Consider the following 71,030-nt stretch of genomic DNA (forward strand, 5'->3'; position numbering starts at 1 on the left):
CAGAAACTGTTTTTGTAGTGTTTTGGTGAAGATTGTGGCTGCTTTTTGCCTTTGTCTTAAGAGTCTACCTGAGTCTAAGATAAAGAGACTTATATTAATTGCATTGACAAAGTCTCAAAAAAGCCCAGCAGAGACCTTGTTCTCTGGTTAAGTCTCATGAAGAACATTTTAAATAAGCATAGCAAGTTTAGAAAGGAAAAATACAAAATGTGGTTCACATATTAAAGGGGCACCAGGAAGTGAAATGGAGCTGAATCTTACGTTCTAGGAAATAAAAGATTAAGGGATTGGGGGTAAGATCCCATCCAGCTAAGTTTAGATTCAGGCATGGTGGTATACACCTTTAATTCCAGCATTACAGGCGGCAGAGCCATGCAGATCTCTGAGTTCAGAGGTTCAGTCGGACATCATCAAGGTGGGAACATGGCAGCATCCAGGCAGGCATGGTGCAGGAGAAGCTGAGAGCTCTACTACTTCATATCAAGTCTGCTAGCAGCATACTGACTTCAAGGCAGCTAGGATGAGGTCTTAAAGCTCACACCCACAGTGACACACCTACTCCAACAAGGCCACACCTCCAAATGGTGCCACCCCCTGGGCAAAGCATATTCAAACCATGACAGAGGGAAACAGTTTTGATAAACAGTACTACTGATGATAAAATGTAGACTTACTTTGCTCTCCCTTCTTGCAGAGTGGTCTTTATACTTAAAACCCAGAGCAGTTGTGATCAACAGATTGACAATTGAGGTTGCCTGGGCAGTGTCTGTCCACATTTTCTCACAAAATTGAATGCTTAGATAGCCACAGAATAAATCCTGTTTCCTCTTAACTGTGGTGAGTTTGCTACAAGTCAAGAAATCATTTAAATAAGGCGAAAGAAAACACACTATTTGTCCCTGTTAGGGAGGGTGCAAGCACTTTAACAGTATATGTCTGTAGATAGGAATCATTCAGTGTTTTGTTTTCTTTTTAAATGGTGATTTCCGTCCAATGTTAACCCTCTTTTAATTTGCTAAAATGCTGCCTGATAGAGAGGTTTGTTGTTTTAAATTCTACAATGCATCCAGGGCTGAAAACGACTGTGTGCCAAAGGAGGTCCAGTGTGTGAGTCCGGAGTTTTGATTAGAGCCTAAACCTAGAACAAAAGGGATTGTGTACACAGCAGCGAATTTCTGAGCAAACGGAAAAGGCCTGGAAGGGTTCCCACACGTCCGCGTATACAGGGTTAAGGATTCCTTTGGTACTTGCTGTGCAGCGGGCAGCCCAGAGTAGGGGACCTCCGAGACACCAGAGCTCGCTCCGCCCTAGCCACGCCCAGCTACGGCCTAGCTCCGCTCCCTTCTAGCCCCGCCCTCACCCGCTGTAGCCTAGGCTAACTTTGCCCTAAGCACTCGCTCGCCCCGCCCACACGGCTCCGCCCTACATCAAGCCCCGCCCTGCGCTCTCCCCGCCCCACCGGCGCGCGGCTGCTGTGCCACTCACTTCCTCTCGCGAAGACGTCCCGGCGTCGGCGCCGGAAGCTTTCTCCGAGCGCGGAGGGCGGAGTGAGAGGGCGGGGAAGGCCGCTGGCTAGGAGTAGGCCGAGTCTGCGACTCTGGCAGGTACCGCTGCTGGCAGGGCTTTGTGCCAGAGCTTTGTGGCCGGGTGCTCCGGCGGCCTTCTCGCGCACGTCGTTGCAGGGCCGCACCCATGCTGCGCTTTCCGACCTGTTTCCCATCCTTTCGGGTGGTGGGAGAGAAGCAGCTGCCACAGGAGATTATTTTCTTGGCCTGGTCCCCCAAGCGAGACCTCATTGCTTTGGCCAACACTACAGGCGAGGTAAGTGAGCTGGTGAGAGAGGTCGCCTGGGCTGGGACCCTCGAGCCTCAGTTTCCCCTTTGGCAGACGTGGCGAATCGCACATCTCTCCTGCCCCTACATCTCAGCATGGCTGTTAACTTTAAGAGACTGTGTAAAATACTGTGCCTTCCAGACAGGATGTGTATTCCATTTCCTGTATGGCCCAGAAGAACAAATTCCCTCCAAGTTCTGCACACCCAGGACTCCAGGAATTGATTTGGCCAGGGATGCACCATCAGACCCCGCCCAAAGTTGGTTTCAGATTAGTAGAGAATGAAGATGAACTGTCAAGTCCAACTGGAAGTGTGTGTGTGTGTGCAGTTGCTACAGAGGATGCTTGGTTCCGAGGTTTTACATCTTTGTTACATCTAGCTATTTAGAAGATCTTTAAGTTGAAAGGCTGATGCCTCACAGAATTGCAGACAGAATGCGTGTGGACGTTGTCAGTTAGCATTTCTGACATTAGGAACGTGAACATGCGATATCAAGTACAACTAGATACCCATCTTTCTGTGGAGGATGACTATTACCTGACAGCCATCTTGAAAGGGTCCCATCATCCATGCCACTTAGCACCCTCACCTATGTAAAACTAGGTGGTAAGGAAGGCCTAGCACCCAGAAATGCTTAGTGTGCCAGATTGCATTATCGTGTTGTGTGGCACGGCTCTGTCTCTAAGATCCATGGCTGGTGACATAGCTAAGGCGTGGGCTAAGAGTGCAGTCATTATTGTTGTTATTTTACTATGTCACCTACATATTCATGTTGTTTGTGTTACTTCTTTTGTCTATTGTCTTGGATAGGCTTTTTAACCTTTTCAAAAAGGTAAGTTTAAAAGATACAAAAGGGGCTGGAGACATGGCTCAGCTATCAAGAGCACTTGCTGTTCTTATAAATGACCTAGGTTTGGTTCATAGCACCCACATGGTCACAACTGTCGGTAGCTTCAGTTCCAGGGAGAACTGATGGCCTCTTCTGGCCTCCTGGGGCACTGACTGCACAAATGTGGTACAAATACATACATGTAGGTGTACCTTAAAAAAAAAAAAAGAAAGAAAATATGTAGAGTACAGGACTAAGTTGGGCCTTCTGAGTTCACCCATTTCTTTGAAAATGTCTTACATTCGTTTGGACACTGTTGTTCTGTAGATTGCAAAAAAAAATACTCAAAAGTAGTAATTAAAATTTTTGTTCTGTGGGTCTAGGTTCATTTTATCTCTGCAGGTGAGTTTGCAGCTTTCTGCTATCATGTCTTTTCATCTTAGGTTTTGCTGCATCGCCTTGCAAGTTTTCATCGAGTTTGGAGTTTCCCACCAAATGAAAGTACAGGAAAAGAAGTGACCTGCTTGGCCTGGAGACCAGACGGCAAACGTATGATAATGCTACAAACGTGTATCTCTTATTTCCAAAAGGATAGTCTAAAAACAGTACTTTTTCTTGGTATATTTTAGAATTATGGTTTTGTTTCTGTTGTATAGGTCTTACTGTATAACCCTGACTGGCCTAGGACTCTTTGTGTAAACCAGAGATCCACCTGCTTCTGCCTCCCAGGTGCTGAGATTAAGGACATGTGTGGCCTACCGTATCTGGCCCTATATTAGAACTATAAGTACTAGTTTGAGACTTTTTTTTCTTATTAGAATGCTTATATTTTTCATGAAAGTCTGTTGTTGGCAGGGATAAGTCTTTAATGAGCCCTGGCTTTGTGGCAGATAGGATCAAAGTCTGAGACATTTGCAGAATAATTGGCTTTGGCTCTCTCTGCTCTCTTGTCCTACATCATTTGATCCAAGTACCATTCACCACTCATGAGTCCATTCAGTGCCATCACAGTCTTTTTCTCCCCCAAATTCAGTTAGTACTAAATGTGAGGTTCATAAATCTCCTCTATGTAAGCTACCACTCAGGAGGGGCTGCGCACTGTGACTCTACATTTCCCAAAGGTCTTTTCCTGCTGTCGTGGCTCAGATCATTCATCTTCCATGGGGGTGTGTGTGTGTGTGTGTATCTTGTTTAGTTTGTTTGTTTGTTTGTTTGTTTTTCAAGACAGGGTTTCTCTGTGTAGTCCTGGCTGTCCTGGAACTCATTCTGTAGACCAGGATGGCCTCGAACTCAGAAATCTCCTGCCTCTGCCTCCCAAGTGCTGGGATTAAAGGCTTGCACCACCACTGTGCTGTCTTGTTTAGTTTCTTAAATTGATAGTTTCTGGAGCAGTTAGTCCTAGTGTTAGAATAGTAAATTGCTATGGGCTGCAGCTTGAAGTTTATCAGGGTGTCCAGCTTGTGGTCTATAAGTCACATGGGACTCTGTATAACAATGAATATGGCCCAGCACAAAATTTTAACGTCCTCAAAACTTTGGGTTTTTTTTTTTTTTTTTTGTTTCTTTGTTTGTGGAGGGTTTCTCTATTATTATTCTTATTTTTTTTTCTTTTTTCTTTTTTTTTTTTTGTTTTTTGTAATGTGATTGCATAGTTCTCTAATGTGAACTTCATGGTTAACTACATTGTATCACTGTGGCAAAAGGTTGAGCAAGCCTGAAGGTACTTTAAGAAAAAAAATAAATTACATTTGTAATATGAGTATGTCCTCCTGCTTAGTTTTGTTTTTTTCTTTTTCTTTTTTTTTTTTTTTTAAATAAATATAAGTACTTAAAGCTTGTTTGATAGCTGTTTTGGTGAGCAGCTCTGACAATGTGTGTAGAGATCTGTTTGTGCATTTTGATCTGAATTCATCTATTCCGATAGGCTTAGTTCAGGCCAGTGTAAACAGATTTGCCGCTTTGAATGTTAAGTGAACACTAACCACTGTGTCTCCATACTGTAATGTACAGCTGTTGGCCGTGATGCTTATCACATGTCGGCTTTCAGCTGTATAAGCAGTGCGTAACCATTCTGAGCAAGTGGGAGAACTTAGTGGGATTAATTCCTAAACGTAGAACTTCCAGGAATGCTCTAAGCATAGCCATTCTCCTTTTTCTTAGATGAGTAGAACATATAAAATCAGAGGGGTTGGGCCAGTGGGATGGCTCTGTGCAGGTGACAGTGTTTGCTGCCACACCTGAAAACCTGAGTGTGATCTCCAGCATCCACGTGGTGACAGAGGAGAAACGATTCCCAAAACTACCCTCTGGCCTCCACACATGTGCACGGCACACATTTGCTCCCATGAGCACTCACGAATAAGAATAAATGTAATAGAGGAACTTGTCACCCCCACCCCGGGTTACACTCGGGGCCTCCTGCATGCTCTTGAATTTACTAATAAAAGAACATAGCACTTTGACTTTACTGATCTGTAGCTCTGAAATTAGAGGTTATGTTGTTGTTTGTATTTTGAGATAGGGTTGCACTTTGTAGCCCAGGTTGGCCTTGGGCTCGTAACAGTACTCTTTCCTCCTACCTCAGGATGCTAGGATTACAGGTCTGAGCTACCACACCGGACTTACGAAAAACAACTTTTTTGAGTAACATTTTGAGGACTTTATTATTCATCTAAAAGTATAGGATCTCCCGGAGAAATCATTAAAACCAAATGTGTGTTAAAATGTGTTTCATATAAACAGAAAGTTTCATGTGTTTTGTTAGAAAGCAATTGTTTCAAGTGTTTTAAGTGTTTTGAGAATGGTGGCAGGAGCCCAGCCTGGTGGTGTGCAGGCCTCTATTTGGAATGGTGAAGCAGGAGGATTACTGACTCTGAGTCTCAGGGATATAGCTTAGTAGTAGAGTGTGTGACAGACTGTTGATTCAGTTTCCAATACAGAAAACAAACAAACAAAATCATAAAAGAAAAAAAAAGTCTAGTCTACCCCCTTTCCTCAGGCCAAGTCGCCTATAGGGGAGTGAGGTGAGACTCACTGGTCGGCTGCGAAGCTCTGAAGTTGTCTGTGTTAGGAGGATAATGACTTACACAGAGGAGCACATCAGAGGACAGATTTGTAGCATTCGGTCATCTTGCTTCTTGGCATGGGATAGAGTACAGAGAATAAGAAGACACATGGAGCCCCTTTCTGTTGTATAGGCTGGTGTTAGGATGTCTCTTGGTGATGAGGGGATAATCTCCTGGGACCCGTTGGGTAGGTTCTTGTTAACAGAAGGTCCCAGGCTAGAGACTTTGTGGTGTAAGTTAGTAAGTAAAATTCCTGGGAAGGGAGTAGACAGATCATTTTTCTTGTTTGTTTGTTTGTTTGTTTGCTTATTTATTTATTCATTCATTCACTTTACATCCCAGTACCAACCTCCTCCTCCCATCCCTCCCTCCCTTTCTCCTCTGAGAAGGGGGAGGCACCCCTCCTCCCACAACACATCAAGACCTGCAGGACTAGGTACATCCTGTCCCACTGAGACCAGACAACGTGGCTCATTTAGGGGAACAGGATCCACAAGTAAACACATCATGTTTGAACACTTGACAATAAGCTTAAATAATGGGTTTAACTATATGCAAAGATCTCTTTAGTTTTTAAAATATTACTTACAGGAATAGACACACCTATAAAAGTCTCACCAACATAGCTGCTTAAACAGGAACTGAACAAAGAAAACAACAACAACTCTGTTAATATGGACAGGGAAAGTCCAGGAGGCCTCAACCCCTCATGAAGAACTACAGGCAATAAGGAATTTGAGTGCAGAAGAAATCTCTTCCCCGGGGAAGAGCACATCACTGCTGATCCAATACTAAATGCCCAGCCCTGAAAACACCCATAAAAGTAACATTATGCACATTGAGCAGGTTTTATTTATATATCTAGGGATGTATATGTATTCGTGTAAGAACAATTAATAGAAAAGGGACATGAATTTGGAAGAGAGCAGGGAGTACTGTATGGGAGGATTTGGGGGGGAGGGAATGGGAAATGATGAAATTATAACATCAAAAAATAAAAACGTCAAGGCAAAAGCGATTGTTTTAATTACATTTACTGTGATGTGTGTGGGGTGCCTGTGCCCCAGTGCATGTGTTCCGTCAGAGGACAGCCTATAGAAGTGGGTTTTATTCTTTCACCATGTGGGTCCTGGGGATTAAAGTCAGGTTGTCAGGCATAGTGACACATTTTTTCAGCTTCTGAGCCACTGGCCCTCAAAGAAGAATGTTTAGGTAGTTAGAATGTATTTGGAATAGAAAACTGGATAATAAGTGACATGCCCCAATAATTTTCTGAAATGTTATGCTAACTTATTCTGATTATTTCCTTACTTTGTTTGTAGTTTTGGCCTTTGCTCTTGCGGATACCAAGAAAATTATTTTGTGTGATGTAGAAAAGCCTGAAAGCTTACACTCCTTCTCTGTGGAGGCTCCGGTCTCTTGTATGCATTGGACAGAAGTGACTGTGGAAAGCAGGTAGAGTACCCCAGGGTGTGGGTGTGTGGGGACAGGCATGGCGGTGGGGGTGGGGTCGTGACCGTAGGTAGATTCTGGATGACTGGAGAAGTTTTCAGAGCTTGTTCCTCAGGTTATTTCTCAGACGTGTCCTTGGCTAGGCCACTCTCAAACTGGAGGTCCTCCTGCCTCTTGGCCTCCCAAGGGTTGCTGTGGGGATTGTAAACATATAGAGTTCTTCCAGCCAAGATTTTCATTGTTTAGAATGGAAACGAGGCCTGGTGCTGTGAGTGTGCATACATTGCAGTTTTTACTTTTAATTATAAGTGTGAAATGGTTGTGGTTTTTTATTATTTGTGTGTGTGCTGTCTGTTTTGTGAGGCGCTTCGTCCTATGTTAATGGATGTTCTTAGGGCATGAACATGGCTCAGCAGAGCAGCCAGCCTGCCGGTTCCTTCTGTTTACCTGGCTGGTGTCTTTCCCTTGTTGTTTGGAACAGGTTTTCCGTAGTTTGTGTAGACGAGGAATGCTTGGGTTATAGTGAGGAAAGTCACCCATGACACTGGCTCACGTGGGAGACAGGGTTTTGAAAATGCTTTTTTTCCCAATAGTGTTTTCTTCATGACTTTCACTAAATTACTATCAAATGAAGTTATAAATCATGAATTTTAAAGGACAGCTTTCTTAAGTGGGACCTAAAAAAAAAAAAAAATGACAAGGATTTAGCCTGAGGTTTGAAGTTCATTATAGAGAAACCAAAGTGATTAGCACATTGTCAAATAAGCAAGGATTGCAAATAGTTATGGTTTTCTAGAAGGTGAAGGAAGAAAGCATGTCTTGTGATTTGTGTCCTAGCCCAGGTACCTGCTCCTTAACCAGTGCGATTCTAAAGGTTTAGGAATGAACACTCCAGGGATGTTCTAGGATCTCTCAGAACAGCACTGCGAGAGAGTTGCTACTTTTCCACTTTCTCAGCCATTTATTTCCAACTGTATTTGAGAGTGGAATTGAGAAAGAAAAGGCAATAAAGATTATTTCTGATCCACACATGGTGGTGATACACACCTATAATCCCAGCTGTCAAGGCTGTTTTAGGACGCTGGAAAGATGGCTCAGCTGTTCAGAGCCCTTGCTGCCCTTGCAGGGGATCTGAGTTTGGTTCCCAGCATCCACATGATGGCTCAAAACCAACCATAACTCTTAATTCCAGGGATCTGATGTCCTCTTCTGGACTCCTCAGGCACACATGTTTTATACGTAGATTCATGCAGGCAGAACATGGATGCACACAAGTAAACTCAAAAGAATTAAAAAATTATAGAGTATTTCTGGATTAATGCTATAGTTTCATATATCCCCCCAGACTGCCTCATCCCCAAGTCTGTATGAGTCATAGAACCAGTCATTAAATGATAGAATAATCTCGGTTATTTTTTTTTTTTTTTTTTTTTTTTTTTTTTGGTTTTTTCGAGACAGGGTTTCTCTGTATAGCCCTGGCTGTCCTGGAACTCATTTTGTAGACCAGGCTGGCCTCGAACTCAGAAATCCGCCTGCCTCTGCCTCCCGAGTGCCCGAGTGCTGGGATTAAAGGCGTGCACCACCACGCCCAGCCTATCTCGGTTGTTTTAAATTACTCTTAGTACTTTGTTTTCTGTGGTTTCTTAGATTAGCACTCTATCTACCTGAATATTGAATACATATAAATATACTTCATATGCTGACAGAAAGCTTTTATTAATATTCCTCAATATGTAAAGTGAGTAGGCCAGTGAAACATGCATACAAATAAATCTGGTGTCCAGCGCTTTCTGTTCATATATGGGGTTGTTAACAGTGTTTGTTTTACAAGGGTAACAGTTTTTTTTTTTTTACATGTATTTACGTGGTAAAGTTATACAGCTAAGAATCTCTTTTAATTGCATTTTTAATGGAAAGAGTAGAATCTTTGCTGCTGTGTAATGCTGGGCTCCCGTTTCTTTTAGTGTTTTAACATCGTTTTATAATGCTGAGGATGAGTCCAATCTTCTCTTGCCTAAGCTGCCCACATTGCCAAAAAAGTATGTATCCGTTTTATCCCTTTGAAACGAGCCTTGCCCATTGACCTTCTGCTTTCACACGGTGCCAGTGTGCTGTGCGCTTCTCACCAGTGTGCCTTCTCTGTTTTCTCCCAGTTACAACAGCACCTCAAAAATATTTAGGTAAGTATACCTTCCTTGTTTTCCAACAATGTGGTCTTTTATTATTTTTAAGTTAATATTGAAGAATGACCCAATTTATTTTTTTATTTTAGTGAAGAAAATTCTGATGAAATTATCAAGCTCTTGGGAGATGTCAGGTAAATCCTACAGATATCTTATTTGATTTCTTGAAGTTAATATTTTGTATCTGAGGCAGTTTTCAGAACTGAATAGTTGATTCTTCATCATGTTACTTCACTGTTGGCATTGCAATCTCTGAGTAGCATACAGATGGCAGGTCAGCTGTGTGACCATTGGATGTTCTGGATTTTAGTAATATTATAGTGTATCTTAAGAGCACAGATGTACATACTAGAGTTTCTAGATCTAATTTAAAATTTCTCAATTATTAAAACCTATTTAATGTAATCTTTATCACCTTCACGACAGAACTGATGGCACTATGTGTTAGCTGGTAAAAGGATCATCTGTTACTGATTGTGTGTAAATACAGTTGATGCCTAGAATTTTATTGTAAACAGAATTTTTTTTTTTTTTTGGTTTTTTGAGACAGGGTTTCTCTGTGCAGTCCTGGCTATCCTGGAACTCACTCTGTAGACCAGGCTGGCCTCGAACTCAGAAATCCACCTGCCTCTGCTTCCCGAGTGCTGGGATTAAAGGCGTGCGCCACCATGCCCGGCATTAACAGAGTTTTTTAGGCTCTTGGAAGTCTGTTATTGGAAGACTTGGGAATAAAAAAATGTAGCAGGCCTTAGTGGTTGGGGTCTTGCTGCGGTCACGCCCGTGTATAGTGCAGCTCTAAGTGTAGCTTAACAGTCCTGCCTTGGGTTAAGAGTATAGCCCACTCTGCTGTTGTCGGGCCTCAGTTTGTTGCATTGTTCTCAATTAGGCTGAACATCCTTGTCCTTGGAGGAAGCTCTGGATTTATTGAGCTTTATGCTTATGGGATGTTCAAAATTGCCCGAGTAACAGGGGTAAGTTCTTCTTTAAATCTTTCTGTTTCTATTAGAAAATAGCAGCTGATTACTTACGGAACAAGATGAGAGCAAGTTGAGTTTGTGGTGGTGGTGGTGTTTTTCACGAGTTCCTGTTGAAATGATCAGAGGTTAATTTTAGTAACATGGAATTTAGTGTTACTGTGTTTGTAGCAATCAGGAGCTATTGGTGGAATTAGTCAAGTTTTTTCCTTTTAAAGAATGATTGGCATGAGCCATTTAATTCAAATTTACTGGTTTTTAAGCCTGCAGTGGGCAAGAGTTGAAGTGGGTGGTTGACATGTGAAAGAAGTCCTAAGCTCTTAAAGGGAGAGAATATCTTAGAATCTATGGGATATGTTGGTTCGTCAGTATTTGGTGTGGGTCCCTTCATGGGAGGAGGACAGACATTAATTAGGGTATTAGTGTGCTCTTGGACCACTCCATGGGTAAGTCAGGAATCAGGGTTGTGCATTTCTACTTTTTAAAGTTATGTGTGAATTTTTGCCTCCATTGTTATAAGCAGATGCAGCCTGTCTGTAATAGCAGATGTATCTGGCATGGTGATAACTGTTTTGCAGATTGCCGGAACTTGTATTGCTCTGTGTTTATCAAGTGATTTGAAGTCATTATCAGTGGTCACAGAGGTTTCCAGCGGTGGCGAATCAGAAGTTTCATATTTTCAGGTGAGTGTTGTAGCTATTCCAGTGTCAGGGACATGATTTTCCCTTGGTGATAGGAATTGAGCTCAGGGCAGAGCATGCTCTCTGCTATTGAGCTGTACCCCGCTCAATTATGTAATTATGGGTTTTAACTACTCATATCACTGAAGTGTAATAAGTAAAACATGAAGGTCTCCTTGGGATGTCTAAATCTTGTATATTGAGTGTTATTATAGTGAATGTTATTTCTTGATATACTATCATTTAGTTTTCATAGTTAAGACTGTTTGAAAGTCTGTTATTGCCTTACTAATTGGTTATTTGACCAGCTTAGCTTTGTACTGAAGTTTGTTTCATTTTTTTCTTTAGTCTTTGTCTCTCTTAGTAATGAAAGCTTATATTTTATTGGTTACATAATGTGACAGGTGCTTCAAACACAGCAATATAATGGATAGGTAGTACTTATCTAATTTGTAGATAAGATTTTGGGCACAAGAGGAACTGTAGAGCTCACTTAGAGTCACCACAGAATTGGAAAGTCATGCTAGGCTTTCTGGTTCTGGTTTGTGTTCTCAGCACATTGCCACAAGGATTAAATGATCACTCAGAATAAGGAAAAATCTTTTTTAAACTGGCTTGTGTTATAGACTAGGATACTGCCTGGGCTTTTTTTTGTTTTGTTTTGTTTTGTTTTTTTGTTTTTCGAGACAGGGTTTCTCTATGAAGCCCTGACTGTCCTGGAACTCACTCTGTAGACCAGGCTGGCCTCAAACTCAGAAATCCGCCTGCCTCCGCCTCCCGAGTGCTGGGATTAAAGGCGTGCGCCACCACACCTGGCTTTGGGCTTTTATATTTATATTATAGCTTTGCTTTGTTAGGAAATCTTTCCAAGTGTTTCTTCTGAGCTATCCCAGTGTTTTAAGTATGTCTGAACTCTCAGAAGGAGGACCAAAAGAATGTGTGGTGTGGTATTTGCACAGTCTGTTCAGAACATCAAAGAGCTGGGGACTATGGCTGCTTGCATTGGCTCTTTTTTGTGAGGCTGAGAAACTGTTGATTAACAAGTTTGCGCCTGAGCTCTAGTAAAGTGATTTTCCTTTTTCTGTGAGGTTTGTGATAGATTTGTTTTTTTGTTGTAGTTTTGAATTCGATCTCATGAAATATGTAGGCTTGCCTCCAACTCATTGCGCATAGCTGAAGATGACCTTGCATTATGCCTCCTCCTCCTCCTCCTCCTCCTCCTGCCTGCACCACCACCTCCTTCTCCTCTCCTCCTCCTCCTCTCCTCCTCTTCCTCCTCCTGATGCCTGCACCTCATCCTCCTACCTGGACCTTCCAAATGCTGTGATTACAGATCTGTACCAAGGCCAAACAATGCCGGTCTCATTGAAATATGACTCATACTAACTGACAGTCACATATTAATCCATAACCTTTAGTCCTTTTTACTTGCACTAAGTTTTTAACATTAATCTGTGGTCGTTTTTAAATGTTGTCATAATGGTGCTATAAGTTACTGCATATGTAGCTACAAGGAAGGGAGGGATGACTCAGAGTTGTGCCCCAGTTGGAAATCCTGAGGTGGTCACCTACTGGTTTCCACACTCAAGGGACAGGGCTCTAAGATTTTCTGGCATGTTATTTAGATAAAGACTCTTTAAGCTAAGGGATTGTTTTTAATCTGGATGTGAATAATTTGTCTTCAAAAGAAGTAAATGCTCCTGTGAGTCATTTTATTTATTGTTTTATTTTGTAGCTTGAAACCAATCTGCTGTATTCCTTCTTACCTGAAGTAACTCGTATGGCCAGGAAGTTTACTCACATTTCAGCTCTCTTACAGGTACGCATCCATATGACCTGCTCTATGTTAACTCTTTACTGGAAGATTTATAAAGAAAAACTATTGAAAGTTCATGTTGTAAAGCTACCTGCAGTAGGAGTGCTATAAACTACTCTTCTTATAATACTTAATAAAGTGAAAGCAAAAATTTAATTGAGAATCTCCTGTCCAGCCCTGTTAACTGCCTCCAAAAAAAAGGGAAAAAAATCCTGTTTATCTCCTAAACTATTTATAATGAGAATGTAACTTAAACTTTTTTTATAGAAAAGTTATTGTGCAAAAAGTATCTTCATGGGCTAGAAGGATGGCTCAGCGTTTAAGAGGACTGATTGCTCTTCCAGAGGTCCTGAGTTCAATTCCCAGCAACCACATGGTGGCTCACAACCATTTATATTGGAATCCGATGTACTCTTGTACTGTGTCTGAAGATAGTGACCATGCACTCACATGAAATGAATAAGTAAATCTATAAAGAGAAAAAGAATCTTTATAAATTTAGCTTTTTTCATAATAAATCCATCCTAAGTTAGTTCATGGTTCTGTACTCGAGCAGTTTGGCTAGGGTGATCCAGAAGGTTCTATCCATCTGTGCCTGGAGTAGTTCACCTTAAAGAAACTTGTTATGCAAACAGGTACATGTTCCAAGGCTGGAAGGGCTATGTCTCTGCTCCAGCTCCCGCATCCTCTGGCCAGCCTGCCTACCTGTGAGCATTCACATGGTGATGGCTGCAGGATTCTCAAAGACTTGGAGGCTTTGAGCTCAGTTTTACTCTCTCTGCTGTGTTGTTCTGTTAGAACAAGGCAGGGACCAGGCTAGACTGTTTTCCCTGATGGAGCATCTACAAAGAAGTACTAATCTTTTGTTTGTTTTACCTCAGTCTTTATTTTGCTTATTGTTAAAGATTTCTAGAGGTTTGTTTTTTCTTAGGGATCCTGTGTGACAGTTAAGTACCTAAACAAAGCAGCATCATGACAGGATGTGTAAAATACAAAAAAGCACTTGTTTTCCCAAATACAAACTTGGGAATGTGTCATTGTAAATTTGTAAAAATCACTGGATAATTTAGTTTCTTAATTAAGTGATTACCAAAGCTTAGTCATGTATTTATTTTTTCCTATAGCTTTATTGAGTTAGAAGAGTAGTTGGAAGTAAATTCTGCCAAAGAAGAATGCAATAGCATGTTGTTTTGATATTTTTTACTGTACTTTTCTTTTTGTTAATAGTATATAAATTTGTCACTGACATGTATGTGTGAAGCATGGGAAGAAATTCTGATGCAGATGGACTCCCGTCTTACCAAGTTTGTACAGGTAATGTACTCCTAACTGACCTTCCCTGTGCAGATACTGAGCTCATTCTGTCTGCCACTTTGTGAGATATATGAGGGTCAGAACTGGGCAGAGCGGCTCACTTTGTAATCCCAACACTGGAAGAGACAAGACAGAAAGTTTGCCACAAATTCAAGGTTGATGTGGGCTATAGGATGAGACCCTGTCTCAAAGAGAAGGTGGCAGGCCAGAGAGCTGCCTGAGTAATTCATTTACTGCCCTTGTGGAGGGCCCACGATTGAGTTGGTTGGTTCACATCCAACTGCAATTACAGCTTTAGAGGGATCTGATGTCCTTAGCCTTTGTGGATACCTTTTATACCTATATTTGTGTGTGTGCATGCACAGACACACACACACACTCACTCTATAAAATACAGTCTTAAAAGAAAAAATTAGGGGCTGGAGAGATGGCTCAGTGGTTAAGAGTACCGACTGCTCTTCTGAAGGTCCTGAGTTCAAATCCCAGAACCACATGGTGTCTCACAACCATCCGTAATGAGACCTGACGCCCTCTTCTGGTGCATCTGAAGACAGCTACAGTATACTTATGTATAATAATATATAAATCTTTTTAAAAAAAAGAAAAAAATTAGTTTGGTTTGCAAAATGCTAAGATCTTTATTTTAGATGGTTCAGTACAACCTTAGTTTTTAGGGGCAGGGTGTGAAAAGAATATATTAGTCAGTTTTCTGTTTCAATAACAGTACTGTGGCTTGTAATATATCAAAAAGGAATTTTTTTTTAGCTCTTAGTTTTAGATTCTGACAGTTGAGGGTTATGTAGCATCATTTGTTTTCCATCTGTTGAGGAGGGTTCATCAGGTGTCATCATGGCAAGAGCATGTTTAATAGGGGTCACACTGACACAGGAAGCCAGGCGGTGTGGGTGGATAATCTTGTTTCTAACAACCACTCTTGGAAGAACTAACCAGTGTTCCCAGAGTGTCAACTTCATTTCTTCTCACTGACTCGCCACCTTCCATCCTCAGCTACTACTTAAAGAGCCTACCATGTCAGTGTCATCACCTTAAGGGCAAGCCTTCAGCAGAGAGACCCTGGGGACAAGCCACATCCAAACTGTGGCAGACTCTTTGTTTCCCCTTTGGTACAGCTGGGTGGAGCTGTACTAAAATTATGTCCCTATAACTTTGAATAAATATGCTTATGTTTATTATAATATAAATATACTAAATATATAAATAAATATAAGTATATTTATGAATATAAATATGTAATTTTTAAATTTTATCTAGGAAAAACCTACAACCACGTCAGTGCAGGATGAGTTCATGCACTTGCTGCTGTGGGGGAAAGCCAGGTGAGCGCACGTGGACGATCCCACCCTGACTCTTTCCCTTCTTCTCTTGACAGTAATTACTCAAAGGTAGTTATTGCCTTTATAAAGATAAAATACAAAATTCCGGTAGAAGACCTCGCCCCCAGAAATGTATGTCAGTTTTGGGGATTTTCTATGAACTTTTTATATACATGCGATCATTTGGTATGTATATATAAGTATGAATGTGCGTATGTATATTGGATGTATAAAATTCCAGAACTTTTATGTAGCCAAGACAATCTTTTTCTTCTGGCACCTTGGGTAAATAACTCTCCAGGGTACTAGTCAGTGATCCCTTCTTGATGTTTAGAAGTGTATAATTGGTTTATTTCTGGACTTTACTGTGACATTTCTGTCTCTTTGTGGATAAACACAGTCCAGTCCTCATTTGACCGGTGCTGTTTCTTCATGATTATTTTGTTCCAAAATCCTGTTTGTACTTTGAAATTTAGGTTTTAAATGGCACATTCAGAGTTTGAATGGAAAGATTACTAAAATACTTTCTTTTTTGTTGCAGTGCTGAACTTCAGACTCTCCTGATGAACCAGTTAACAGTGAAGGTGCTGTTAAAGTCTATATGTTTAAGTGGCTGTGAACACATTTTTAATAGTGGTCTTTTTTGGGAATGACATATAGTATCATAGTTACATGCTAAATGTATTTTCTTCTTTTAATTAGGGCTTAAAAAAGCTTGGCCAGTCTATAGAGTCATCATATTCCAGTATACAAAAACTGGTTATAAGTCACTTACAGAGGTATGGAAGTGATGTAGAATTTTTTGATACTGCATTCATACATACACGGCTTTGGTCATATTTCTGCTTCCTCTCTCCACTGTTTGACATTGTCTTTTCAAGCCTTTTCTAGCTATTTGCATTGGCATTTTAGGGAACTTGGCATACCCAAGATTGAAGTCGGTAATGACAATTGTTTTTGTGAAAATACTTTTCTAATTCTTTTAACCAGGCTGAACTTTTTGAGTATTTGGCCTTTTTTTCTTATTTAACTATAAAATAAGCCACATAGCTTCTAATATTGTACGTATTTTTTCATTTAATATCTTGGCAGTTTGTTCTTGTCATCTTGGTTTCACACAAGAGTTAGCTATGTGGCTGGCCCAGTGTTTCAGTACTAGGCCGAGGCTCGCTCCTGGGTTCTCCAGGTCTCCTGCTGTTTCTGTGCACAGTAACTTGAGTGAAGCAGTTTATAAGTGGCTGCTGACTGTTTGGTTTGTATTTTGACAACTCTTATGCTGGGTTTCTAGAAATACCCACAGTCCCCTGAGCTTGCTGAGTACCTTCTGCTTTGGTCTGTTCCATACTGTACCGTGTCTGTTTCTTTCCCTTTCTCCACTGAGTGTAATGTTACTTAAAAAACGTGCAGTACCTTTGCTTTTTTCAAAGCCTTGAGCATGTCTGCTTCTGCTTTACCCATGCTAGATACCTTTTGTTTTCCCAAGCTTGATATTGTATCTTCCACTCAAGGCTTTTTTTTTCTCTCCCCTACCCTATTTTTTTTTTTAAATATCTTTGATTTGTTTGTTCATTTATTAATAATGATGCTGGGAATGGAATGTAGAGTCTTGGGCAAGTTGCATAAACAAACTCTACTATTGAGTTACATCCCCAGTTCCACCCAAGGATTTACATAACCTTCCTTTCTTTTTGGAACACTCTCATCTTCTCTTTACCTGAGTTCTTTAGCTCTTTGCGTCTTCAGAGAAGCCTTCAGCAGTTCCTAGAATAGATCAGGGTCTTCTATTTCACCTGTGCATTTCCCTCAAGTCCCTTAGGGTGGGTAGTTAGGAAGATGTACTGCATGACTGGTTGTAACTAACTCCCTTATTACACTAAATGCTTCAAGGACCTTACCGTTATTTCCCACTATGTCCCCAGTCCCTGGTATCTGACATAAAGTCAGAGCTTAAAAATATATGTGAAGACAGGCTGGTGTCTTATGTCTTTATTCCCAGCACCCAGGACATAGAAGCAGGTGGATTTCTGTGAGCTAGAGGCCAGCCTGGTTTGCACAGTTCTAGGCCAGTCAGGACTAGATAGTAAGAGCCTGTCCTTTAAACAAAAGTGTCTATTAGTGAACAAATGTCCACATGGTAAAGTGCCAGGGTTAGGACTGGAGGTGCAGCTCAGTGGATAGAGAGCTTGACAAGCACTGCACGAAGTCTGACCGTGATAGAGAATCTAATCTGGTAGTCTTGTTTTCATCTCAGTTGTCATGATGCACAAATGATTCTTCGAAATAGCTTGGGTAAATCTTTTCTGTGGAAAGATTATTAAGATTTGTTTGGTTTTCTGAAATCAGCAAGTGATTGTTGACTACCACCTTGGTGATAGTAATGGTACTTATCTCTGCTCTTTTGCTAGTGGCTCTGAGTCTTTACTGTATCATTTGAGTGAACTTAAAGGAATGGCTTCATGGAAACAAAAATACGAACCTCTAGGACTGGATGCTGCAGGCATTGAAGGTATTGATTGAATTTCTCCATAGACTACACTAGATACAGTTCACTTACTCAACAAGTGACCCTTTTTTGTCTGTTTTTCTTTAGATGCTATTACTGCTGTGGGTTCTTTCATCCTCAAAGCAAACGAACTTCTCCAGTAAGTCATGTGCTAACCAGGAGTGTGGCTATGAGAATATTACTTTTTACTTAAATAAGAACCTGAATCTCTTAAGACAAATTTTTATCAGAATAAGTCAGTAGCACAGAGATCATTTAATGAAAAACTTTATTTTCTGGTCTCTCCATCTTCATCCTCATTCTAACTCCTGTGTCTCTTTCTGTTCACTTTCTTTATTCTCCTAAAAGCTAATTTTATTTCTTGTACCTACCAGTTTTGTTTTATTTATTTTTTGTCTTGATTTTCCTGAACACTGTTGGCCTTGTCTTATTGCGTTACGTTGTGGTGTTGTGTTGTGTTATGTTGTGTAAGGGACTCCCTTTGTACCCAGGCTGGCCTGAAACTTTGAGCCTTGCAAATGCTGCAGGCACAGTGTTCTGTGCTCCCCACCTCCCTCCCCTTAGACTCTCTTGTTGTCTGTACTGTCCGTCTCTAGCACACCTTTGCCTGGCTTGTCTTTCTGAAGGGTGCTGCTCCATCCGTCTAGCCATCCTCTGTCCCACAGGTTGTCCCTTTACCCTGCACCTGCTCCTTCTGTGCTTTGTGCTTCACTTCCCTGTCTCGCTGTGTACAAAGGCACTGTCCGTCTTGCTTTCCTGTATTAGGCGCCCTAGCATATTCATTCAGGATAGCATATTCTAAAGTAACTTACTCAGAAAGCAGATGTTGAAGGTAAACTTCCCCAACTCTTTCTTACCTTCATATAAAATTGATGGTTTTGGGGACTTAGGATCTGAAGAAATAATTTCTCCTAGAACTTTCAAAGCATTGCTCTATTACATTTAGGAGTTTTTTATTGCTGGTAGGCAGTTACTTGCTTTCTGATGGCTTTGAAGTGTATTTTTAAATTTCACTTCTTAGAAACATTAGTTTTAATCTTTGACATCTTAAAGTTTCACAGTAGCAATTCTAGATGTGGGTCTTTCTGTTCTCGATCTGATATTAAAGCACTATCAAAACTTTAATCTTAGAACCTGACAGACACCCTAAAATTGGGTGGTGATGCCAAATGCCTTTAATCCTAGAAATTGACAGGCGCAGGCAGACAGATTTCCGAGTTTAAGGCCAGCCTGATCTACAGATCAAATTCCAGGACAGCCAAAGCTACACAGAGAAACCCTGTCTCAAAAAAATGAAAAACAAACAACAGAAAACCCCAGCTTTAATCCTGTTACCTTTTCTAGTGATTTCTCTCTTTCCCTTATTAACTAAAGTTTTCTTCTAGAAATCTATCTGGACAGATAGTGGACTTGATGAAGTTTTGTTTTCTTTCTTTCTCTCTTTCTTTCTTTCTTTCTTTCTTTCTTTCTTTCTTTCTTTCTTTCTTTCTTTCTTTCTTTCTTTCTTTCTTTCTTTTTTTCTCAATGTTTCCTAAAATTTTTCCTTGTAATTTTTAGCTTTGCAGTTTATTTTTTTGGAAAAATTTCTTGGCTTAATTGTTCAATATGTCACATTGAACACTTTGAAACATGTTTTGGTTTCACTTTTTTTTTAAGATAGGGTCTTATACTGTATATCCCGGATTGACCTTGAACACCCTATGTAGCTCAGGCTGGCCTTGAACTGCTGTACTATGAGTATGGGTGTATCCTTCACTCTGAATTTTTTGGTGTTTTTTTTTTTTTTTTTTTTTTTGGTTTTTCGAGACAGGGTTTCTCTGTGTAGCCTTGGCTGTCCTGGAACTCTGTAGACCAGGCTGGCCTCAAACTCAGAAATCCGCCTGCCTCTGCCTCCTGTGAGAGCTAGGATTAAAGACATGCACCACCACGCCCAGCTCACTCTGAATTCTTAACCTGTGTTTTGAAGAACTAGAAATTGAGTATATAACATTGACCAAAACTGATAAAATTCTCTGCTCTTTTTTGATTATAATGAAGCTTTGATTACAATGTGGTGAGGCAGACAATAAACCAATGGATAACTGAAGTGAATATGGGTTAGGAGTTATATGTAGAAACGAGAAAAACCAGGCGAAGGGTGAGGTGTGATGATGCAAAGATCCCGTTGTATACATGGATTCCATTTGCACGCATCCAACCTACTGCAGGTCAAAATATTTAGGAAAGGACGTGTATCTTTATCTTCTAAGTACAGAGTTTTTCCCTTGCCATTATTCCCTAAATAATACTGGAGGGCTGCTAGCTATTTACACAGTATTTGTTTACATTATAATAGACCTTGTAGCTCGGTTACTCATACGTAAACACTACACATCCTTGGGTGTGGTTATCCTGATGTTTTTGTTGATTTTCTGTTTGCATGATAAAATACCATGACCAAAGCCACTTAAGAAAGAAAGAGTTTAATTGGGCTTATGGTTCCAGAGGGCTAGAGCCGGTGAAGGGGGTGATGAAGGCAGGAATAGCTGAGAGCACCCACATCTTGATCTGAAAGCAGGAAGCATGTTAAGAATAGCAGGAGTCTTTTGAAACCTCAAAGCCTAACCCCAGTGACAAACCCCAACCAGGCTATACCATTTAATTCTTCCCAAACAGTTCTACCAAGTGGGAACCAAGTATTCAAACATGAACCTGTGGGGGCCATTCTCATTGAAATACTCACAGCTGGTATGGAAGAGGGGTCCTTTTACTAGTCCCCATCAGGATGAAGGACAAATGCAGAGTCAAGAGAGGCCTAACAGAAAAGATGAATTAGGCGTAGGTAGGAAGGGAGGGAGGGAGTCCTGTTGACATTTGGAACATATCTGGCATGGTCAAGGAACTTCAAGAGGCAGTGTAGCTGAAGTGCATTGAATAAGCACAACCAACGGATCAAAGTGAGAGGAACAAGGGAAGTTGGGCTAAAACCCACAGGCAATGTAGAAGGCACAGAGTTTTTCTTTGGGTGTAGAAGAGGCCCTTGGACAATTGGAAGCCACAGTGTAATACTTGGTTTTGTAAGGATCCTTTGCTGTTAATGTTGAGAATAGATTGTAGCTAGGCAAGGGCAAACTCTTAACAGATATGGCTTTTTTCTTTAACTTATCCATCTTTAATTATTTTACTATATTTCTTATATCCTAACCAGTGTTTATTCTTTGTAAACACGTGAGAGTGTATTGTGTGTATGTTGTGCCTTTTCCTTAGAAGACATTTGCATGTATTTTCTAAGAGTATGGTTACTTTCCTTCATACCAGAGATGCAGGACTTTAGTCTACAGTTCACTTTGGGTTTGCAGCATTGCAAGAACGCCTCATGCATTGAGTGCAGTTGAAGTGGGATGCGTTAGTTGTCATGGCTCTAAGTCTGAGCTGCTTCTCATTCCTGCTGTGGTTTCTCTGGGCTTTGCTGGTCCCAACTCTGTGCTCCGCATGCACTTGACCTCTACTGCTGAGCCCTGCTCTCACCAGTCCTTGGTGTTTTGAATTTGTTTTCATTTTTCTCTTTTTGTGAGTTTATAAGCCTTCTAGCATTGCTTTTCTTCCCATGAAGTATTTTGTGGTTCACCATGTTGGCTGAGAGCATATATAAAATACTAAGCCATCCATCATTGCCTTTCAATACAAATTAAAGGCAGTTAAATTACTTGTTTTTTTTTTTTTTTTTCAAGTAAGTAAATTGCAGCCTTGTTATACTGGCTTACAGATGGAGAAACCGAGGCAATGAGCATTTTGATGTTATGCTGATTGCTTGGGGTGGAAAGCTTTTAGAAAAGGCACAAAGAAACTTGTTTTCATTGTTGATGAAAAAGTTTTTGTTCCATCACTTGGTAATTTGTGAGACACATTATAATCTTCTATCAGATATCTTTTAGAGAAAAGTAAGATACTGGCTTAATTTAATTCCTGCTGTCATAAAATACCCTGACTTTTTAAAAATCAGATTGAGGGAGAAAGACTTATGTCACAGTTCATTGTAACAGACAAGTCAAGGCAGCAGCAACTTAAAATAGCTAGTTACATACATCCACATTCAGGAGCAGAGAATTGAATGCACCTGTGCTTGCTACTCACCTTCCACTCCTGTGAGGCTTAGGACTCCAACCCAGGGCATGGTGTTGCCCATAGTGGGCTGTGTCTTCCCACATTGGTTAACACAGTCAAGGCAGTCCCCCACAGACAAGCCCGAAGGCCTGTTTGAGCCTGTAGAGGCTCCCTCGTTAGTCTCTTGCCTGTGCTTCTATGTTGTGTGTAGTTGATGGCTAGCACTAACCATCACTGATGCTAATTCACTTTGCAGAGCTGATGTGCACCATAGTTCTGGGTGAGGGTTGGAAAGCCAGGAAGGAAAGGTCCTAGTGTCACTTGCTTGGGGTAATTACCTCATAGATGTAAGCTTAAGGAGTTCAGAAGTGGTTTCTTTAAGATAAAGAAGTACAGTACAAAATTTGGAGGTACATGTTTGCAGTGCCTAGGGAAATTTAATTTTTTTAGAGATTTATTGTCAAAATCAAAACTAAGCTTAGCATGTCTATTGATGTTGGAGGTGGTGACATTATGCAATTTTGTAATAAAGATTTCCTTTTGGAGTTAACGTTTTTAATTTTTTTATTGACCAATAATATTATTTTTTAACTGAAATAATGTTGAGAAGTAATTTTTTCTGATTTGTTTCTGAATACTGAAGAAAGACTGTTGTACAGCTTGTGGCAAGGTCTTTGACCCAGTTACAATCTAAGTTACCAGCCTCTTTCTTTTCTCTTTTTTTCTTTTTCTCTTTTCTTTTTCTTTTAAGAACTACTTTGATTTTTAAAAAATATTTTTAGGGATGTGTTTGATTTGTAAAATTGGCTGTTCCAGGTGTTTAAGAGTCATCCAGACAGAAAAAAAAATACAATAGTAAGCTGTGTTGTTTCTCATGACAGTTGAGCAATGATGTATGAACTGCACATGATGATCTCTCTCGTTTATTTTTTTTACCTTTTTTAGAGTTATAGACAGTAGTATGAAAAACTTCAAGGCATTTTTTCGGTGGCTGTATGTAGGTAAGTTGAATGATAATAAATATCAGATTTAAAGTCTTTTCCATTTAATTTTTGGGGGGAGAAAAATGTTTCTTTTAGTGAAAAGAAACTCTTCAAAATGAGAGGTTTAGTCCAATGAAGCACACTTAACCTTTGAAAAGTATCTGTAATAACAGTTGTTTCTGGTGACCTTTACAGATAACTTTCTAAAACTTTCCTTTCCAGCAATGCTGAGAATGACAGAGGACCATGTGCTTCCTGAGCTGAACAAGGTAAGAGCGGGGGCGCATGTCCCTGCATGTCCACATCCGCACTCTAGAGACAGCACTGAGCAGGTGCAGGCTACTTTCTGCCGCCTTTCCCTCCAGAGTGCTGAAAAGAAGCTTGCTTACACAGCATTTATATTCTGTTAGGTTTTATAAATGACGTACACATGCAGGAGGCAGTACCTGGATTTTGTGTATGTGGCCTCTCAGAGGCAAGTGTCCCATGGATAGCTAATGACACCTGCTGTTTCTCTCCTATGTCAGCTGTTTCTGGTTGAGCTCAGCATTGCTGGTCTTATGGTACTTTTGTATAGTTGCTAGCTGGTCTTGGTTTTTTGTTACTTTTTTTTTTTTTTTTTTTTAGATTTATTTCTTTATTTTACGTATATGAGTACACCATTGCTCTCTTCAGACACACCTGAAGAGGGCATCAGACCCCATTGCAGATGGTTGTGAGCCACCATGTGGTTGCTGGGAATTGAACTCAGGACCTCTGAAAGAGCAGTCAGTGCTCTTAACCGCTGAGCCATCTCCCCAACCCCCTTTATGTTTTTTTAAAGAGCTTTTTGTGTTTTACATCTTTTAAATTCTTATGCCACATTATTATGGCTACCTATAATATCTGTGTGTCATAAAGTTCTGTGACTTGTGACAAAGCATCCGTTTAGTCTCTACTTAAACTTCCTTAAGTCTTAAATGCTTGTTTATTTCCCTTCAAAAGACTAGCACCTAAATCACAGCTTGGTTAAAGTAGTTTTTAGTTGTCAGGACTGTGCTAGGTGTCCGTGGCCTCGCCTAGGGGTCTATGGAGTGAGAATGGAGTCTGCGATGGGGCTGTCCAAGCCCTCCTGTCTGAACTGTGCCTTCTGTAGACAGTTGGGAAGCGATCTTGGTTTGATTGGTTTTGTCTCACTTGGTTACAGATGACTCAGAAGGATATCACATTTGTTGCTGAATTCCTCACTGAACATTTCAATGAGGTAAGAGATTTAAATTTCTATAGTTCTGATAATAATTTTGTTAACCCTCAGTAATGGTAAAAGGTAATTGCATCTAAATAATTTAGTTGAAGACCTTAGCAATTACTTTAAAAAAAACCAAAAAACTAAAAATCCAAACTATTGAACTAATCAATACCTGTACTTCCTTAGAAAACTCGTCTGCTTCTCTTTGTGAGTAGCTGCAACAACAGCTTTCTTACAAAATACATATTTTTTTGTTTAAATTTAAGATTTAAAGCTAACTTTACAACTAACCTGTACAACTAACCTGTATTTATCCTGCAGGCTCCAGACCTTTATAATAGGAAAGGAAAATACTTCAATGTTGAAAGAGTTGGTCAGGTATGGACATTAGTTTAAAGTTTTCCATTTTAAGAACTAACTTTTAAACTGAATACTGTTCATTTGAAAGGGAGTTGGGTGTGGTGCATAGGCAGGGCTAGAGAGAAGGGGCATGATAGGAGGGATTGGTGGGAGAAAAGGGGAAGGGATGAAATGATATATTTCAATTAAAAATTTTAAAAACTTAGTATTAATCTATATTGTCCAAAGTTTATGAATTTAATATTCAAATATATTGTAAGTCTGCCTTTTTAGTAAGATGACCAAAGATAAATGTTACTTAAATATTTGAGTTTTGAGCCCTTTTATATTCTACACAATTATTGAGAACCCCAAACTCTTTAAGTCAAGTGTTAACTGTCACATGTGGATACTATTGTTAGTGTAAAAAAGTAGTTATTCAGTTTTAGTGGAAAATTTCAGTGGCCTGGCATTCCTTTATATGTTAGCAAGCCTCTGCTGTCCAGCTAGCAGAAGGCAGTTTAAGTCCCCTCTTCCCCTCCGTGTCCAGTTTCTGCTTTGATATGCTGATTTGGCTAGTACAGTTTAAAGATATCTGGACTCACACGTGCTTTTTCTTGGAAGGGACAGCAGTGTGATGGTGGCTTCTCAGAGGTTCATTTTAGTGTGGACTCTGAGATTCTGTCAGTGAACTCTCCATTGCTTGAACCCTAAATCTGTCCATTTTCTTACCTGGAGAATAATCTTTTATCCATGTGTGGCTTTGAAAAATCTGGTGGTTTTTGTTGTTGTTGGTGGTGGTGGTGGTGGTGGTGGTGGTGGTGGTGGTGGTGGTGGTTTTTGGCAAAGATTGGTTCTGTTAGATTATAGATCTCCTAGGTGTTACTATCTTATTGCAGGTCTGTCCAGAAGGTACACTTTGTTAGTCACTAGCTTAATCAGAGAACTCTTTAATCCTGGGAAGCTGTCAGGCATAGCAGTGGCAGGTGCAGTTTCTTAACTTTTAATTCTTGCTTTAAAGTTTGTTTCTTACTGAGAGCTCTCACAAAGCTTGAAGCTGCCTGCAGTCCCCCTGCTGGGATCATAAGTCTGGACTATCATACCTAGCTGGAAGGTTAAATGTTACATTGGCATGAAATATCTTGGGCTGAGTGACAGGCTTGTTTTATTTTCCAGAAAACATCTTCCTAATATCCAAGATGAATAATTACAGTCTTTCCTCCAGTCACTTTTTCAAGTAAAAATGCAATCCAAATCTTCAAAAGTGTCTTGTCTTAGGTAAAACTAAAATACTTGTGTAAATGCCTCTCCTTAGGGTAACTCTCCTATTTGGTGTGCCACAAAGTGCCATGTGCCTTCTTCCCATTCTGTCACACAGATGTGCAAGATCTGTACTCAGAGGTTGAGATTTAATAAAATAAATAAAGGCTCTTTACAGATAAACAAAACTATGACCATAGTGGCTGGTGTGCCCTTCTCAGCTGGGCAGCTACCTTGATTCGCTTTTCCCACCACCAGTGCAAATGCCAAGAGACCGGTGTTTGGATTGTTACAAATCTGCTGTTGATCTGTTAGATCCCTGGAGTGTCTTGATGACTTGCAGGGGTCTGTGGGCACACTCTTGGAGCAGCTAGTTACATTGCTAGATGGCACTTAATTTATAACTATTTAAAATTTTCTCATGGAAATGAAGCACAAACTTAACCTCAGTTATGGTCTCTATGGTAACCATTCTGACCGTCCAACTGTTTAAAGTTTGTTTTCTTGACATTTAACAGACTTTTGTGTCTTCACTTTTTAAACAGTGGACTTGCAGAAAATTTGTCAGTAAAGCACAAAAGCACAAAAACATTCTAAATAGAAAAAAAGTGATTTGGTGAGCTTTATTCTTTTCTGAATTGCAACGGTCCACTCTTACTTGTAGTATTTGAAAGATGAAGACGACGACCTTGTGTCACCCCCTAACACAGAAGGAAACCAGTGGTATGACTTCCTCCAAAACAGCACCCACCTGAAAGGTACTCATGAACTTCCTCGTAGTTAACTGGGACCAGATCCTTAGTCACCAGTTGACAGTTGAGCTAGAATCCTGCTGAGTGTTGTGGCTCTTATGTCCATTGTCTTTGATTGTGTGAGACAGCACAGTAACAAATGGGGTGTGCTACTCTCATGATGTGTCTAAGACATTGGGATACCAAGTGACATCAGTCAGTCACAATTCCATCCGAGGGTTCTGATGATCACTTCAGTATGACACTAGAGACCTTCAGTGAGTGTCAGACACTGAAGGAGTGAAGGCTCAGTATCCCCACCAGACTGCCCCAAGGCCAGGCCAGGTTGCCTCTGCCTCTGCCTGGCAGTCCACAGGGAGTTTCTATACCTTCCTTTTCTTCCACTTAGAAAAATTCAGGTTTCCTAACTTGCTTACTAAAAAATAAATACAGGACAGTCAAGCAGGAGATTCATGGAGTAGGTACGGAGGAGAAGCCAGAGGTTCTAGGCCCTCACAGCCCTCTGTTCACAAGTCTGGAGTCTCTGCAAGCCTCAGCACATGGGTTTCTTTAATAGTGACTTCATTACATAGATGTGATTGATTACGTCCTTGCAGTTGGTGATTGAACCCCACCTCCACTGCACTCTCTCCTGAGGTTGGCAGATAGAGCTGGAAGGTGAAGCTTCTGATCAAGGTGCCCTCGTCTGAGGCATCCAGGAGCCTCCTTGTTCACTTGGGAAATTCCAAGGGTTGGAGGAGTGGGAAACCAAGATCACATGCCGTTCTCTCATACCATTCTCTGATGCTTAATAGCTGTCTTAGTCAGGGTTTCTATTCCTGTACAAACATCACGACCAAGAAGCAAGTTGGGGAGGAAAGGGTTTATTCAGCTTATACTTCCAAATTCATCACCAAAGGAGGTCAAGCAGGTCAGGAAGCAGGAGCTGATGCAGAGGCCATGGAGGGATGTTACTGGCTTGCTTCCCCTGGCTTGCTCAGCCTGCTTTCTTATAGAACCCAAGACTACCAGCTCAGGGATGGCACCACCCACAATAGGCCCTCCCTGAGTAACCACTATTGAGAAAATGCCTTACAGCTGGATCTAATGGAGGCATTTCCTCAAGGGAGGTTCCTTTCTCTGTGATAACTCCAGCTTGTGTCAGATTGACACACAAAACCAGCCAGTACAGCAGACTAATGTTTAAAATGCATTTTAGCCAGCATACCAGGTGTAAGGTGGTGTGTGTCGGGGTGCCTGCAGAGCCATGGAGAAATGGGCTTCAGAGTCAGACTCAGCACTGAGATCTCTGGGAAGTCATTTTAACACCCGACTGCTATGTGAGCTTGCTAAGCATGTTTTGTTTGCTCTGTAAACTGGAGAATCCAGTGCTTACTTCATAGAGTCGTAAGCAGCACTGACAACAGAAACAGTCTCTCAGGGGTTGGGGTGTAGTTCAGTTAAGAACTGCTTCCATCTTGCAGAAGACCTCATTTTGACTCCCAGCACCCACACTAGAGGTTCACAGCTGCCTGTAAGTCCAGCTCTAGAGGACGTGTTGCAAGCACCAGCACACATGAGGACGTAACTGAAAATAAACACCAAAACAAAAAAACGAATTTCACAGAGCAGCAAGGGGAAAACACTAGTTCTACATCACTTTCTACTGATAAAGTAGCCTTTTAAAGAAGTAAAAAGATATTCGTGTAGAGTAGTTTATTTCTTGTTTCTGTGTTAATGCTATACTCTCAAGGTAGCACTGGATGCCCCTGGTCATCATTCCACAGCAAAGACTAGAGCGGGGTGAGCAGTGCTTCACTACATGCTCGTGGTTCCCCGTGTGCTCCTCCGTTAGACCAGCACGAGTGCACTGGGCCTGGACCACACCAGCTGTCCTGAGGTGGGCTTAGCCGCTGGAATGGGTAGTGATAGGATGCAGATGCTGTGGTCATTCTGAATGAGGTCTATGGAGGTATCATAATTCCACCCTGGGCTACACGGGGCTGGTTCTAACAATGTTTTCTCCTAATTATTGCTTTGCTTCTGTTTTTGTTTGAATCCAGAAAGTCCTTTGCTGTTTCCTTATTACCCTCGAAAATCATTGCATTTTGTGAAAAGGCGGATGGAGAACGTTATTGATCAGTGTTTGCAAAAGCCAGCAGTAAGTCTGAAATGTGGGAGTGAGAAAAACTGCAGTGTCTGGCCCACTTACATAAGTGACCATAGTATATAACTGTTTTTCATTATTAAAACGGGTAGTTTCTTATGGTTCATCTTGTTAATTCCTTACACAGATTTTAAAAGTAGGCTAGTGAAAGTGTTGACGTCTTTAGGGATTTGTTCCAAGAACACTTAGTGTTTTGAAGTTTTATAGTTCCAGAGCTGTTGTGTCTTGTTTTTACTGTTGATTGGCAGGTGTGGAGACGCTACTGAGAAGTGTGTGCCTTCCTGTGCCCCACTGCCAGCTCCTTTAAATCTCAGAATTCTCTCTCTCTTCCTTCCCATTCTGTCACTAAGGATTCTCACCTCAAAGTTTGATGAGAGGGATGTTTTTAAAACCAGACTTTAATAGTGGCACACACGTTTTTCTGTAGAGTATCTTTATGTAAGTGCACTAATTATGTCTTTTTCTTTTTCTCTTTTTGTTTCATGTTGGGGGTGGGGTGTGATCAGGGTCAAACCCAGCATTTTGCGCTTACTGGCTAGACATTTCTTACCACATGCTGCATCCCACCCCTAACAATTTGTCTTCAATCTTACCTTATATAGGATGTAATTGGAAGATCGATGAATCAAGCAATTTGCATTCCATTATATAAAGATGCTAGGAGGTAATTCTCTTTACCCATTGTAAGCTATAAGTTTAACAATGATTATAAATTTTTCTCATTTTGTTTTCTTGTTGTTTTAGTATGGACTGTGCACGAAGATTGTTAAAATTCCCATTTCTGTAAGTGTTCTTCCCCGTCCTGTAAGAATAATACAGCTGTGTTTACCCTAGGCAGCTTCATACCATATCTTACATTAAATTCTCTTCCTTAGGTGGAATAATAAAACTTCGAATCTTCATTATCTTCTTTTTACTATTTTAGAAGATTCGGTTTATAAAATGTGCATCTTAAGGAGACATACTGATATTTCCCAGTAAGTATTACTCTGAAGTTTGAATTACAGAGATAAGATTTTACTATTTTTAATAATTAACATACAATTTCTCTTTCATTGTTTTTTATTCTAAAGAATTTGTTACCTTCCCCCCCACCCGTGTGCGTATGTGTGCGCGAGTGTGTGAGTGTGTGTGCGTGTGTGTGTGTGCGTGTGTGACTGTGTGTGCGTGTGTGTGTGTGTGTGTGTGTGTGTGTGTGTGTGTGTGAGATTATGTCCGTATGTTTGCAGAGGCCAGAAGAGGGACCCCATGAAGCTGGAGTTGCAGGCAGTTAAAAACTGCCCTGTGTGGGTGTTAGGAGCTGAACTCTGCTCCCCTGGAAGAGCAACAAGTGCTTTTAACTGCCGAGCCAGCCTGTTCATGTTTTAGTGATGTTAACCTCCTGGCTTTACATTTGTCCCTTAACTGTTCTCAGTTTTAGTTTTCACATCATTAAGGTAACGATACTGATTTAGAAGCTTCTAGGATTCCTTCTAGATAAAAATGATGTGTAGATACTGTATGTTGACTTTTTAGGGTCAGAAAAAAAGTCTGACAACTGAATGAAGATTCTGTCTGAAGAACTCATTCAATACTGTGTTCTGGGTCCATTTTGGAAAGGCTTTTCATCTTAGGCTAATATGTTTTCCAGTAAATGGGAAGCTCTGTCCACAAAAACTAGCTTTGAAATTTTAAAGAAAAATCAAGTAAACAGTTCCATTAGCAGCTTTGTTGTTGTTTTTCAAGACAGGGTTTCTCTGTGTAGAGCTCTGTCTGTAGAGAACTGTGCTTCCTCCTCCTCAGTGCTGGGATTAGAGTGTGTGCCACCACCACAGGCTCCATCACCATCTTAAATCTCACTTTAAAGACACGTTGGCCTCCCCTATAGCCTTCTTTAAGTAATTACTTCATTTTTTGTTGTTGTTATTTCTTTGCTTGTTTGTCTTGAGACAGAATTTACTATGTAGCTCTGGCTGTCCTAGAACCTACTATGCAGACTGGGCTGGCCTGGGAATCCCAGAGATCCTCCTGCCTCTGCCTCCTCAGTGCTGGGATTAGAGGCGTGCGCCACCTTGCCTGGCAAGTATCTAACTACTTTGATAACTATGAGGTTTTAAACTAAGGTGATTTATCCTGGGATGCTTAGCCTAAATCTATCCCAGCATTCTGTAGCAAGAGTGTGATGTTTTCCAGCTGCCACATTCATTGTTTAAACTATACAATGTTTCATAAGGTCTTCTTTATTCCCTTTTTTCTTCAAGATCTGTAAGTAATGGACTAATTGGTATTAAATTTGGGAGCTTCACATCTGCCTCAGCTGACAAGGTCAGAAGAAGGTAAGACTTGAACCTGGACTACCTGACAGGCACAGGTCCTGGGTGGCAGTGTCTGTGTACCCTAGCTGTTGGGTAGGAGAGTGTCAGGCTCAGAGATGGTAAGGGCAGAAGTGTTCTCTCACTTCCAGAGGAGCGGGCCTCTTCACATTTTATCATAAAGGCTGTTTTACTTAGATCTGGTGAAAACTTTACCATCCACAGGGATTAGTGTGTTTACATGCTGTGCTTTCCTGTAATTCCAGATGTCCTGTGCTACCAAAGCCTTGTTCCTGCCATTGCTTTGTTACAGCAGCAGAGTGAAGTGGTGGTCAGCTCTTGGCTTTTCTTAGGGGTACAGAGGGGCACTGTTAACTAAGCCAGTCCCAAGGCTTTGGGGAGGAAGAGCCAGCACTGAGCACTGGCTGGTCCCTTCTCACTGTTTCCTCACACAGTGGTTTTAGTGATGCTTTCGGGATAGGTCTGTTTTTCACATGTGAAATCTTATTCTCACCTTCAGAATATAACATGAGGTGTCACTCATGAGTACTAGTAGACACAGTCTAGCCGTTGATGTCAGGTTTTTAGAGCTGTGAATGAACTTCACAGGTTTTTTTTTTCCTCATGATTGTCTATTTTTAAGATTTAGCTATATTGGGAAAAGTTAGTACAGAAGGTAATTTAGTGATCTTTTTAATAGAAATTAATGAGATAATTTGCCTTGCAGAGAATGTCAATGTCTTAAATTACTTTTATGGCCTTGTGCCAGCATGAAGTGATCCATGCAGTGTTTCCTTAGTGGTTGTGGTCATTTTGATTTACTGGAACATCTCGATTCTAGCTCTTACAGTTGTCTAGACGCCCAGTTCTATGATGATGAGACTGTCACGGTCATCCTGAAGGACTCCATGGGACGTGAAGGGAGAGACAGGATTTTGGTTCAGTTGTCACTGTCCTTGGTGTATAACAGTGAAGATTCTGACGAATATGAGTTCACTGGGAGTTACTCGACAAGGTGTGTGTCCTTAGGAGATTGGCGGCCTCATTGAGCAAGAGGCTTTCCTGTTATCCTGCCCCGCCTTCTCCTTTCCTCTCTTTGACAGCCTTGCCTGAGCTGGCCTTGAACTCATGGTCTTCCTGCCTTGGCCTCCCCATTGCTAGAACTACCAGTGAGTATCACCATGCTAGCTAACAGTTGACTGTTTTTATGTGTTTTTTTTTTTATTTATTTCATTGCATTTTTTGTTTTGAGACAAAGTCTTGCTGTGTAGACCAGGCTGATTTTGAACATAAGAAGACACATCCCCTCTGGGGATTAAAAGTGTGTTTAGAAACTATTCTAATATGAATCGAAGATTCTTACTGTTTTAGGCATGCCATATAATAGATTTTTCTTAGTTTTAGTAGGGATAACTATTGAGAGGCAGCTGAATGGAAATATTCCTACTTTGTATTTTTTTGTTTTTTATTTCTATATTGTTGATATACTAGAAATTTAACCCTAGATTTCCCACATGCTAAGAAGGTACTCTACCATGGTGCTATATTCCAGTGTTTTTGCTTTTATTTTTCTTTTCCTATTTGTTGAGACAGGGTCTCACTGTGTACCTTTGGCTAGCCTGGAACTCCCGAGGTAGACTAGGCTGGCCTTGAATTCATAGGACTCTGCCTGCCTCTGCCTCCTGAGTGCTGTCTTTAAAGGCCTGTGCCACCACACGCAGCCCTCCAGCCCTCTTTTTATTTAAGACAGTCTTACCAAGTTGCCCAGGCTGGTCTTGAACTCATTCTGTAGCCAGTAGCTTGTGATCCTCTGGCCTCACGGGTTTCCAGATGGCTGGGTTACAGGCCTGTGTGCTAGGTTCGGCCTGCAGACTTGACTTTGTTGCTTTGGTTTAACAATTAAAGAAAAAGGATCCCCAACAATGGGGTGGCTTTGTTCCATTTTCAGATGCATCGTTAGCTTTGGTTAGTAGTGGAATTCAGTTTAGATCTGTATTTAGTGTTCTCCAGATTTAGGCTCCGTTGTTCATTTTGAGAGTATATGCCTGTCCTAAGAGGTAACTTCAGTTGAAAAGGAATTCAAACCTTAACTAGTGTGACTTTCTATGTGTTTGGCATCACAGTATTTTACAAACTGTCTTATCACAGCTGTTTTGTGGTGGCTGCTAGGATTCTATTGAGAATGAGTGTGGCTAGAAGAGCCTCCTGATACTGCAGGCAGGAGAGATCCTTCTAACTGCTGGTTGTTGTCCGTAGGCTTGACGAGCAGGGCAGCATTATCCCCACACGCACCATGCACTTTGAGAAACACTGGAGGCTGCTAGAAAGCATGAGAGCGCAGTATGTTGCTGGGAACGGCCTTCGAAAAGTGTCCTGTGTGGTGAGTATTACAGACCGTGCAGGATGTGACCGTGCTCCCTGGCAGGCGTCCAAGGCCTTTCTTTGTGTCATTTTATGATTCATAGTTTCTGCTAATTATAAGCATGGAGTAGCCTCAACTGTATTAGTTTCTTATTCTGACAAAGCTTACTAAATAGGTAAAAATAACTCTGGATTTTGCTAATCTTATAAATTGTTTTACTTAGAGGTTATTTTACAGAAAGTGAAAGCTGAGCTGTGAGTGGCTTTGTGATAAATGATCAGGAACTCCTGTGAAGCCATCCTTTAATTTAAGCTTCTGATTTTAATTCCTCAATATGTGATGTGTTTGTTAAGCCGTGCATTTAAACAGTATTCCTCTGTCCTTGTTTTCGTTAGTTAAGTTCAAACCTCCGGCATGTGAGGGTGTTTGAAATGGACATCGATGATGAGTGGGAGATTGACGAGTCTTCAGACGATGAGGAGGAGGCTGGCGGGAAGCCTGTGAAGATCAAGGAGGAAGTGTTGTCAGAGTCAGAGACAGAGGCTCACCAAGACGCTGCTGCCCTAGACCCGGACGTAGTCATCAAAGTGGAGAAACTTGACCCTGAGTTGGACTCGTGACCCAGCTTGACAGCATTGTGTTAGTTAATGTGGCAAAAAGACGTAGTGGATGGACTAAGAATGTATCGGTCACACTGAGTTGTCTGTGTATCAAAGAAATAAATGGTAAATTTTATTTTTTCATACTCTGTTCCATCCTTGTGGAGGAGTGTCACTGTGGCAGACCCCTTTCTTGCTGGGGTTTTTTCCTCATATTGTGCAGAGCCAATGTTTAAAGAAAACAAACACAGCTTTGATCTGAAGAGCCAGGCAAGCCATTCCTGTCAAAAGGGATTCTCCTTATTCCTGTTGCAGGAGCGGTACACTTGAATAGAGGACACACGCTTGTGATTCAGCACTTTGGAACCTCGGGGAGGAGGCTGGCAAAGTTCAAGGCGAGCCTGAACTAAGTTTAAATAGCTATTTGGGTGCATTTCGGGTACTTTTTAAAAATACTTAAATAATTACTTGTCTCAGTGTGTGTATGTGTGTCCTAGCTTTGTAGTTTTATTTCCTTCCAATCGTAGTCTTGAAAATTTTATACTCATCACATGCTAAAATATTCCATCTTTTAAAATCAGAATAGTTGAGTAAATCCAAAGGGACACCATGAAGTATTACCTTGGGTCTATGGTTACATATAAAAAGCTGAGTTTATGTATGTGAGCTAATCTAGTAGTTTTGTACTTTGGGGGATGTCCAGTTAGTCACCATGCTAAGTACTTATTGTTAAAAGATGCTGTAGCTAGAATTGGATGTCATGAGTTCACTAGGAGATAGTCCGTTTCAGTGGCACAGTTTGACGTTGTGACCATCATCTATAGCCTTGCCATCAACCGGCCTCTTGTTTTGATTGTCTGCCGTGTCGGGGTTTTTGTTTTTGTTTTTGGAGGGGGTGGGGGTTAGTTCTTACAGAGCACCAGAAACTAGTGCACAGGATTATACTTCTGGGGTCATAAAATCTTACAGTGTGGTAGCAAAGAAGGTATAAAATCAGAAATGACCTCACGAGGAATATGTAGTCCAGGAACGATTTTTGGTTGGTTGGTTGGTTGGTTGGTTGGTTTGATTTGGCTTTTTAAATTTTGTTTTGTTTTTCCAGACTGGGTTTCTCTGTGTAGCCTTGGATGTCCTGGGACTAGCTCTGTAGACCAGACTTGCTTCAGACTCACAGAGATTAAAGGTGTGAGCCACTATCACCTAGCGTGTTTTTGTTTTTGAGATAAGGTCTCACTGTGTAGCCAGTCAGACCTTAAAATTCACTATGGTCCAGCTTTAGCTCCCCCAGTGTAAAGAGTACAACATAGGGGCTGGAAAGATAGCTCCGCAGTTAAGATAACTGGCTTTCACGAGATCCAGAGTGACGGGTCACCATAAGCTAGCCGCAGCTTGTCTGCTGCTTGAGACTAGGTTCAAGGGGACTGGATTTCAGGCCTCGGGAGCCCCTGTGGTTTCTGGGCTGTGGACTGCACTTGCTCACTCTGCCCCCTGGAAGGCCATCGGAGAGATGGCCAGGGTCCCACTGGTGTTAGACACGGCAGTTTTTCTTAGGAGTTGAGCATCCCGGGCCCTACTGTAGTGGTTTTCAGACAGCCTGGGGGAAGCACACACCAGCACAGAAAAGAAGGAATATTTATTGATCAACAGTAGTTGTCTTTTTAAAAGTTATTATTTTTGGCAATAAAGAGCACAACATATCATCATAATAATAATAAAAATCACTGGCTGTTTTTGCAGAGGATCTAGGCTCAGTTCCCAGCACCCACATTGGGGCTCATGACTCTAATCCAGTTTCACGGGATCTGATGCCCTCTGTGGCCTCTACAGGCACTAGGCACATACATGCTACACATAGATACATACACTTAAAACTCATACATGTGAAATATCTTTTTAAAAAAACATTACGATAGCCGGCCAGTGGTGGTGCACGCCTTTAATCCCAGCACTTGGGAGGCAGAGGCAGGCGGATTTCTGAGTTCGAGGCCAGTCTTGTCTACAAAGTGAGTTCCAGGATAGCCAGGGCTACACAGAGAAACCCTGTCTCACAAAAACCAAAAATCAAACAGAAAATTATAACATGTTCCACTATAGCCAGTACTGGTTGCTTCCTCACTGCTGTGACAACTTACCCAGAAGAAACAACTGACTAGGGGACAGGTTTGTATTGGCTCACAGTTCCTCACGTCATGAACAGGAAGGCTAGGCAGTAGACCTACTCTGTCATGCCCATGACGGTGGAAGGGAGAAGCGCATGGTTACGTTACAGCGGCAAACAGAAAGCCGAGTGCTCAGCCAGGCTACAGGGCCCAGAAGCCACCTCCTCATGACTCCCAGAGCATCCATCATTAGCTGAAACAGGCAGACAGGCCATTCCACATTCAGACTCCCAACTAGAAACTTGTCAAGTAGCTAATCGTAGGAACTGCATTGTGAGCATGGTAGGGAGGCCATAGGTTTAGTTTATATGGTTCTGTTTTTCTTCTTTCTAGACCAAGGTTTTCCACCAAACACACTGCTCACATCAGGTTTTCCCCAGTTAGTGACTGCAGCTGCAAATTTATGGTTTTCACTCTTATTCCACACACTCAGCATATGATACAGTCTGTCTCAAGGTTGAGAACTACTTTCTTTGAAAGCTGTTTTTTTAGAAAATAAATTTCGTAGCTGTAAGAACATAAACTGCGCCCTTACAGACATTGGAAATTATTTCTTGTTCTTACGAAATGATCCTAACTGGAAGTTAATTACACATGCAAGACGCTCACACATCTATAAATCTGTTTAAATGATGGAGGCATAATTGTACCTCAACTCTCTTTATGCACTGCAGCATGTAGAAATGAATCCCTTAGGGCCCCATTTCAGCCTTAACAAGATTATGTTCCGCTGAGCAGTGGCTGCCGAGTCGGATATGTATGGTCGTGCTGCTGATCAGCCATTACAGTTCATAAATGTCACCTTTCCTCTGGTGTGTGCAGTCAAACTGAACTCGGTGCCCCAAGACGCAAAGGGTAATGTGTACTTACTGTTGTACGGATGATAAATCTGCCCCATGACAAGACTTGAGATGAAACTAGTGTTTACTAGCTTGTTAATGTTTTCAAAGCTAAAACGAGAAGGTAAGCTTATTGTGTGCATGGCCTGCCATCAAATTTACAAGGTTTGCCTGTTCTCCAAGACTAAAAGCTTTAGGGACAACTTTTCTTCATTTCTGCATTACTGACTCCTGTTAGTGAGTGAACATTATTGTTATGTTAAGTTGTATTTCTTGCCACAGTTTAGATGGTAAAGCTGGGTACTTGGGAGTGAGATGGGATGAATGGGCAGACACTATAAACCACACTCCTCCCTGCAGACATGTCAGGGGAGCTGTAAAACCTGTAGCCACATAGGTACCTCCTTTCCCCTTGTCTCTGCTTGCTTTGCCCACTGTGACAGGAAGAGGCGTGAGGGGTCTCTTCTCATGGGGTTGGGGTCAGCATCTCTACGTGTCTGTGGGCAGCAAAGGGCTGCAGCCACTGCCCTCTGGCCCTATACAATACAAGATCATTTTCTCCTCTGCAAGAGCTGAAGGCACACGCCATCAGAGCTGAGGAGAAGACCTGAGTGACTGGATGATAGATTCTGTCAGGCTAGAGAAGTCAAGCACACTACGTGCTGCTGCTGGAAAGTGGGGAAAGGTAAGGTCAAAGTGGGCTTTGAAAAGCTGCACATAAAGTGATCTCAGAAAAGCTGCACATAAATGGTGACGTGGGTGACACATCTGCAGGAGCCTTGGGGCTGGAGAGAGAGGTGAACTAAGGGAATGGGATCACGGGTAAGGGAAGCAGAGAAGCCGATGGTAGCCAGAGCTGACTGTGGTATCAGGGAGCTTTTTCTTGAACGACGTGATGCTAATCCATATTCAACCATGAGTAAATGGAGAGTGGCCATTCTAGAGAAAGGGGAATGTTGAGTGAAAGCCTCGACTGGGGAAGGAAGGGTCAAGATTGACACTGGTAAGACCAGCCTCAAGGCAAAACACAGGTCTCTTCCTCCTGACAGGAAGGGCACATGGGGCAGGGGCTGGCAGGTGGTTCAAGAGGGGCAAGTGCAGTTGTTTTCTGACATAGAAACCGTGGTCTCATTGAGAGTTACTGAATAGCGCTGTCCTCAGCCAAGTCCAAAGGGTAAGCTGTGCCCCTTGTAAAAGACCACTGCTTGCTGATGATTGGTGCTCCCACATGGGAGGCCGTGGAGATGGTTATGGGAACTCTGAGTGTCCAGCCATGCCTCCCAGGACATTGTACAAATGTTTGCCCTAATAGCATGAGGTCTTGAGGAGGAGCTAAAGTATATAGGCTAGGAAGGCTGGGTAAGTAGGACTCCATCTATGCAGCCATGGGGAAGTCAGCAATGCTGGTCAAAAAGTTCTCAGTGGCTGCTTTGGTCGGTAACCTCTCATCCATGCTTTGTAAATAAGCCCCAGAAACTCATCAGTTCCGTAGAGGGTGGAATCTGACCTCAGTTTGTCATTGGGACCCTAGGTGGGCAAAAGGTAGATGGCCCATTGTCCTCTCCCTCCCCAGCCCCTCCAGGGCAAAAGTTCTCAGAGCAAGAGTGGAGTGGACAGATTGGAAAGTCACTTTAGAATGATAATGTAAATTCACCAAGGGTGTGTGGCTATTATGGTCACCCAAAACAATGCAACAGTAATGGAGAGGGTGGCAATGGATTGGGTGCTGAGGTCACTGAAAAATGAGATTAGAAAGCCACTTACTGTGCCCACTTACGAGGCAAGGCTGGGATCTAAGCCCTGGAGACCAGAGCAAATCTGTTCTTCAGCCCTACGCTGCCTGCCCTACCGGTGCTGGTAGCAGACACTGATGGTGATAAAGACCACAGGATGAAAGCAAAGAACCTACACAGCAGGACATTGCCTTTCAATCAACTCCAGCGGTAATCTGGGGCTTCTGACACCCTACCATCCCCTCAGTGATCCTGGCCTGTGATAGAGTTGGGGCCAGTTCTGATTTGTTTTCAGACCTAGAAGCAGTAGCTGTCACTGAGGACCCTGGGAAACAACTGTTGATGGTTACTCTCCTGCCTCATATCTTTAATACACTGCTGATCACACATGGGGCCCAGTGAGGAAAGGGCTTCCTGAGTCAAAGCCAGGAAACTAGTCTTGAGCAAGCCCCTGCTCAGAGGTTGGGGGTGTCAAGAAGCTAGGCAAACAGGACACAGGTTGAATGAGAGACCCTCCCCTGCATGAAGGTGTGGGTCAGGACCGCCCTAGCTCTGGATCAATCTGGACCAAATGGCCACTTCTGGAGGAAGTGCCCAGTCTGGACAGCACTGGCCTCTCCATTCAGTTCTGGTTTCCATGTTCCCAGGAGCTGGTGCAGGCTTCAACTGACTGCCTAGCAGTCTCAGGAGTGCCCAAACCCTGCTGAACCTCTGCATCTGCATATTGTACCAGATATCCTGGGCTCTTGGAGCCAATCCAGCTCTCAGATCCATGGTGCTGTTAAGGGTCTGCACCTGCACCTGCACCCGCACCCGCACCCGCACCCGCACCCGCACCCGCACCGGCACCCGCACCCGCACCCGCACCTGCACCCGCACCTGCACCCGCACCTGTACCTACCTTGTTATGGTTCTCTGCAGAGTCTGTTACAGAAAAGGAAGAGCACAGGAAAGCCTGCAGAGTGCCTTCAGACCACCATTTCACAGCTCTCTGCTCTGTTCTGCCGTAAAAGGGATGCTGTTTATAGATCAAAAATAGTACAATGCAGTTCAGAGAGGTTTGGTTTGACTTGCGCCAAACTGCACAGCTAGTAGGAATGGAGTGCAAACCACAATGCTAGTCCTGGCTCTAGCTGACAAGCTGTCAAGGACTGAGCATTGAGTAAGAGCTCTTTCAAACACGTCTATAATAACTTATTTAAAACCCTTGCCCTGTCCCACAGGTGAATGCCATCATTAGCCTAATTTTACAGATAAAAAACCTGAGACACATGCATTGACTAACTTGCTCTCAGGCATTCTGTGGTCCTGGGGCAAAATGCTCAGCCAGGCAGTCCAGCTGTAGACTCTCCAAGCGAGCCTTGGCAGGCACCAGCTGTCCCCTAGCTCTGGGTTCCTCCCTCTGGTTTGCCCTCCACCCCACTGCTAGCTGCAGGACCCTGTTCTCCCTGAATGGCAATTGAGGCTGGTCTTCGTGGACTTGATTTGCAATTTTCCACCCTCAGCCCTGCCAAGAAGCTGCCCATGAAGGACTGATTCTGGTTCCCTACAAACTGGAAATGGAATTTGCAGAGTTGGGAACAGAACCCTGGCTTCTGACCTCAGTTGAATCTAGTTTCTTTCCACGAGACACCACCATGCATGTCCCTGGTGTCACCTTTGTCTCCTGTGGAGATCTCTCCTAGTCTCTCAGGTCTCAGAGAGACACAGCTTTCTCCGTCCCCAGACAGGTGACTAACTCATGAGGCAGAAAGAAGGGCAATGGGCCATGTGTCCTCTCCAGTCCATTGCCCGATTTGCCAAGATTATTTTGCATTTTGCTGGTGTGCAGACTCCAGAGTCTCATAGTCTCCAGGGAAGACAGGGGGCTTGAGAGGACATGGGATGCTTCATAATGAGCCAGTGAACAAAGGTGACGGCAGACTCAGTGTTCGCAACCGAAACTTAAACTGTGTGACTTGGTGAAACACATCAGAGAGGCTCGCTCACATTTGACCCTCAGGTGGAGACTTCAAACCATGACAACACAGTATTCAGAAAATAACTGGGTTTTGGTTTGGTTTGTGAGAGGTGCATGCCTGTATGTGCTTCCTATCTGTGAGTGCTGTCTACTTCATACTTTGAGGAAAGGCCTCTCTCTTGAACACAGAGCTCCTTGACTTGGCTAGTCTGGCTAGCCAGCTTGTTCTGAGGATCCTCTGTGTCCACTCCCTGGGCCCTGGGATTCCAGGCGGGCGGCCATGTCATCCTAGCATTTACGTAGGTAGCTGCAGAGAATCCACACTCAGGCCTTATGTTTTCAAGGCAAGTGTTTTACCTGCTGGCCCAACTCTCCAGCCCTAAAATGTTCGCCAACTATAATCTTTATCCGTCAACATGCAAAGGACTCTCTTGGGAGGAACTCGTCATCAGAGAAATGGGTCTTACCAGAATGACTGAGCTGAGCAGGAAAGGCTCGCCTTGCATGGGAGTGGCACTGCCCTGTGGGCTGGCAGGCCTTTGATTTAATAAGAAGGAGAAAGGACACTGAGCACCAACCTTCATCTCTCTGGCTGAGATGCTTTCTCACCGCAGATGCAATGTGACCAGCTGCCTCATGCTCCTTCTGCCATGCCTCCCACAACGGGCAGATGGTCCCTTCTCAACCAACCCAATCAGGACGATCACACACAGACAGTGTGCCTGGAGAATCGTCCCTTAGGAAATTTTCAGTTCGGTCAAGTTAACATGAGATTATCACACATAGTATGACCATTTTAGCAACATTGATTCTTCTATAACATACACATGCCATGCCTTTCTTTTTTGTGTATTTGTCTGCTTAGTTCCTTTCCTCAGTGTTTTAAGTATTCATTGAACTTTTTCATCTGGTTGAATTTATTTTATTTTAAGATGTGATACTGAAAATTAGATTACCTTCCTGCATTTTTTTCAGATGATCCACTACTGATGTATAATAAGGAATTGACTTTTATATGTTGAGTTTGCATCTTTGCATCCTCTAGCTTTGCTGAGTTTATTAGTTCAACAGTTTTCCTTCTTTCTTTGTTTCTTTGTTGTCCCCCACCCCCACCCCCCGCTTTTTTTGACTCTTCACGGTTTTATTTCCATGCATTATACTGAATCATCTGCCAACAGTGACAATTACCTTCTGATGTTATAGCCTTTATGCCCCTTATTTCTTTCTCTTGCTTAAGTGTCCTGGTTCGGACTTCCATTGCTGGGCTGAGGAAGGGCAGTGTACGTAGAGACCCTTAGCCAGGCATGGTATTCCAATGCCAGCACTCAGGAGGCAGAAGCAGGTGGATCTCTATGAATTTAAGGCTAACCAGGGCTTCGAGATCCTGTCTCAAAACAACAACGAAAAAGTCAACACCACCACCACAGCAACAGCAATGGCAACAGAAGAAGGAGGAGAAGGAAGAGGAGAAGGAAGAGAAGGAGGAAGGGGAGGAGGCAGAGGGGAAAGAAGAGGAGAAGAAGAACAAGGACAAGAACAAGAACAAATAGGCATCGTTACCTTCTAGCACTTTGTAGAAAGCCTTTAGCTCCCCACAATGTCAGCCATTGGAGTATTATATATGTCTTCACATTGAGTCACTTTCTTTCTATACCTAATTGTTCAGAGAACATTTTTTTATCATGAAGGGATGTTGAGTTCCCCCCAAGTGGCTTTTCTGCATCCTATGCTCCTGCTACTATGGTGAAGCCTGTCCACTGGCTTGTGTTTGTTGAGTTGTCCTGCCGCACTTAGTATGGATCCCACTTAACTGTGGTGAATAATGTATTGATTGTGTTGCTGGGTTTGATTTGCTATGGCTTTGGTGAAAATGTCCCATCTGTGTCCACTGTGGTCAGTGGCCTACAGTTTTCTCCTTTTGTAGTTTACGTATTTGGCCTTATTGTCAAGGCAGTGCTTGCCCTGTAGCATGAGTTTGGAAGAATTACTTTCTCTTCAGTTTTTGGTTAGTAACAGAGGAAGAATTGGTAGAGGTTCTTCTTTGTACATTTGGCAGAATTCGACAGTGGAGCCTTTACATTGTTTAGTTTACATCTATTTTATGTATGTCTGTGTGTATATGTGGCAACACACACACACACACACACACACACATACACATACACATACACATATGGGCTAAACATTCAAACTCATGAGTCTATGGGGGCCTTTCTTAGTCCAACAACCACAGTAGATGAACTTGCCAGGGAGTTGTGCAGGCAGTGGGGCAAAAAAGAGACGCTCTCCCCTTATTTTGCCTATCATCTAGCTGGCAACCCAAAGGTACCACCCACGCTTAGAGTGGGTCCCTACTGCAAATAATCTCAAGAAAACCCTGACTGGTGAACCCAGGCACTTATCTCTAAGCAGAATCCTGGTGAGAAATCCATGTCCAGGAATGGGTCCCTCCCTTCTAGGTTATCAGCTGTATTTACTGCACTTATAACCACCTTAAACGGGCTGGAGAGATGGCTCAGCGGTTAAGAGCACTAGTCCAAAGGTCCTGAATTCAAATTCCCAGCAACCACATGATGGCTCACAACCATCCATACAGCTACAGTGTACTCATATACATAAATAAATAAATCCTTAAAAAAATAAACACCTTAGATGCTCCTTTGTATTTCTGTGAATTCTATTGTTGTCTTGCCTTCCTCATATCTGGTTTAAATGAATTTTCTTCCTTTTTAAACTTAGTCTAGGTATAGGTGTGCCAATTTTATCTATTTAAAGAATTAACTTTGTTTTAATTTTTTTTTCTAGTCTCCCAGTTACTTCTGCTGTGGTTTTTGTTTTTGAAATTGTTTTGTTTTGATGAGACTCATTGGGTCTCTCAGGCTGGCCCCAGATTTGAGTCGTTCCTGCCTCGGCCTCAATGTGCCAGGGTTGTAGGCATAACAACGCCAGGCCCAGCATTTGCTCTGGTCTTTATTCTGTATTGGTAATTCATCTGCACGGTAGGTACACCCTGGGCTGAAATACTAGTTTATTTGGCATCTTTCTGCTTTTATTGTGTCTGTGCTTATAGGCAACCTCTGGGCCTTATTCATGGTAGGCAAGTGTTCTACCCCTGAACCGTTCTCCCCACCCATCTGAGTTTTTAAAAATGTAGCCTTTGATAAACTTTAAACTTTACTTTTTTTTAAAGATTTGTTTGTTTGCTTGTTTATTTATTATATGAAAGCACACTGTAGCTGTCTTCAGACACTCCAGAAGAGGGCACCAGATCTTGTTATGGATGGTTGTGAGCCACCATGTGGTTGCTGGGATTTGAACTCAAGACCTTCGGGAGGGCAGTCAGTGCTCTTAACCGCTGAGCCATATCTCCAGCTGCCTAAACTTTACTTTTAAGACCGCTTTTGCTACAATAAAAATTTTCAAAAAAAATTTTTTGTGGGACTTCCTTTGTTTTTTTTTCTCTCTGTTCTCCCCTTTCTATGTATTCATATGGATTAATTGCTTTTCTATTGATATCATTAAATACCATGACTATGACAAGTTATAGAATAGTTTATTTTGTGCTTATAGTTCCAGAGGTTTAAGGTCCGTTATGGTGGGGACAGCAGGGGAAGACATGGTGGCAGGAACAGCTGAGAGTTCACATCTTGAACTTCAAGTAGGAAACAGACAGAACTCAAAATGGTGTGTCTCTTGAAACCTCAGAGCCTACCCCCCAGTTATATACGTCATCCAGGAAGGCCACACCTCCCAATCCCCACCACCACCACCACTACCACCACCACCGAAATAGTCACTAACTTGGGACCAAGTATCCAAATGCCTGTGACTTATAGGGACATCATCTCATCCAAACTGCCGCATCATACAAACAGCTTCTCTTACATTTAAACACGTGTTGCCCTACTGTCTTAGGGTTTCTATTGCTGGGATAAAACAACATGACTGAAAATAACGTGGGAGAGAAAAGGGCTTATTTCTGGGAACAGTGCCACATTCCATTACAGCCCTCCGTGAAGTCAGGGCAGGAATCGTGAGGCAGGAACTGAAGCAGAAACCATGGAGGAGTGCTGCTTACTCGGTTGCTTCTCCTGACTTGCTCAGTTTGCTTCCTTATACCAGTCAGGAGCACAAGTCCAGGGGTGCCACCCGCACAGAGGGCTAGACTTCTCCATATCATTAGTCGAGAAAATGCCCTGTTAGGTTTACCTACAGCTAATCCGAGGGAGACATTTTCTCAGTTGAAGTTATTCCCAGGTGCCTTAGTTTGAGTTTCTATTGCTGTGAGGAGACACCATGACCATAGCAACTATTTCAGAACATTTAATTGGGGCTGGCTTACAGTTTCAGAGGTTTATTTAGTCCGTTATCATCACGGGAGAAGAATGGTGGTGTGCAGGCAGACAGGGTGCTGGAGAAGGAGCTGAGAGTTCTACATGGTGACAATCCTTAGGCAGCAGGAGGCAGTGACACACTTCCTCCAATAAAGCCACGCCCACGACAGCAAGGCCACACCTCCTAATAGTGCCACTCCCTGTGAGCCTATGGGGGACATTTCCTTTCAAACCATCACACTAGGTAAGCTGACTTGGGTTAAATTGACAAAAAAGCAAAACAAACAAACAAAACAAAACTAGCCAGGATACCTACTTTTTTTTTATTTTTAATTTCATTGCTTTTGTTCTTCTTTCTGAAATACTTGTCAGCTTTTTCCCCACTTTACTGATGGGCATCGGGTTGATTCCAGATTGGGGCTATTAGGAATAAAACAGCCATGGTATTCATGGTAGATGTAGTTGGTTAACATCCAGGGCCATTTCTGTTGGGTACCTAGGAGTGGATCACAAAGCAGACATCAATAGTGTTTTAAAAAAAGAGATTGCACCAAGTCATACTCTGCAGGGAGTGTTTACAAAACCGAAGGGAGGAACTTTGGGGCCAGCACTATATGAAAGTATGGTACTCAAAGATACTCAGGTTTGGGGTCACTGGGACGTTACAATAGGGTGTTCATAGCTGAGAAATTCCTCCATATGTCATCTGTCTCCCAGAAGGTTGCTTGTCTCTCCAGTGTGTTTAGGAATATAAAATACACATTAGGGACTGGGTCCCAGCCTGGTTCACAAAGAGGCACCCTAACTCCAACCTCCAGTTCTGGAACATCCTAACTTTACAATATCACGTAAGTCACAAACTATAGCACTACTGAACTTATGTGATTCAGGCCCTCAAAGCCCGTGTCATACAGCTGGCCAGAGGCAGTGTGACTTCTCCACTTACACGGTTACTTGTGTGCCTCTCCACCCACGTTACATTTATCTATACTTTAGATGAATAGATAACACCTCTCTTTCAGTGGCTGCAACAGTGTAAATGGGAAAACTTGTGGCTCGGAGTGAGGATATCAAAGTTTAAGTCCCAGTTAAACATCTAACTACCGTGTTGTCTGGGCTCAGTTACTTTATCGCTGAGATTCTGTGCTTGACGCTTGGTGGATCTGTCTTACAAGGTTAGGCTCATGATGCAGAGCCAAACAGCAAATTTGAGATTACTGAACACTCGATTATGTTAAAATCAGATTTGATACATCTGGTCATCAGAACCGAAGAGTAGGCTGAGTATTAGAGGCTGGGGGGGGGGGGGGGGCGGACGGACGGACGGGGGGGGGGGCGAAGGGGGGGCGGGGCAACAGCAGCCCTTGTGCCTAACAAAGGGGCCAGTGCAGAAATCCATCTGACCGCTAGAGGTCGACATTAGTTCATCTGCATAAACGACTCTAGCCCGTGCAGCCTGCCCCTCATGATGCTTGCCGATGGCACTTAACATTTGCAAGCCCGACATTACTTCTCCTTTCTCCTTTTACTTCTATTACTTAAACAAACAAACAAACAAACAAATACCCCATCTTTTAACACCATCATTATTATTTATCTTGATTTTTGGTAACTGTTAGTCTTATTTCATTTGCCGTCTTGCATTAGTAAGAAAAAGTGTTTAAAATAAAAGCATTGATAGGGCCCTGGTTCAATCCCAGTACTGCTAAATAGGTAGGTAAAAGCATGAATAAATAAATAACAATTAACAAAGAGAATTCTCCACAATTTGAAGCCTGTGTTTTCTTTCCAAACTTTCCAAACGCTGAAACTCCCCAAAACTCCAGCTCTGAGACCAGCAGCAAGCAATGTCACTGTCACACCTGTGTTTTCAGAAGGGAAAAAGTGAAGAAACAGGGAGGGCCCACTGCAGGAAGAATCTGTTTATGTTCGTGTTCATGATAAGGTCAATACATGAATAATAAATGAACCCCTCCAAAGGCTGAGTATCCAACAAATTCATTATACTGATAATTTAAGTAAACTGGGAAGTGCTGGTGTAGAAGCCCAGGTCCTGACCTCTCTTCAGACTCTTACCTGACCGTCTTACAATTCTGGGCTCACAGTGTGGGCACTTCACTTACAAGCAAGATATGTTTGCCCTACAAGCCTGATGCCTGAGTTTGGGTCTCTGGAATCCATGGAGGAAGGAGAGAATCCATTCCCCAGAGTTACTATCTGATTCACGTGCATGACCCAGGACATCTGCATTCACATAGACACACAAACACACAGATACACAGACACACTACTACCACCACCGCCACCACCACCACCACTACTACTACTACTACTACTACTACTACTACTACTACATGAAACTCACAGTTCAACCACACCCTCTAACTCTGATAGGCGACCCCAATCATCATTCAAAACTCACAATACACTCCAAAGCCTGAGAGGGTCTGGACTTAGGACTCCCTAATGATTCCTTTTCTCATCTTAATAGCAGAGTGCTCAGGGGGCCTGCCAACCCCAGAGTGACCCGCTGCCTATCCTTCCTCCTTCTGCCCATACGCCCCGCTTTCTGCTCTTTCTGTATTCCATTCCAGCCATGGGTCAGCCTGGTCTCTGCGTCTGCCTCTGCCTCTGCCCCAGTTATGCCCTCTTCCAGGGACCCTCTCCCCTACACTGCTGCCTTCGTGCCCTCTTTTCCCTTAACTCTTGGGCTCAGTTGGAACCCTTCTTTAAAACTGAGGTTCCTTCTTCAGACATATCTTGCTTGTAAGTGAAGTGCCCATACTGTGAGCCCAGAATTGTAAGACAGTCAGCTAAGAGTCTGAAGAGAGGTCAGGACCTGGGCTTCTACACCAGCACTCCCTGCCATCCTCACTTCACACAGCCTTTCTAGTCAAGGCACCTCTGTGTGCAATGATACTTGGACTGAGTTCAGGTCTCTCTGTGTGCAATGATTGGTACTTTGATTCGAGTTCAGGTCTCTCTGTGCAATGATACTTGGAATCTGAGTGCAGGTCTCTCTGTGTGCAATGATACTTGGAATCTGAGTTCAGGTCTCTCTGTGAGAACAACAGTTCTTATTATTTTCTTCACTGATGTATTCCAAACGCCTGCTGCACAATGCTCACTGGGTAAAACCCAGTAATGACTGGGGACACAGTGCAGCAGTAAAGCTCCTTAAAGAAAACAAGCAAACAAACAAACAACAAAACTTCTTTTAGATTTCTTTATTTTATTTTATATGTATGAGCGTTTTTGGCTGCATGTGTGTTTGCAGGTACATGTGCATGTGTGTGTGCCTGTGGAGGTCAGAGGTCACCCTAGGTGAGGCAGGGTCTCTCACTGGGGTCACAGGTCCTGCTATGCTGCCTGGGTAATGAACTACAGAGACCTGCCTGCCTCTGCCTTCCCAGTGGGCACTAGTCAGTGAAGTCAAGTCTTCGAGCTTACACAGCTGACTCCTTCTCAGCTGAGCTAGCTTCCCACCCCTGCTTATATGAGTAACCCAGAAGCCGTCTGCTTAGCAATTGCTATTCCCCGTGTGCTTTCTCACTGGACGTGGACCTGGACTCCCAGGCCAGCTTCCCACTGTTGCTGCCTGCAGCTCCTGCCCCAGAGAACTGCAGCTTCATGCTCTCCATAGCAGGAAGTTCTTGCCAGTATGGTCCACTGCCTTGGCTGCTCTTGGCTTGGGCTGAGCAGTGCCAGGGTGTGTGTGTGTGTTTTACTTCCAGTGTCCTTTAATGCCTTCTACTTCCACAATCTCTATGTTGTGTGTCCTCTAAGCCTTCAGCAGGGCTATAGAAGGCTCTGGACTCTGAAAGTTAGCTGGCAATTGCCATTTAAGTGTGATGGGAAGAACCTGGGCCCTCCTCGAGAGCAGCAAGTGCTCTCAACCACTGAACCATCTCTCCATCCCTGAATTTAGATGATTTGTGGGGCTGCATTGACTTTCTGGAGTTTGGAGGGCTTTAGTGCAGAAACACTAATCTGCTTGATTGCAGCATCTCCCGCAGGTCCCTCGTGGGGTCCAGAGACAATCACCAGCACAGCATGAGATGTCTAGAATAAGAGAATTGGGGTACCTGTGAGACAACGCTCCTGCAGTCAGACTTGGCTTCCAGGACCACATCCTAGGCTGTGTGATTGCGGTGAGCCCATCACCTCCTAGATCAGCCTCTGTCTCTTCTTCTGTGAAATGGCAGCAATGACATTGCTCTCCCAGTACTGGGACAGGGTCCATCCCTTGCTCTCTCACCATCTGTATCTCCTATCACCTCCTCACATACTTTTTTTCAGACCGTGTCTCTCTCACATGCCTCTTTAGTCCCCTTATTATGTTTAGGGGTCAGACTGCTCCAATGACCTCTCCTGGTCTCCTCTGTCACAGGGCTCCTCTCTCCCACTCTCACTCTGATTCTGTCTGACACAGACCCTCTCTGTATTATGGGATGGAGTTATTTGTCCCCCTGGGTATAAGCCCTAGGAAGCCGTACTTTTTCTCCTGGGAGCAGCCCCACTGGTGGGCAGTGCAGAGCCCAGACGGTGGTGGCCTTGCAGATGGGGAATAGAGTCAGGTGCTGAAGGGCAGCGAGACGGGGCAGACTATTTGTCTTCGCTCCAGCTTCATGTCTAGTCTTCCCTGAATCCCACATCAGTTCTCTTAGTGTTAGAAGAGGCTGGGAGGCAGAGGTGAGCTGTGTGTGTGGAAGACTCTGATGGAGAAAAACAAGGGCTGGTTTTGGTTTCTCTTGAGATTCCAAGGCTAAACTGATTGTATATTTTTATTAAGTGTCTTTTAAAGTAAATTTTGGGCAGTCACTTCAGGTGCACTACTGTTGGCCCTCCAGACACTCCAGGAACCCCGTGAGTAGCCCTGATGGGAGGTAGGAGTGGACAGTGTCCCCAGCTTTCTGGCTTAGGCTTGGTGACAGTTCCTGGGAAAGCTTTGATTCTGGATAAGTGTCCTCAGGCTTCCTGGTACCTGTTATTGAGGACAGTCACCTGGTGAGAAAAACAATGTTGCCCTGGTCCTTCTGTAGCACTTGAAACCTCTCCAGGAAGTCAGGAGGAGAATGTCAAGGGCTCTTGACTTCGGATCAGATGATCAGAGAAGAAAGGAAGGAGCTCAGAGCAACCATGGGGTGGGCACTGCAGGGTGCCAGGCCAGTGAACTCACTGCCTGGGGTGTCTCACTGAGCTGCTAAAGCAGGGCTAGAGGGCTAGAAGCCCGGCCATGGGCAAATGAGCTTAGGTAGTTAAATAAAAGGCGATTGAAGACAGTAAGCCCTAGGGTCTCAGAATAAAGTTCATGAAATATCAGAGACCTTAAAATTTTATGTGTGATTTCAACTATGGGAGGAGTAGAGCAAGCGTCAGCATGAATGACGACACTGCAGGGATAAGGGTTTGAATGGGGGCTGTGCCTTCTAATGTAACTAATGACAGGGATGGCTCAGTGGGTAAAGGCACTTGCAGCCCAGCCTGATGACCTGAGTTCAACTCTAGGACCCACATGGTAGAAGGAGAGAACCTATTCCCAGAGGCTGCCATCTGATTTCCATGTGCATGTGCCATAGAATGCGTGTGCACATGCAAATACCTATACATATATCCAAAAGAAGACAAGATCTTAGACGCGACTGAAGTCCCCTTGGTAACCTTTCTCAGTCCTTTCTTTCATCCGTCTCTCTGGACATGCTAATCCCCAGGCACGTGCTTACACTGTGACTATATGCATTGTCTCCATATCATGTATAAGATCATGTATTTTTTTTTTATGTGTCTGTGTCGTGGTTAAAGCACAGAGTAAGAGAACCGGAAGTGGGCGGGGCTATGAGCTCCCAAAGCCCGCCTACTGTGACGTACATCTTCCAGCAAGGATCACCTTTTAAAGATTCTCTAACCTTCCCAAACAGCACGACTAGCCAGAGAGCAAGTGTTCTAATACGTAAACCTATGGGGACATTTCTCACTCATGCTACCTTTACACACTTATGTTAGGATACATACTTGTCCACTGTTATGTCACTACACCCATCTAGCCTTCTGAAGCTTACCTGTGTGTGTCATTCAGTATCTGCTTTGAGAGCCTTACTCAAAGTGACACAGAGGACAGTTACAGTCCCTCTGAACCTGCCCTCTGCAGGGTCCTCCAGTGACCTTACACATTACAAGCTTCTGGCCCAGACTTCTGCCTGTGACCATGTGGACCATTGCAAGTTTGGGGCACCGTGAATAAATACTTCAATTAACATTTCCTTATGCCCATCTCTTGTGTGCTTGTGAGAGTTTCACTAGAGTATTGGTCAAACTGTCATGCCTTAACCAAATAAACAGATAAGCAGGCCAGGAGGGCACTGTATGGTGAATCTTCGCTGTCAACTTGACCAGATTTAGAATCACCCAGGAGACCAGAGGTGCGTCTCTGCAGGTCTTAAAGGGGGTTAACTGAAGGTGAATGGCAAGATTCTGTGGTCTGGAGATCCAGACAGAATAACGGGGGTGGGGGTGGGGGTGGAGCGAGAGAGCGCGCAGAATGGCACGCCTCTGCCTCCTCGTTCCTGTGAGCAGGTCCACTGTGAGGGCCTTTCTCCTTACTCTCTGTGACTATGGGCTTTCCCCAGACTCTCCTGCCACAGGCAGTGCCACCATGCCTAGAACTAAGGCTCTGCAACCATGAACCCATTGTTCCTGCAGTGTGCTGTCACAATGATGACAAGGATGGAGTCTCGTGCCCATAAGCCTGCTGACAGAACTACCCCCACAGGATTGCACTAGGACACTAAAATTGCCCAAAGGGCACTGTAGACCGTGCAGGAAACACTTGTGTGGGTACGCCGCCCTTCTTTTCCTCCTTCCATCCTTACTCCCTCTACTCCCAACCCCACATCCCTGCTAGATCCTTTCCCAGATTCATGTTTTGCTTTGGTTTTGTGACTCATTTAGTTTTATCAGGGGCTTCGGTGCAAGCACTGGATTGGAGCTACCCACTGGAGCCTTGGGTGTGTGTGTGTGTCACCAGTGGATATACAACTGAAGATAGTGACTCACCCTCCCTCCTGCCCCCTGAATTATAGCAAATAGTCCAGCAGTGAGGAGCCACGTCCCTGGATCACGTCCTTCATCTACTGTCTGCCTGTTTGACAGGCTCTCTTCCGGGGCAGATTCTTATGAATCTATAAGAGCTCTTATGTTAAAAAAATTAACATACACTTTTTCTCAGTTTGCCTTTAAAAAAGATCCCCTTGCTTCAGCTACATTCATCACTCAATACCACAGTACACGGATCTCCACGGACTGTCCATCCCTGAGTAAATCCAATACAACGAAGAAGGGAGGTGTCCCTCTGTTACATTGATTTCAGAGTGGAATTGTCAGACCAAGGAAGCTACAAAAATGCAGCCTCATGGTTTACTGCCCAGTCGTTCTCCACAGTGAACAGCACCCAGTTAAACTCTCCCAGCAGGGCTAACAGTGCCTGTCACGTTGCGTCTCTTTTAGTGCTTCCAAATACTTTATGTGCTAAAGGAAAAGTGTTGTTAGCCTACAGTCTAAGGACTTAACTGTGGACAAGGCACTTCAACATCACCTGCCTGAGTCTCCACTCACTCTTCTAAGCACTTTCTGAGCTTCTGCTTCTGCCGATGAGGAAACTGAGATGTGCTCAGGGTCCTAGAGAGGTGGGGAGGATGCTGTTGGACACAAGACTGTCCACCCACTACTGAGCCCTGCCCACCTCCCACCAACTCCTCTCTAGTCCCAATGTCTTATTTCTGCAGAGAAGGGCAGCACTGTGTGAGGCAGTGAGGGGTACAGAGCCTTGAGCACACAGGTCTGCTCCCTAGAAGGGCCTCCAGAGGTGCCTTCGGGAACATGGCATGTCCCCTCTACTGCTGCGTTGTTTCCAGAACCTCGACATGTGTCCTTGAGGGAGAGGAGACTTGAGGACAAGTATTTATACATTTATTTTTTATTTTATGTGTATAGGTGTTTTGTGTGTGTGTGTGTGTGTGTGTGTGTGTGTGTGTGTGTGTGTGTATGTGTACTACATGAGTGTGGTACTCACAGAGGCCAGAAGAGGGCACCATAGAGCTAGAGTTCCAGATGGTTGTGAGCAGCCATGTGCATGCTGGGAATGGAACCCAAGTCTTCTAGAACAGCCAATGCTCTTAACAACTAAACCATCTCTCTAGCTGCAAGAAGGGTAATTTAGCTGCTCCAAGTTTCTGGTCATTGCTATACACTATTCTCAGTGCCAACTCTGTTTCATCTCATTTATTTCCTACTACTCTCTCCCCATCTTTCTGCCTAACAGGGAGTCTGTCTAACTCCTAGTCTCTCACACAGAACCAAGCAGATTAAATGACTTCTTTAAAGAGTACAGTTTATAGAGAGTATTCCCATACCCATTTTGCAGATGTAAGGAGGAAAGGTGGGGGGTCGTCACCCCTGTGTTCTTATTCCCACAGACACCCTTGGTCTTTTGCATTGGTTTCTCCTCTTCTTTCTACATCAAGAGAGATGTCAAGGAGATGGAGCCTCAGGGGACGGAGCTTCAGTTTATGTTTCGACTCAAGGCTCCTTCGAAGCTGCCAATCATCCTGTGTGAGCTACCGTTCACATCTGACATCAGAACATCACAGCAACTGATCCCACATGGCCCTCACCTATAGCATTTCCTGTTATGACGTTATTAATTTTGTTTACCTAGCTGAGGCAGTGCTGATCCGGCACCCTCACTGTAGACTGTACTCTGTAAAGGAGTCATCTAATCTGCCTGATTCCGCGTGAGAGACCAAGAGTTAGACAGACTCCCTGTTAGGCAGAAAGATGGGGAGAGAGTAGTAGGAAATAAAGATGGAGAAGTTCCCAAGACGTAATCCTTCCTCAGCCTCCTTACTTGACACAAAAAACCAGGCAGCTTTTGTATCCCACCAACAGGTCCCCTGCTGACGGACTGGCTCAGCAAGTTCAAGACTGGATCAGAACATAGGAACACAATAGTTGCTGACCAAGCAACCATCTTGTCTGTCTTCAAATTGACCAACTGTAAGGTGGGAGGGGAAAATTCTCCGGAGCTTTTAAAACCCCAGCCCTCAGGACGAGACTGGGCTTCTGGATTTTCGAGTCGTCCCCCTGGCGCCTCCACCACCCCCGCTCCGTTGGCTTCTCAGAGGGTCTTTTTCTCAGTCGTCACCTGTGCTTTCTCCCCCCTCAATAAATGCCTTTCTCCAGCCTCTGGGTCTTCAGTGCTTGAGGTTTCTCTTTTGCTACCTGTTGCGCCGCAGAATTTTCCTGTCTTTGAATTCTTTTTTTTGTTTGTTTGTTTTGTTTTGTTGTTGTTGTTTGTTTTTGTTTTTGTTTTTCCCTTGACAGGGTTTCTCTGTATAGCCCTAGCTGTCCTGGAACTCACTCTGTAGACCAGGCTGGCCTCGAACTCAGAAATCTGCCTGCCTCTGCCTCCCAAGTGCTAACTGGCAGAGAAATCGAACCGGAACAAGACTCCTAGACTGTATCACGTGGGTGTCCTCCAGAACGTTGGTGTGAATCAATGTGACCATGCTTCGTGGTAAACACTTGGAGAGAGACCGGAGAGAGAGCCACCCGGGTTACTAAGAACTGAGATGAATTTCCTGAGGAGCTGTGTACGGGGAGAAAGAGAGAGACTCCCTCTAGTGGTCATCTGTGGGAGCACCAACTGGGAACTCGGTTGAAACAGCAGTTAAGGGACTTAATCTTTCTCAGTCCAGAGAAGAGTTGCCCACGTTGGCTTCTCTACCTTCGTGGGACTGTGTATTCACATTCCACTGTGGATGTCTTGATGAATAAGTACCAAATTCTAGTCCATGCGTGCATCTGTCTGTCTGTCTGTCTGTCTGTCTCTTTTCCTCAAGAGTGCAGCTCTGGGAATTGAAGCCAGGACTTTACCCATGGTGGGCAAACTGCTCTACCACTGAATGTCATCTCTAACCAGCACTCAATATATATTTTAATACTGCCTATCCATCCCCCCTAAGTCTGTTATCAATATTGACCTGTGATTCGCCCAACAAGCCTATGAATGATGTTGGGGATAGAGAATAGAAGACACACATGGGGAAGGATGAGAGAAGGGGGCTTGGTCTTCGTAGCTTTGGATGAGCCACTATCCCTTCTGAGTGCAGACTTTCTCCTGTGACTGTTTTAAAGTCACCCATGCTCCTGTCCTTAATTCCCCACTCCTTGCTCTGTAAGTAATCCTAACCAGTCATTGGTTTACCCAGAGCGAACGTTAGTGGAATCACTTTGCGTTGTCATTGGGACCCTGGGAGGAGGAGGAGGAGGAGGAGGAGGAGGAGGACTAGGAGGAGGAGGAGGACTAGGACGAGGAGGAGGAGGAGGTGTTGTTGTCGTCCGTGTGTCCTCCATGGGAGGAACTTTAATAACAGAGGCACTTTGAGAAAACGTGACTTAGACTACCCTTCTCTGTGTACGCTTGTTTGTGTGTGCTCGCGCAAGCGCAAGACATGCGCATGCGTATAGAGCGGGTGGTCACTGCCTTTGTCCCTCAAGTGCCATCCACCTCATTTTCATGAGACAGGGTCTCTCATTGGCCGAGAACTCACCTAGTGAGCTAGGCTGGCTGGCCAGTGACCCTCCAGAATCTGCCTGTCTTCACCTCCCCAGCACTGAAATTACACATGCGCACTGCTACAACTTGGCTCTCTGGAACAGGTTCTGGAGGGATTCGAATTTGGCCCTCATGCTTGCAAGGCACATTTACTGACTGAGCCATCACCCCAGCCCTTTGCCCATGGTTTCTTGACTTTCTTTATAGAGAAGGCACCATAGATATCCCACCATTTAAGAAATCAATCTGGTCCCAGGAATGACTCGAATACAGTCATCTAAAGTGATTCTGATTTAGGGACCAGTTCTCCTGCCCACGGTGCTTCTGTGAGATGTAGCTGTGGGTCCAGCGCCAACCAGCCCCGGCCAGTGATGCAGCAGAACTGAGAGCTGAGATGACCAGGATGGCAGCCTGAAATATCCGTGTGGGACTGCAACACTCTACTCAACAGCACCCCACCTGCCTCCCTTGCCTGAGAAGTCCGGTTGCCCTGGTGATGGACAGCTGGGGAGTAGCATGCAAAGATACAGAGACAGGCTTGGAAATCTTCATGGAGGGCGGTTGCATCTCTAAGTCCACCTGGGTCAAGATGCTGACTCTGGAGGCAAGATGGATGCTCTGTGAACAGGACTGATCCTAAGGGTAAGCAGACAGACGGAGCCTGCACTTCATTACATTGTCCTGTTGGTAATTCACATGTAGGTGTGGGCCTGTAGCCGAAATGGCTGGCCACCCCAGGTTCTTTTCTATATGGATGTTTTGGTCTCAGACAGTGATCTGCCTGAGCTTGAACCATTCTGCTTTGCCTATAGAGAGGACAGGGAAGCTGGGCCTGGTGGAACAGGCCTGTATTCCCAGATACCTTAGAGGCTAAGGTGAGAGGGTGACAGCTTCAAAGCTTGCCTGGAGCTTGCTTGAAATTTCAGGACAGTTTAGGTAGTGTAGGAAAAAGGGGGGGGGTGTGAAGATGCAGCTTTAATGGTGGAGCACTTGCCTAGTATGTGGGAAGTCCTAGATTCATTCTTGGGTGGTTGGGTGGGTAGGGGAGAGAGACAGAGACAGAGACAGAGACAGACAGAGACAAACTGACTGAGAGGGACACAAAGAGAGACAGAGAAAGAGAGAGAGAAAGACACAGAGAGACAGACACAGACAGTGACCAGGACACAAACAAACAGAAAGAGAGTCAGAGAGAAATGGAGACAGAGAGACATAGAGAGAGAAACAAACAGAGACAGAGACAAACTGACCAAGAAGGACACAGAGACAGGGAGAGAGACAGAGAGAAATAGAGACAGAGAAAAAGAGAGAGATAAAGACACAGAGAGACAGACACAGGCAGTGACAGAGACACAGAAAAATGAGAGAGAGAGAGAGAGAGAGAGAGAGAGAGAGAGAGAGAGAAGACTTGACTTGCATGAGACAGTGTCTGTTTACAGCCTTCATCATTGCCCCTCACCCTGGAGACCAAGTTGGGAGAGCCATGGGCAGCCGGCCTTCTCTCCTCATCACCATTGTGTCCACTCCTAAGCTCGCTGTGTGGCTTTGGGAGGGAAGGTTTGGAAGAGCTGGAGGAAGCAGCCATGCTCAGGGCCAGCCCTCAGCCTCTGAGGCCTCCTTGTTGGCTTTGTGTCATTATTCTTTGTTTGTTTGTATGAGGCTGGATCTCTGTAGCCCAGGCTGGCCCCAGAACAGGAGACGGTCTCCTGATGAGCTTCCCAATTGTTGGGATTATAAGCATGAACCACCACGTATCATGGCCCGTCTAGGGCTCCTTAGGCTTCCATTGTGATTCAGCTTCTCAATTTAGAGGAAATACCTGTTTCAAAAACACGGGGGTGGGCTGGTCCCTGTGGCTATACTGGTTTACCTAGTCCTCGCAGGAGGAAACCTCAAGCAGGAAGCCACCACCACTGGGATTCCTTTACTGCACAACTCTGCCTCAGGCAGGAGACATGGCGAGATTCAAAGCTGGGTCTTCAGGAGAAAGCAGTCTCACAGAAGTCCTGTGCAGAAATAGCCACAGTGGCCAACATGGTCCCCCCTGAGCCACATGCGGGCTAGGTACAGGTCAGGACTGTCAGTTCTGTGTGGGAAGAGTCACTTGTGCATTGCTGTGTGGGTCACTGACTCGGTGAGCAGACACTGAGTGAGCAGACAGGCTAGAGAGGGCCAGTTCAGCAGTGAGCAGGCAGAGAGGACCCCTTTCCCTGGTGGTGACAATGTGATGTAACTGTCACGTTGATGGTTTTCCTTCACTCTGTATCCTCTGTCTTCTGGAGGAACTTGTAGATGGCAGGGAGTTCAGCTTTCTGTTTCCACAAGACTTGTGTACCTGGACTCCTCCGTTGTACATGTTCAGGAAATAGTGAAGGAATGAATTGTGTACATTCATTCTGGCATCTCCTCGGGCCAAGTGCTGGTAATATTATAGGTGAGAGAGTCTGGGCCCTAGCTCCAGGGCTCCTGGTCTGGCCAGGAGAGCCAGTAGAGTACACAGCTACTTCACAATCCTGTGCCCTCAGGATGATGTAAGCACAGAGGGGCTAGGCCATGATAATCCAGGAAGGCTGAGAATCCTGGAGGAGAAATTTTTTCTGAGCAGTGGATTGGTGTAGTGACATTTTGGGAATTCTGGAATTTTGACTCCTTTAAAAAACAGAGACAAATTATAAGGATGTGCTTTCATTTTAATCCCAAGTGTGGGCTGTGGGGCTGCTTTAGACACAGCAGCTGACTATGATTTGCCTCGTGCTCTAGCAGAAGCATGGTTTTGCCAGCTGCAGGTAATTTCTGCAATTGTGTGATGTTTGGAATTCCCTGAGGGGGTGGGTAGGTGGGGGTGGTTGATGATCTTTTAGGAAGGTTTGTTGTGGTTTGTTAGTACCCATGGTCAAAGAAGAAACAAACAGAAAGAAATTAGATTCTGGGATTCTCTCTCTCCCCTTCTCTCACTCTCTCTCTCTCTCTCTCTCTCTCTCTCTCTCTCTCTCTCTCTCTCTCTCTCTCTCTCTCTCTCATTTCCCCTCTATATCCTTGTTTCTCTCCTATCTAATGTTAGGTGGTAAAACAGTGGGGATAAAAGGTGGGAAAAAGAAGAAGCTACAAAGTAGCAAAGACGAGGTACAGGTTGGGGGTTGGAAAGGTTCAGAGACGGAGGAGAATACTAGCCTTTAGGGAGCCCAGTTACTGTGTGCTGGGAGGGGACGCTGAAAAGAAAGGAACATGGCTGACCTGTTAGGGGACCCAGGAAGGATGCCGCGCTGTTTCTACTGGCCTTTCCTTCCCTATTTCTCAAATTCAAGAGCATGTTTCCGTCTGTGTTAAATAGGCCACCGGGTCAGTCATGCCTGCAATTACATATTATAAACATACTTGAGAAAGATGGCGGCTGAGATGAATTGAGCACCACCCAATTGATGCCTCACAGTTCCTGTTAGCCATGGAATCCCAGCAAGTACAGTGAGTGATGAGTGTTGCTAATCTGCCCATTTTAGAAGCTGGAACACTGATGCTCAGGAAGGTTAGGTTACTCCTCCGATATCATAAAGTGATAGAGTCAGTTTCGGGGCAGAAGTCCATCCATTCCAGAACCTCGGTGTCCAATGAGTGAGGAGGACAGGTCTCATTCTTGCTTGTCCTGGCTCCTCTGAGAGGGTGCTTTGCCCTGGAGAATGTGCTGAGCAGCAACAAGTCTCATTTAAGCCCTGGGTCCAGGTCACCATCCTCAAACATGCCCACAATACTAGCTCTTCTCTTCAAAGTCAGGAGACAACCCCCTCCCACCCCAGGCTACCAGCCCTCTTTGCTCTCACAGAAAAGAAGACACTGTCCTTTGCTGATAAAACCAGGAACCTGGCCCTCTTCCGGCAGCCTGGGGAGGGGCTATCTTTCTCTTGCAGGTGTTTATGGGTTTTCTTTGGCAGGGCCAGAGAAAGGCTGCAAATATTTAGACAGTGAAAACCCCCAGCTGTAAGGTGGAGGCAGAGGGAAGGGCATTGGTAGATTAAACCCATATCCCATCCCAGTGCAGAACTGTGCAAACAGTACCAGTCGGTGTTTCTCGCCCACAGTTCTGGCAACTCTCTGGTCACTAGGCTGGAAAGTCCCAGCCTGCTCCTGGGGAAGAAGAGAGGGAGGTACTCTCAGGCACATGTCTGGCTGAGATGTTTCTTTGCAGGGAGTGTTGATGTTCTGTGTGCGTGGAGATGGAGGGAAGAGAGAACATCTACTTGGTAGCATCCTGTCTGTCATGTCTTCATGTTCCTGGAGAGGTCACGATTTAGGCCCAGTGAGATGGTTCATTGCTTCCAAGCCTGATACTCTCGGCCAGCAACGATCCCCAGAGCTCGACTGGTGGGAGGAGAGAACTCGTTCCTGTCAGCTGTTCTCTGACATTTACACACAAGCACTCAGTCACTCACACAAACACAAAGGGGGAAAAAAAAATGGAGGGAAATCAAGAATGTTGTGGTCTACTTGGGGATCAGTTGCTAGTTCGTCATGGTTAGTTTGAGAAAGAGAAAGGACCACTTGATGACACAGGAAAGCCCAGCCCTACCTCGTTGGCAATTACGTCACTCATTCATTCATACCATCTGTACTGGCTGGTTTTGTGTGTCAACTTGACACAAGCTGGAGTTATCACAGAGAAAGGAGCCTCCCTTGAGAAAATGCCTCCATGAGATCCAGGCTGAGCAAGGCAGAGGAAGCAAGGCAGTAAGCAGCATCCCTAAATGCCCTCTGCATCATTTCCTGCCTCCAGGTTCTTGCCCTGTGTGACTTCCAGTCCTGACTTCCTTTGGTGATGAACAGCAATGTGGAAGTGTAAGATGAATAAACCCTTTCCTCCCCAACTTGCTTCTTGGTCCTGATGTTTTGTGCAGGAATAGAAACCCTGACTAAGACAGTGTTGTCTGCTCAACAGATCTCCTGGCTTTGGGTGCAAAGCTGGGAATGAGAGCGTGAACACCACGAAGCAGAAAGGAGCTTTCTAGTATAACTTTCTCATGACTGCTGAGCTGCCTCCCGATGCTTCCCGTGGCACTCCTGGAACCCACGTCACTCATGTCCTCCCTTCCTTTTTGATCTCCTCACTCCAATGGTCTCTCAGTTTCCCTGAAATGTTCTTGGAATAAGGGGGCTGCTTCCCCTGCACCCCACCACCAGCTTAGAAGGAGACTCTTGAAAAAACAAAAACAAAAGCCAAAACCAAGTTAAACCAAACGGTAACAGCAAAAACAGGACCACAGCTCAGTGGTGGAGCCCTTGCCTGGTACTCATGAGGCACCGGTTGCCATGCTAAGCATGGGGAATAAAAGACTGAAAATAAATGAACGGTAGATCTGATGGCTCAAGCCTGTCATTGGAGCACTCTAGAGCTGAGTTAGGGGATGTCAGGTTTGATGCACAGACAGACCTTTCTCAAGAAAATCAGTAAGTAAATTAGTAATAAGGGGAATAACACAATGGCTTAAAAATCCCTGCACATCACACTGGTAAACTAGGGGTACATTTGACCGTTTGGGTGTCTGGGGGAGGAAGAAGCACTCGAGGAGGGGAAAGGCTACTACCACAGGGAGACGAAGCAGAGAGGGACTGGGGCAGTGTCAGATAATGATGATGGAGAGACCGAGGAGGCAGAAACGCCAGGATTCAGGGTTCCAAGGCTCCTTATACATGGGAACGGCAGCTGCTCGGAGTGAGAAATGATTCTGAACTTGACCGTGTGAGGTTGCAGAGGTGCATGACAGAGAAGTTTCTAGGTGATGAGAAAAGATAATAAAGGGGTAATTTGGAGCGCCGGAAGAAGAGGCAGCTGCTCTTGAGGGACACAGAGGCGGAGATCTAACTGGAAACTACTGGAGACCAAACTCTGCTGCCTGGAGTATCCTTTCTGCTCCATTAACTCTCTGGCCCCATCCCCCACCTGTTTTGCACCTCCCTTGTTCACTCGGCTTCTGCCTGGCTGCTTTTCTCTTTCCTGTCCTTCCAAGATACTTAGTCATGTTTTCTCCATTGATGCTTGTTGCTATCCTTCTTCATGTCAACCTCCAAGGCAGCTGCAGAGCTCTGCATCCCCCTGTCAGAGTCCAGCCTTCTGCACCCCAGGGATTTCCATACTGTGTAAGTGTTTGCTTATATTTTGCTCTTCTGGCTGACCACAGTTTTTCATGCGTGGGCCCCCCAAGCCAGGTCCATTCTGGCCTGGGGTAATCAATTAATTGTCGAAAAGGATGTATAACTGGGTGGCCTGCAGTTGAGTCCCTCTAAGAATCAGGTCTGTGGTGCCTGAGCCATCAACCTCCTACTTTTCCCACAAGGCATCTGGCAGGGACCTGCCAATCACCATGTTCATCACTGAAGATCTTGATTCCCCCAAAGCCAACAAGGATACTTCTAGAGCTTCTTGGTCTTATCTAAAGGAATGCCTGGTCTCTGGGGGCTCAAGGGTTGCCTCTATGGTTAAGAGAGCTTGCTGCTCTTCCTGAAGTTCCCGAGTTTGGTTACCAGCACAAATATCCAGCAGCTCAAAATCATCTGTAATTCTAATTCTAGCAGACAGGGCACTCTCTTCTGGTACATGCACACAGGTGGTATACACTTACACAGACACATAAAATATTTTAACCATGTTTTGTCTTTTCTTTGCAATTTTAATTTTTGTTCTATGTGTATGGGTGTTTTGCCTGCATGTATGCCAGGGCATTGCATACTTGCAATACCTATAGCTTCTACAAGAATGCGCATGATTCCCCGGGACTGAAGTTACAGATATATATGAACCATCCTGTAAGTGCTGGGGCTTGAACTCAGGTCTTTTGGAAGGTCAGCCAGTGCTCTTAACCACTGTGCCATCTCTCCAGTCCTCATAGAAACAATTAAAAAAAAACTCTAAAAAAATAAAAAAGAATGCTAGGTCTCTCCTCTTCATGGATTACAATTGTCACTGTAATCCAGAAAGGGTAGTGAGTGAGCTTGGATTAGAATTTTGTTGGATCAGGTTTTTGTTTGTTTTGAGACATGGTCTCATGTAACCCGGGCTGGCAATCACCAGGAATGACTTAATTTCTTTTTTTTTTAATTTAATTTATGAACATGTGCAGTTTTATTTTATAACACTATGGCTACCAGGAATTCAGGCAAACGAAATCAACAAATTATCAATGAGATTGTTGCCCTTAATAATCAGCATATAGTCATGAAACCTCTAAAAAGCTAAAAAGAAAAACCCACCTTCATTATTGTAACAATTATTACATTATTGTAACAATTATTACATTATTACTACATTATTGTAACATTTTTAAAACAAGTAAATCATGAACTTCTTAGAAAAACCTTGACAACCATGGGTGTACATGCCAGGAGCTTCTATTTGACAGTGCTTCTAGAATGTAAAGATGGAAGAAGCACGATGTGAATTGATTAGTAGTAGTAGCTGATTTTTTTTTTCCATTTTTTATTAGGTATTTAACTCATTTACATTTCCAATGCTATACCAAAAGTCTCCCATATCCACCCACCCCCACTCCCCTGCCCACCCACTCCCCCTTTTTGGCCCTGGTATTCCCCTGTACTGGGGCATATAAAGTTTGCAAGTCCAATGGGCCTCTCTTTCCAGTGATGGCCGACTAGGCCATCTTTTGATATATATGCAGCTAGAGTCAAGAGCTCCGGGGTACTGGTTAGCTCATAATGTTGTTCCACCTATAGGGTTGCAGATCCCTTTAGCTCCTTGGCTACTTTCTCTAGCTCCTCCATTGGGAGCCCTATGATCCATCCATTAGCTGACTGTGAGCATCCACTTCTGTGTTTGCTGGGCCCCGGCATAGTCTCACAAGAGACAGCTACATCTGCGTCCTTTCAATAAAATCTTGCTAGTGTATGCAATGGTGTCAGCGTTTGGATGCTGATTATGGGGTGGATCCCTGGCTATGGCAGTCTCTACATGGTCCATCCTTTCATCTCAGCTCCAAACTCCGTCTCTGTAACTCCTTCCATGGGTGTTTTGTTCCCAAATCTAAGGAGGGGCATAGTGTCCACACTTCAGTCTTCATTCTCCTTGAGTTTCATGTGTTTAGCAAATTATATCTTATATCTTGGGTATCCTAGGTTTGGGGCTAATATCCACTTATCAGTGAATACATATTGTGTGAGTTTCTTTGTGAATGTGTTACCTCACTCAGGATGATGCCCTCCAGGTCCATCCATTTGGCTAGGAATTTCATAAATTCATTCTTTTTAATAGCTGAGTAGTACTCCATTGTGTAGATGTACCACATTTTCTGTATCCATTCCTCTGTTGAGGGGCATCTAGGTTCTTTCCAGCTTCTGGCTATTATAAATAAGGCTGCTATGAACATAGTGGAGCATGTGTCCTTCTTACCTGTTGGGGCATCTTCTGGATATATGCCCAGGAGAGGTATTGCTGGATCTTCCGGTAGTACTATGTCCAGTTTTCTGAGGAACCGCCAGACTGATTTCCAGAGTGGTTGTACAAGCCTGCACTCCCACCAACAATGGAGGAGTGTTCCTCTTTCTCCACATCCTCGCCAGCATCTGCTGTCACCTGAATTTTTGATCTTAGCCATTCTGACTGGTGTGAGGTGGAATCTCAGGGTTGTTTTGATTTGCATTTCCCTGATGATTAAGGATGTTGAACATTTTTTCAAGTGCTTCTCTGCCATTCGGTATTCCTCAGGTGAGAATTCTTTGTTCAGTTCTGAGCCCCATTTTTTAATGGGGTTATTTGATTTTCTGAAGTCCACCTTCTTGAGTTCTTTATATATGTTGGATATTAGTCCCCTATCTGATTTAGGATAGGTAAAGATCCTTTCCCAATCTGTTGGTGGTCTTTTTGTCTTATTGACGGTGTCTTTTGCCTTGCAGAAACTTTGGAGTTTCATTAGGTCCCATTTGTCGATTCTCGATCTTACAGCACAAGCCATTGCTGTTCTGTTCAGGAATTTTTCCCCTGTGCCCATATCTTCAAGGCTTTTCCCCACTTTCTCCTCTATAAGTTTCAGTGTCTCTGGTTTTATGTGAAGTTCCTTGATCCACTTAGATTTGACCTTAGTACAAGGAGATAAGTATGGATCGATTCGCATTCTTCTACACGATAACAACCAGTTGTGCCAGCACCAATTGTTGAAAATGCTGTCTTTCTTCCACTGGATGGTTTTAGCTCCCTTGTCGAAGATCAAGTGACCATAGGTGTGTGGGTTCATTTCTGGATCTTCAATTCTATTCCATTGGTCTACTTGTCTGTCTCTATACCAGTACCATGCAGTTTTTATCACAATTGCTCTGTAGTAAAGCTTTAGGTCTGGCATGGTGATTCCGCCAGAAGTTCTTTTATCCTTGAGAAGACTTTTTGCTATCCTAGGTTTTTTGTTATTCCAGACAAATTTGCAAATTGCTCCTTCCAATTCGTTGAAGAATTGAGTTGGAATTTTGATGGGGATTGCATTGAATCTGTAGATTGCTTTTGGCAAGATAGCCATTTTTACAATGTTGATCCTGCCAATCCATGAGCATGGGAGATCTTTCCATCTTCTGAGATCTTCTTTAATTTCTTTCTTCAGAGATTTGAAGTTTTTATCATACAGATCTTTTACCTCCTTAGTTAGAGTCACGCCAAGATATTTTATATTATTTGTGACTATTGAGAAGGGTGTTGTTTCCCTAATTTCTTTCTCAGCCTGTTTATTCTTTGTATAGAGAAAGGCCATTGACTTGTTTGAGTTTATTTTATATCCAGCTACTTCACCGAAGCTGTTTATCAGGTTTAGGAGTTCTCTGGTAGAATTTTTAGGGTCACTTATATATACTATCATATCATCTGCAAAAAGTGATATTTTGACTTCCTCTTTTCCAATTTGTATCCCCTTGATCTCCTTTTGTTGTCGAATTGCTCTGGCTAATACTTCAAGTACTATGTTGAAAAGGTAGGGAGAAAGTGGGCAGCCTTGTCTAGTCCCTGATTTTAGTGGGATTGCTTCCAGCTTCTCTCCATTTACTTTGATGTTGGCTACTGGTTTGCTGTAGATTGCTTTTATCATGTTTAGGTATGGGCCTTGAATTCCTGATCTTTCCAAAACTTTTATCATGAATGGGTGTTGGATCTTGTCAAATGCTTTTTCTGCATCTAACGAGATGATCATGTGGTTTTTGTCTTTGAGTTTGTTTATATAATGGATTACATTGATGGATTTTCGTATATTAAACCATCCCTGCATCCCTGGAATAAAACCTACTTGGTCAGGATGGATGATTGCTTTAATGTGTTCTTGGATTCGGTTAGCGAGAATTTTATTGAGGATTTTTGCATCGATATTCATAAGAGAAATTGGTCTGAAGTTCTCTATCTTTGTTGGATCTTTCTGTGGTTTAGGTATCAGAGTAATAGTGGCTTCATAAAATGAGTTGGGTAGAGTACCTTCTACTTCTATTTTGTGAAATAGTTTGTGCAGAATTGGAATTAGATCTTCTTTGAAGGTCTGATAGAACTCTGCACTAAACCCATCTGGTCCTGGGCTTTTTTTGGTTGGGAGACTATTAATAACTGCTTCTATTTCTTTAGGTGATATGGGACTGTTTAGATGGTCAACTTGATCCTGATTCAACTTTGGTACCTGGTATCTGTCCAGAAATTTGTCCATTTCGTCCAGGTTTTCCAGTTTTGTTGAGTATAGCCTTTTGTAGAAGGATCTGATGGTGTTTTGGATTTCTTCAGGATCTGTTGTTATGTCTCCCTTTTCATTTCTGATTTTGTTAATTAGGATTTTGTCCCTGTGCCCTTTAGTGATTCTAGCTAAGGGTTTATCTATCTTGTTGATTTTCTCAAAGAACCAACTCCTCGTTTGGTTAATTCTTTGAATAGTTCTTCTTGTTTCCACTTGGTTGATTTCACCCCTGAGTTTGATTATTTCCTGCCGTCTACTCCTCTTGGGTGAATTTGCTTCCTTTTTTTCTAGGGCTTTTAGATGTGTTGTCAAGCTGCTAGTATGTGCTGTCTCCCGTTTCTTCTTGGAGGCACTCAGCGCTATGAGTTTCCCTCTTAGAAATGCTTTCATTGTGTCCCATAGGTTTGGGTACGTTGTGGCTTCATTTTCATTAAACTCTAAAAAGTCTTTAATTTCTTTCTTTATTCCTTCCTTGACCAAGGTATCATTGAGAAGAGTGTTATTCAGTTTCCACGTGAATGTTGGCTTTCCATTATTTATGTTGTTATTGAAGATCAGTCTTAGGCCATGGTGGTCTGATAGGATACATGGGACAATTTCAATATTTTTGTATCTATTGAGGCCTGTTTTGTGACCAATTATATGGTCAATTTTGGAGAAGGTCCCGTGAGGTGCTGAGAAGAAGGTATATCCTTTTGTTTTAGGATAAAATGTTCTGTAGATATCTGTCAGGTCCATTTGTTTCATAACTTCTGTTAGTTTCACTGTGTCCCTGTTTAGTTTCTGTTTCCACGATCTGTCCTTTGAAGAAAGTGGTGTGTTGAAGTCTCCCACTATTATTGTGTGAGGTGCAATGTATGCTTTGAGCTTTACTAAAGTGTCTCTAATGAATGTGGCTGCCCTGGCATTTGGTGCGTAGATATTCAGAATTGAGAGTTCCTCTTGGAGGATTTTACCTTTGATGAGTATGAAGTGTCCTTCCTTGTCTTTTTTGATAAGTTTGGGTTGGAAGTCGATTTTATCCGATATTAAAATGGCTACTCCAGCTTGTTTCTTCAGTCCATTTGCTTGGAAAATTGTTTTCCAGCCTTTCACTCTGAGGTAGTGTCTGTCTTTTTCCCTGAGATGGGTTTCCTGTAAGCAGCAGAATGTTGGGTCCTGTTTGTGTAGCCAGTCTGTTAGTCTATGTCTTTTTATTGGGGAATTGAGTCCATTGATATTAAGAGATATTAAGGAAAAGTAATTGTTGCTCCCTTTTATTTTTGTTGTTAGAGTTGGCATTCTGTTCTTGTGGCTGTCTTCTTTTTGGTTTGTTGAATGATTACTTTCTTGGTTGTTCTAGGGCGTGATTTCCGTCCTTGTATTGCTTCTTTTCTGTTATTATCCTTTGAAGGGCTGGATTCGTGGAAAGATATTGTGTGAACTTGGTTTTGTCGTGGAATACTTTGGTTTCTCCATCTATGGTAATTGAGAGTTTGGCCGGGTATAGTAGCCTGGGCTGGCATTTGTGTTCTCTTAGTGTCTGTATAACATCTGTCCAGGCTCTTCTGGCTTTCATAGTCTCTGGTGAAAAGTCTGGTGTAATTCTGATAGGCCTTCCTTTATATGTTACTTGACCTTTCTCCCTTACTGCTTTTAATATTCTATCTTTATTTAGTGCATTTGTTGTTCTGATTATTATGTGTCGGGAGGAATTTCTTTTCTGGTCCAGTCTATTTGGAGTTCTGTATGCTTCTTGTATGATCATGGGCATCTCTTTTTTTATGTTTGGGAAGTTTTCTTCTATTATTTTGTTGAAGATATTAGCTGGCCCTTTAAGTTGAAAATCTTCATTCTCATCAATTCCTATTATCCGTAGGTTTGGTCTTCTCATTGTGTCCTGGATTACCTGGATGTTTTGAGTTAGGATCCTTTTGCATTTTGTATTTTCTTTGACTGTTGTGTCGATGTTCTCTATGGAATCTTCTGCACCTGAGATTCTCTCTTCCATTTCTTGTATTCTGTTGCTGATGCTCGCATCTATGGTTCCAGATCTCTTTCCTAGGGTTTCTATCTCCAGCGTTGCCTCGCTTTGGGTTTTCTTTATTGTGTCTACTTCCCCTTTTAGTTCTAGTATGGTTTTGTTCATTTCCATCACCTGTTTGGCTGTGTTTTCCTGCTTTTCTTTAAGAGCCTGTAACTCTTTAGCAGTGCTCTCCTGTAAATCTTTAAGTGACTTATGAAAGTCCTTCTTGATGTCCTCTATCATCATCATGAGAAATGTTTTTAAATCTGGGTCTAGATTTTCGGTTGTGTTGGGGTGCCCAGGACTAGGTGGGGTGGGAGTGCTGCGTTCTGATGATGGTGAGTGGTCTTGATTTCTGTTAGTAGGATTCTTACGTTTGCCTTTCGCCATCTGGTAATCTCTGAAGCTAGCTGTTTTAGTTGTCACTGTTAAGAGCTTGTTCTTCAGGTGACTCTGTTAGCCTCTATGAGCAGACCTGGAGGGTAGCACTCTCCTTAGTTTCAGTGGGCAGAGTATTCTCTGCAGGCAAGCTCTCTTCTTGCAAGGCAGGTACCCAGATATCTGGTGTTCGAACCAGACTCCTGGCAGAAGTTGTGTTCCACTCACTAGAGGTCTTAGGATCACGTGTGGAATCCTGTGTGGGCCCTTGCGGGTGTCAGGCGACTCAGCTGGCAAGGTAGCCGGGGCTCGAGTGGAGTGGAAGGGGTTTGTGCCCCAGATCAAGCCCGGGTAGCCTGCTTCCCTATGTACCGCAGTCTCAAGTTCCACGCGATTGGATTGGGGTAGGCGCTGTGTTCCACTCTCCAGAGGTCTTAGGGTCCCGTGGGGAGTCCCGTGTGGGCCCTTGCGGGTGTTGGGCAAGACTCTGCTGTCAAGGTAGCCCGGGGCTCGAGTCTCGAGTCGAGCGGAAGGGACTTGTGCCCCAGATCAGGCCCGGGTAGCCTGCTTCCCTATGTACCGCAGTCTCGAGTTCCGCGCGATTGGATTGGGGCAGGCACTGTGATACACTCACCAGAGGTATTAGGGTCCCGTGGGGAGTCCCGTGTGGACCCTTGCGGGTGTTGGGCAAGACTCTGCTTGCAAGGTAGCCCGGGGCTCGAGTCATGAGTCGAGCGGAAGGGACTTGTGCCCCAGATCAGGCCCGGGTAGCCTGCTTCCCTATGTACCGCAGTCTCAAGTTCCGCGCGATTGGATTGGGGCAGGCACTGTGATCCACTCACCAGAGGTCTTAGGGTCCCGTGGGGAGTCCCGTGTGGACCCTTGCGGGTGTTGGGCAAGACTCTGCTGGCAAGGTAGCCCGGGGCTCGAGTCTCGAGTCGAGCGGAAGGGACTTGTGCCCCAGATCAGGCCCGGGTAGCCTGCTTCCCTATGTACCGCAGTCTCAAGTTCCGCGCGATTGGAATGGGGCAGGCACTGTGGTCCACTCACCAGAGGTCTTAGGGTCCCGTGGGGAGTCCCGTGTGGACCCTTGCGGGTGTTGGGCAAGACTCTGCTGGCAAGGTAGCCCGGGGCTCGAGTCTCGAGTCGAGCGGAAGGGACGGAAGGGACTTGTGCCCCAGATCAGGCCCGGGTAGCCTGCTTCCCTATGTACCGCAGTCTCAAGTTCCGCGCGATTGGATTGGGGCAGGCACTGTGGTCCACTCACCAGAGGTCTTAGGGTCCCGTGGGGAGTCCCGTGTGGGCCCTTGCGGGTGTTGGGCAAGACTCTGCTGGCAAGGTAGCCCGGGGCTCGAGTCACGAGTCGAGCGGAAGGGACTTGTGCCCCAGATCAGGCCCGGGTAGCCTGCTTCCCTATGTACCGCAGTCTCAAGTTCCGCGCGATTGGATTGGGGCAGGCACTGTGATCCACTCACCAGAGGTCTTAGGGTCCCGTGGGGAGTCCCGTGTGGACCCTTGCGGGTGTTGGGCAAGACTCGACTTAATTTCTTAAGACACAGCCTCTTGGTGTGCATGTGCCATGTATCTAGATTAGCTAAATCCCGGAGCATGCCTGAAAAAGATTGTCTAGATTGGGTTAGTCCAAGTGGGAAGACACATGGGCAGTTCCTGTCACAGGATTGGGTCCTGGGCTGACTGGAAAGGGAGAAAATGAGCTGCAAATGAACATTCCTCATTCTCTGCCTTCTGGGTGCCATTCAAGTGACGGGCTGCCTCCTGCTCCTGGAGCCGAATCTTCCTGAGGACTGAAAATCTGGAACTGCAAGAAGAAACATCTTCCGTTCTTAAATTACTTTTGTCAAATACTTTGTTGCAGCCATAAGACAAGTCCTCCTGTTTCTGCCTCCTGAGTGCTGGGATTGTAGGTATCCTGCACCCAACTCCGGTGCTCCCTTGCTGTGGGGATGCCCCGCACCGTGCTGGGGGTTGAAAGCAGGGCTGTGTGCACACAGGCAGGCCCTGTACTAATAACCCCATCTGATCAGGGTTATCCACAAAGATCAGAAAAGGTGGGGGATTCTTTACTCAGAACCCTTGCTCTGGTCTTCAGTTCCCAGAGCTGGGTGAACCTGTGGCCCTCAGTGGATTGATTCCCCCTTGTTGAATAGATGGTGAAGCTCCTGTTACCAACCAGGGCTCACTTAATAGATAGTACCGGGGACTAAAATGACTAGGAAACAGCTCCTTTCTCAAAGATGCTACAGACTGTCGGGAAAACACACTTTTTGGATTAAG

General features: G+C 43.9%; 1 protein-coding gene and 1 long non-coding RNA gene across 3 annotated transcripts; both read left to right on the top strand.

Moving 5' to 3' along the window:
* Positions 1-1,563: 1,563 nt before the first annotated feature.
* Anapc4 (anaphase promoting complex subunit 4) lies at positions 1,564-34,163 on the top strand. Its single transcript, NM_024213.2, has 28 exons — positions 1,564-1,821; positions 3,107-3,212; positions 7,051-7,183; positions 9,145-9,219; positions 9,334-9,360; positions 9,453-9,497; positions 10,250-10,334; positions 10,916-11,020; positions 12,753-12,836; positions 14,061-14,147; positions 15,420-15,484; positions 16,023-16,065; positions 16,184-16,260; positions 17,887-17,987; positions 18,072-18,123; positions 23,013-23,068; positions 23,273-23,319; positions 24,237-24,293; positions 24,600-24,656; positions 26,542-26,635; positions 28,672-28,769; positions 29,378-29,439; positions 29,520-29,558; positions 29,651-29,752; positions 31,016-31,090; positions 31,908-32,081; positions 33,323-33,446; positions 33,824-34,163. The coding sequence occupies exons 1-28, from the start codon at positions 1,693-1,695 to the stop codon at positions 34,046-34,048; spliced, it is 2,424 nt and encodes an 807-aa protein (NP_077175.1). The 5' UTR covers positions 1,564-1,692; the 3' UTR covers positions 34,049-34,163.
* An 18,073-nt stretch (positions 34,164-52,236) lies between these two features.
* Positions 52,237-54,291, top strand: Gm30241. 2 transcript variants are annotated; one of them, XR_376955.4, is made up of 3 exons: positions 52,237-53,005; positions 53,524-53,659; positions 53,996-54,291. It is a non-coding gene; the product is annotated as a predicted gene, 30241 (long non-coding RNA). The 2 variants fall into 2 exon arrangements; XR_001785041.1 differs by lacking the exon at positions 52,237-53,005 and adding an exon at positions 53,229-53,258 and having other exon boundaries at positions 53,996-54,205.
* Positions 54,292-71,030: the final 16,739 nt, after the last annotated feature.

This window comes from Mus musculus, chromosome 5, assembly GCF_000001635.26.
Source record: "Mus musculus strain C57BL/6J chromosome 5, GRCm38.p6 C57BL/6J".
Taxonomy (NCBI): Eukaryota; Metazoa; Chordata; class Mammalia; order Rodentia; family Muridae; genus Mus; species Mus musculus.

Excerpts from the sequence above, each read along its gene's own strand:
- Anapc4 (NM_024213.2), top strand. The coding sequence starts at position 1,693 with ATGCTGCGCTTTCCGACCTGTTTCCCATCCTTTCGGGTGGTGGGAGAG. Across the intron at positions 24,657-26,541 it reads ATGTTGAAAGAGTTGGTCAG|TATTTGAAAGATGAAGACGA; the intron begins GTATGGACATTA and ends TCTTACTTGTAG. Across the intron at positions 32,082-33,322 it reads ACTGGGAGTTACTCGACAAG|GCTTGACGAGCAGGGCAGCA; the intron begins GTGTGTGTCCTT and ends TGTTGTCCGTAG.